The 71,221-nt window shown below is 49.2% G+C and overlaps 1 protein-coding gene across 1 annotated transcript; it reads right to left on the minus strand.

Annotated features, from left to right (window-relative positions):
* Positions 1-378: 378 nt before the first annotated feature.
* Positions 379-47,438, minus strand: PODXL (podocalyxin like). Its single transcript, XM_037388387.1, has 9 exons — positions 47,349-47,438; positions 17,426-18,301; positions 15,034-15,188; positions 13,802-13,867; positions 8,195-8,351; positions 7,256-7,317; positions 6,996-7,163; positions 5,257-5,313; positions 379-4,023 (listed from the first exon to the last, which is right to left on the minus strand). Exons 1-9 carry the CDS (start codon positions 47,383-47,385, stop codon positions 3,829-3,831), a joined length of 1,773 nt encoding a protein of 590 aa, XP_037244284.1. The 5' UTR covers positions 47,386-47,438; the 3' UTR covers positions 379-3,828.
* Between the last annotated feature and the right edge of the window lie 23,783 nt (positions 47,439-71,221).

Consider the following 71,221-nt stretch of genomic DNA (forward strand, 5'->3'; position numbering starts at 1 on the left):
CTCACTTTCCTCCATGAGTGTAAAGGTACCGGTAGTTCATGGTGCTTTGGCCGTGGTGGGGCTGCCCTCACCCACACCAGCTGAGCATCCCACCCCTCCGAAGCTTCCGTTTCTTTTTTAATTAAGAGATGTTTTCCACCACTATCGTACCTCTGCATGGGGAAAATACAAATGTTTCCATGGCTCTAAGGTCTGGATTGGTTTTGCTCCTGCTTGTCCAGTGTTTTCACATGTTCTTGCTAGCAGGACCATGCAGAGCCTGAGCTGGGTTTCCAAACAAGCTCGAACCATAGCCAGGTGTAACATCTACCTAAGGGACAGCTGTGGCTCTTGAGCTCGAGCTCTGCTGTGCCCACCCCTCTTCACTCAGGCAAGAAATTGGTCTTTTACATAAGAATGTTTATTGACAGAAATACATGATGCTTTCAAAATATATTTGTAGGAAAACGCAATAAACTCTACAATCCAGTTCCTCAGTAAATTCCAGTGTAAATCAGACTCCTGTCCCCGTAAGAGATGCTGCTATACAGTACGTAAGAGCTCTAGTATATGTGCAAGGTCCAATGAGTAGCCGCCTTGGGAAACGGGTTCTCCTGCAGTCCCTTACAGATTCTGTCTTCTGTATGTCTTCTGTAGGCAACAGTCACAGTATCAGTCTCATCGGTTGGGTCATGGCACTGTGAGCGGGAGACAAATTGTCCTAAAGTAGTTACGTGTTCCTTGTAAATCTGAAAGTAGAAAAGTCTCTTGCAAGGACATCTGAGCTGCTTATAAAACTCTCACCAAAAGGTAGGAGCAATAATCTCTTTGTACAACATGTTGGATGTTAAAGCTGTTTTGGGAGAGAGAAGAGGAGTGCGGGGAAGGGAGGGAGCAAATGCCTGGGTAGATTATTTTTTTTTAATTATTTTTGGTCTAACAGTTATGGCTGCAGTCTACAAAGGGAAGGATTAAGGCCAAAGATGCTCATCACTGCATTTCCTACCTGATATTTTTTTTTTACTTTTTCAAAAGAATATTCTCAACATAAAAAAACGTACTGTGTTTTTTTTTCCGTGGAAGTAGTTCTTTAAATAGGGGAAGGAAAATCTACTATAAAACATTAGTGGTTTAAAAATATGGTGTCTGGAAAAATAAATAAATGTACAATTCCTATTCAAATATAAATCACTATAAGCACTTGCTGAGCAGTTAATACCTTCTCTGGTCTCTGCTCGGGAAGATTTAAGGTTGCTTGATCTCAAGCTTTTGTAGGGTTCTCTTGGAAAGTCTTTGGACCTGATTCATTAAAGCACTTTGGCATCTCTTCGCTGGGAAGGATCTTTAGGCACATGCCAAAACCCGACTGCCTGGAGATGCTCTGCCAGGGGCACCCTTACGGCAATGCCAGCCCCCGCGGCCAAAGCCTCGCTGCTGCCCTGTGTTGTTGCTGCATTTATGTTCTGTGAAGGCCAGAAATGTGAGGTCACGGACCTGTTCATCTCTCAGGGCAACTGGGAAGCAAATGTGCTCGCGAAAGCAATTGCAAATGCCGGGACCAGTTATTAGAGCCTTGCTGCAACTTTAAAGAGCTGAACTTGATGCTGCTGGAGCAGGGACAAAGCTGTGGCGTGGGGTTATCGGGGCAGGAGGTGTTTTCCTGCTTCACATCGAATTATGATCCCCTACCAGACTGGCCTTTAGCTTTTACTTTTTAATTTTTTTTCCAGTTTTCCCCCCCTCCCCTCCAAAATTACTTCCCCATAGTGCAGAGCACAGGTAAGTGAAGTGCGCTGAATACATTGCTAATGAATAGCGGGAATATTTACATAGAAAAATACATAGGTTTAAACACTTCGAACTCTGCCCTTCGGTGCAGGAGAGAAGGGAGACGAGCCAGTCCCTTTCAGAAGACTTATCTTCTGCCAGCTTCTGGCTTGGGGTCGAGCAAACCACCCCAATCCCCTCCTTCATGAGCACTCTCGAGGACCAACTTGACCTGGGTTTCCCCCAGTTTTCCATTGCTCGGCTCTGCTTTTCTCCTCGTTCCGGGCAGCCATGGGAGCGGATCCCCGCTGTGTCGACTTGGTGGCAGCACTCAAGGGAGATCACCCCATTTGTGCGTGGGTGACTGCGTGGTTTACGGCAAGCAGGGGAGAGGAAGGGCCGTGCTCAGGCATCGCTCTTCATCTGAAGCTCCTCTGGCTCACAGAGGGCTTGGGACCGCCGCCACCCTGGTGTGCTGGGAGATGCACTCACCCAAGTGGCTGCCTGGTCCTCTCTTTCCCAGGGGCTGGAGGATGGAGCCCAGCGCGGACCACTGCCTCTGCCAGGGCTGAGCCGCTTCACCAAAGCCAGAGCAAAGGTGTGAAACCCTCCCCATTCTTCCACAGTTATTTGGGAGCTGTGGTGAGTGGAAAAACCAGAAATGGTCTCGGTCCAGCCACCTTCTGCTCCTGCGTGTATTTTCTTTTCCCCTCTAAACGCCTGCAGCAAAGGGAGAGCTGGGCAAGAGACCAAGGGCTGCAGGGCAAAGCTCATTCCCAGTGTCACTGCTCAGCCGGAAGTTTCTTTGCAGGTCTCTGTCATTTTACTGGCTTTTGAAGAAGAGTTTGAGAGTGTGGGCTGAGCTTATAAACCTCGTGGGGAGGAAACACCAAGGGCTGTACCGATGGAAAACCCTGAATACCACCAAGCTACCTGGCTCATGCTTCTGTTGCTTTTATTTCTTCTGCTGCTCGTGCAGCAAAACATGACCACAAAAATCACAAACCATCACGATGCATGTAACCCCCGGCCTTGGGGGAGGATGGATGTGGGTTGTGAGATGCTGCAGCATAATTACTGGAAGGCAATCAACACTTCTGTAGGGAAATGCAGCAGCAGAGCTGGTCTGTGCTGGGGCTGGGCTCCTGCACCATGAAACCCCCAACCTCTTGCCTGGGCTAGTGACCAGGTGTCACTCCTGGTCTCATTACACCCTTCCTGGGAGGGATGAACTCAAGGAATTACTCCTTTTCCTCTCTCTCCTCCTTGTATCAATACAAGAAGCTGCTGTGCCTCTCCTGGTCTCCAGCTGGGTGCAGGATGTGTCCCACAGCCCTTTGTGGCGCAGCTGGCCAGCACCGTGGGACTGAGCATCACTTGGCACTGCTGCGTCCCTCCCGTCTGGCTGGGCCTGGATGTGTGCGTTTGCCTATGGCACAACACGGGGCTCTCGTGTGTTTCAGCCGGCAGTTTATGGGGAGAGGATGGAAACTGGATTAAAAAAGAACAGGCTGTTCCAGCTTCTTCTGCGCGATACCTGGGTGTTGGGGAGGGCAGAGCGATGACTAAACAGCATGGGCCAGAGGATTTTTCTAGCTCTAATTGCCAGGTGCCGGTTTGCTGTGGAGAGATGTGCTCCCTCTCCCATCCTATTTACATTAATTTCTTTTTATTTTTTAGTTGCTTGGTAGCTGGAGGATGCGGTTGCCATGGTTGGATGCGGGATGGGAGGGGACATGCTCAGAGGAGACACCAGCAGTTCCTGAGGAGCAAAGCCACCCTGTTTTCCTGTGGCTGGTCAGGTCTGGTGTGGCAGGTCCTGCTAAGCACTGTGGGTGATGGAGGGTGCTTGTCTAGATGTGGCCACCATGGTGGCTTGTGTTGACCATGCACCCCAGAGCCATCTTCTCGTGTTCCTTCCTCTTCTGTCCTGCACCCCATGTGGTGACAGGAGGGGCAGTGATGGTTCATTAAGGGATCTTCTGGGTTTTTTTGAGAATTTTGCCTTGAGTTGTGTGCGTGTAGGGGTTGTGGGGTTTTTTTTTGGGGGGTGTTGGTCATTTTTTGCTTGAGTTCTGTATCCTATAAATGCGTGTCCTCCTCTTCCTCCAGGTCCTCCTTCATGAGGGTGTCAAGAGGAACGATCCAGCTGTCCCCTAGCTCACCATTGAGGTTCACCTTCTTCTCCTGCATCTCAGAGGAGGTCTCCATCACCTCCAGTGTGGGGTTATCGTGGTAGCCATTCTCCATAGTCTGCAGCTCCTCAGTCAGGCGCTGCTGCGAGGAAAGAAAACCCAGAAACCCTAGTGAAAAAGAGCTCGGCTATGCTGTGTGTGCCACCTCAGGGCTGTCACCTCCCAGCCAGCTGTTACCGCTGCCCCGTATAGATGTATGAAGACTTTACAGCCTATACAGAGACTTTCATAGCAAGGTTAAGGCTGCGGGCTGCAGTCAGTGCTGGTGCAGCGAGGGGATAGCATGGAGCTGGCAAGAGAGAGACTCTGCTCATGGTGGGAGGGAGGAAAGAACAGCCAGAGACCTGTGGAAAACCTCCAGGAGCAGCTGCCAGCTTCAGCCTGGCTGGGGCATAGTTCCCCCAGGACAAGGCTGAGCATGGCTGCCTCACCCCAACCCTGGATCCCAGCTCCTGCCCCCCTAACTCTGTTCCTCCCCTCCCCGTTCTGCCCCCCATCCCTTTTTAGCTGCTTTATTATTATTCTCCCCCTTGACCTGGGGGCAGCTCCCAGCTTGCAGGTATGGCCAGCCCATCTCCCCCTCCATAAGCATCATCCCTTCTCATTCTGGAGCTCTTGGTGGAAACTAGGCCGGGAAAGATGAATCAGGTGCTGTATCACCCTGCTCCTTTGGTACACTGTGCTCCAGGCTTCAACCCAGCCCTTCAGCCCCTGGCAGACCCCCAGCCCATCCTAGTTTTGCATTCACCACGGTGGTTCCTTCATCCCCATCCTGCCCTGGTGGGACGTGGGGGAAACTGCAGTCCTCGGTCAGCCCTTTTTGGGGGAGTGCAGGGCTCTCAGTAGGCACCCCCGTTAAAATCTGCCTGGATTTACAGCTCAGTCTATTGCAGTGCTCCTAATAAATGTCAGGAGACAGGCGTGGGAGGGAATCAACAGAGAAGGAAAGGGATGGAGAAGCAAAACCGCAGGGCTTGGCACTAGCAGGGGGGCTGCGAAGGTGCTGCTGGGGCTCCCCTAGGGGGGATGTGGGCAGGGATGGTGGGATGCTCATAAGCAGAGGAGGCACCTGGGCTCTTGCAGGAGGAGTTTTGCCCTGTGGGGTTGCTGGTACAACCCCAGAGGGATGGATGCTGCGCCAGCACTTTCTTCCTCCATGGCAAGGCACCCCCAGCCGTGCAGCAAGGGGAAGGGGTCTTTAAAGCTGGGCTTTAGTCCTGTTAAAAGCTACTGAGCCCTATCAAGCACTGGGGGTGAGAGCTGGGGGTGTTACGGATGCGGCACCCGCCCCTCCGATCCCTGTGTTGGAACTCACATTAAAGATCAGGGCCACATGTCCATCATCAAACCCGGGGACATCAGGGTGGATGTGCTGGTGGTTATTTCCAAGGTAAAACAACAGCAGGATTTAAAAGGAGGGGGGGTGGGGTGGGGAAGGGAGGGTTGGAGAAAAATAAAAAAACTTTCAAGTCATTTTTGGAAAAGCAGCAGGAGGAAAACAAAAGAAACCACACAAAAGCAAATCCAGAAAGGAGAAATGTGTTTGATTTTCTAAGAACTTATTGCAACTGCTTGGGAGATCTTTTCTGGTGTCCTGAGCAAGAGCCACACTGAGGAATGTGCATCCCTTGCTTTGGTGCTGCTGCCTTACCCAGTGGCTGGTGGGTCTGTACCTTCACAGCCTCCAGCCAGGGCTGGTACCTATTCCTCTGCACCACGTTACTTGAGGGACGTGTATTCCCATCCCTAAAACATACCCTGTTTTCTGAATAACATAGGAAGAGTGTTATGCAGCTCCCTGTCCCCGCTGGGATGCTCTTCACCCCAACCAGGGAGATTTTAGCTGAGGGATGGCCAGGCTGCAAAGCCCCATAACCTCCAAGGGGACCAGAGCGGAGGTCAAATATCTGTTGAGGTCTTGTATCCTCCTCCATTCCCTCCCGAAAAAAAACCAAGCCTTGCAAGACAAGTCTGATGCTGGCATTGGTTTGCTTTTCCCTGCTGCCTCCTGTGTTCATCTCCATTAGACTGCAAAATAAAGCAAAGGCTGCCTTATCCCTCGCCTTCATGCAGCTCGGAGCTTGGGACCCCCTGGAAGGATGGTTTGGGGGGAAAATAAGGGAAAATAACCTGAAGTAGGATGTAGGGGTTCGTGTCTCCATCAGGAGGGTGGTTTACCCTAATTGCATCATTTAGCCTCTTTTTTTTTTTTTTTTCCCTTTTTTTTTTTTCTGGGCCCGCCCCCCCCCCCCCCCCCCCGCCTTCTGTTGCTGTCTGTCTTCCAGAGCTAAATCCTCAGCAAGAGATGATGCAAAACTCGGGTGCACGGCAGAGCTCTCCCCACCAGTGCTGCAGGGTGTTGGAACAGCCAGACCTTGCAGGTGCATGCTATGCTAAAATCGCTCAGAATTGCTTCCGGAGATAAAAATACTAATTTTGTTCCATGTCTGGTCTTCCTTAAATCCTGCTGCTGCTCTGGAATTTGGCCCTGGCCCAGCTCTGCTAAAGCCTGAGCCGTGCAGCGTCGATGCCCTCCTGTGGCCGTCCTCCTGGCGCCCTCCAACCCTACCAGCTGCGAGCTCCCTGCAGCCCCTGGCACCCCGGGGAGGCTTCAGGGTGATGTTGCTTACCCAGCCCTGCTTGTCCCCTACTCAAAAAAGTATTTTGAAATTTATTTTTTTTGGGGGGGGGGGGGAATTTGGGGGTATAGGTGGGTTTGGAGGGGGCATTGGGTTGAGAAAGCCTTTTGTGTCAAAATTATGACCTGAAGATGCTGCTCGTTGACATTCCCACCACCACTACCACTAGCTTCTCATTTCCCTGGTTTTCATTCTGGCTCCCCCCTACCCCAGCACCCCCAAAGAGCAGCTCCTGCCCCTCCAGAGCATCCACAGCCCTTGAGCACCCCTCGAGCCACACGCAAGAGTGGTGCCTGCTGGGCAAACCAGGATGTCTCCACCAGCAGAGAGGGAAACACTGATGATCTTCATCTCCTGAAGATGTCTCTGGGACAAATGGTCTTGGGGTACCTGTCCCACCCCCCTCCCACCTTACCTGGTCCTTCTTTTGGGAGAAGCGCTGGTGGCAGCAGCCATAGATGGCTGCGATCAGCAGCAGGGAGCCGGCCAGGGTGACGATGGTGATGATTAGGGGCGTGCTGAACTCATCGTTGATTATCATCTCCCTCTCCATTTTGTCATAGGTGATGTTGGTGATGCCGAGCTGCCACAGAACAGACAGGTCAGGGGCCTCCTGTGCCACCCGCCGTGGGGGACATCTGTGGGAGAGCTGCACTGTGACCGGGGACTCCTTACCTCCTCTAGCTTGTCCTTCTTCTCCTTCAGCTCCTCGAGGACTTTTTCGGGCTCCAAAGGGACTGGGGGAAGAAAGAGGTTGCAATTAGCACAAGGCTGGGGGAGCAGGTTGTGCCACCATCTCCCCATCAGTGGGGTGACCCTCTTTCTGGAGGAGGTGGATGGAGATGTGCAGGCATGAAGCCAAGCCTTGCAGGTGCCTCTGCAGCCAGACAATGAGCCAGGACCTCTTTTCCTGGAAGGAGGACAGCCCCAGACACCCCAGTCCCCACTACCCCCAGTCCCAGGCTGTGCACACCCTGGTGAGGCTCTCCGCTTCAGTGGGCCTTTTACAAGTGAGACCAGCGAGGGGATGTAACCGGCTACTTGGGGCCATGCCAGTGTGGTGCAGGATTAGTCCCCAGGGCCCAGCTGCCCTGCCCATGATCCGGTGCTGGAGGCTGGACCCCCAACCCAGTCCCTGCCCTGATGATGACGAGGAGGATGGAGCTCAGTACTTCCTCCCCATCGTGCTCGGGCAGTGTGATGTCTCCATCCTCCCAGCACCCTGGTCCTAAAGCAATGTTTGGGCACCCCCAGGCTCAGCTGGATTTCCCCAAAGGGCTCCGATGTGGGCAAGGTACTCCTCTTTGTGGTCCCTTGGGGAAGGATTTGAACAGGGCACTGGATTTTAACCACTGGGGAGGAATTTTTCCTCCTGGACATCGGTCCCTGCCTTGACTCATCATAGATGGGAGGGGGCTCTGGTGCATTCATTGGGGAGCAAAGCTCATTTCTGGCCTCTTGCCTCTCTTGAGTCATTGAGATGGGGGAGCCCCTGGGCCAAGCTCTAGCAGACATGAAGGTTCTGCTAAGCCTCAGGCTGCATCCCTGTGCCCAGGTCCCCGCTGCCAGTCCCACCCTGTCCCACTCTGGGCAGGATGATGGGATCATACTCACGGTGCACGACCGCCTGCACAGCCCAGTGCTGGGAGTGGGGCTTATGGGAGGTCAGCATCACCGTGCACGTTTCCCTGCTGGCGTTGAACACGTGCTGGCCTGTCGAGCAGAAGCTCTCGAAGAAGGAGATGTTGATGCTGGCAGTCCTCCACTCCGCCTGCAGTGACAGCGAGGGCTCAGCACCGTCCCCCAACCTGGGCACAGCCGAGGAGCATCCCCCCCCATTGCAAGGGATGCTGTGGCCATCCCCATCCCTTTGCACCACCCGGCTGCCGCTGGCACTCCCAGAGAACAGGAAAAGTTTAAAAGTAGTTTCTTTATAAGAAGCTGAGCTCTTGGCTGCCATTCCCCACCGGGCCCTGCACCGGCCTTATCTGAGCGCCGCAGCTTTTGGCGTTACAGGAACAGCAGGTCCCTGAGGGAAGCAGGGCGGGGGGGCAGGGAGGTTGAGGGGCCCTGGCTGGAGCAGGACAGGGCTGTGCAGCCCCCCTGTGTCCCCACAGGCATCTGCAGCACACACACAGACACACACACACATAGACACACACACACCCCCACACCCACCCACCCACCCACCCGCACTCCTACCCTCTGTCCCCACCAACACAGGTCCCTTTCCTTCCTAGAGCTTCCCCACGGCTCTGTGGCTCTGCAGAGGCAAGAGAATCTTTTGCTTTTGGATAACCTGGAGCATCCCTGGAGAGGTTAGCCAGGATGGTGCCGGCAGGGTGGTAGAGCGCTGGATGGAGCTTACATCATCTCCAAGATGCTTCCCGAGGCTTTTCATCTGCTCAACGCTTCACTAAAGTAGAGATGATCACTGTGCACAGGTCCTATATGCAAAGGTGCTGCATATACAGCTCCTATGTGCACAGGTGGCGTGTGCACAAGCACTGCATGGACAAGTCCTTCGTGCACAGATGCTACATGTGTAAGGTCTTGCTTGCACAAGGTCCTATGTGCAGAAGTCCTCTGTGTGCACTGTAACGAGGCACCAGGCAGCACGTGCCCTGGCTGGGAAAGGCTCTACTGTCTGCTCCAACACCCCAAACCTTCCTCTCCTCCTCTCCTTCTGCAACACCATCTGCACTGGGTCCCGCTCGCACTGATGGCCGGCAGCATCCCACTTGCTCCACCGCAAGGACGGGAGCCACCCAGCTGAGGAAGGCACCTAATCTCACCCCATCTTATCTAAATATTTGGGAAGCAGCAGTGGAGACAGGATGCACTTGCCGGGGCGGAAGAGCGGTCCTGGGCAGAGTGCGAGGGTGAGCTCAGCATTGTGAGGCCCTGGCTGTCCCTGGGAACGGCCGCTGGCCCTTGCCTGTCCTTTCACTTTGCATGGGGAGAAACTTCCCCTCCCAGGCCCCTCTGCTGGGCCCGCACCATCCCGCTGCATCCCTGGGAAAAGAGCTCGATGGGAAACCTGCCCCCAGACCTCTGCCAGGGCAGCCCATGGGCAGCAAGGCAAGACCCTGGCAAGGCAGCATCCCCCAGAAAGCTCATCCCCAGCGGAACAGGGGGGAAGAGGACTACGGTTTGGTCAGGGCAGCGTTTTTATCATCTTTGGGTTGTGCTCCTATGCTTTTACATCTTGCAGTTCATCAGTCCCTGCCTGTGCAGCATTTTCTGCTCAGCAGAGGCATGAGAAGCCTCTCTGCTGCCTCCTTGCATCCTCCCTCCCCAGGTTTTGCAGCAGCTCAGCTCTGCCTTCCCCCAACCCTTAATAACACACCTCTCCTCCTACCACCCCGTGGCTGGGGGGAAACCATCTCATATCATTACACTCTTCATGCCAGTCCCTCTGCTGCCTTCTTTTCTACTGGTTTCAAGGGACTCTGCATCAGATTTTTAGGCTATGATTGAAGAAACCTAGAGGACTTAGGTAATGGTCTCACTGCATCACAGCACTCTCCAAACTAGCCGGCTGCAACAAGGTCCTTTACCATCACACACCAACATACTTTTCGTGCCAGTCCCTCTGCTGCCTTCTCCTAGTCTCTCCTTATCCAGGGCATGTGCTCGCTCTCTCTCTGCTTCTTCCTCCTCTCTTCCTTGACTGCTTTCTCTTCACTGGCTGCCCAACCACTTAACAGAACCAGCCACAGCTGCCCCCAACCCACAGCTGAATATTATCAATGCTAATTAACCCAGCTTAATTCCTCTACAATTCCCCCTTCTTTTTTTTTTTCTTAACATGTCATACCTTATGTTTTTAACAATCATTAAAACCTTTTTACAAATAAATTTTTCATACAGTCCTCTACAGTTCCTCTACAGGAAGGGAAATCAGAGGTGAGGCTAAAACCCAGCCTGAGCACCGAACCTCTTTGCTGCCAGATGGTGAGCAGTGCCTAAACCCCCTTTGGAGGCAGAACGGGGGGGATATGCCCCTCCCAGGGTTGGCGAGGGGCACACCACGGTCGGCTGCAGCCGGTGGGGATGCCCCGGCGGCGGTGCCCTGGCCCTGGCAGCGTTCTCCTCCCGCTGCCGCAGCCACTCGCATTCCTTGGCCGGAGTTGACAGGCGCTGCCGAGAGCTCAAATCCGGTTCCCACACTGGCAGGGACCTAAAACTAACATCCCTGAATGAGGTAACAGCACTTGAGTCAACAAACCACCCCCGCCAGCTGGATGGGGCATGGGGGACCACGGCCCTGCTCGGTGAGGGTGTCCCTCTGCCTGCTCCAGGGAGAGTCCTGCTGTCCCCAGACCAGTGGGTGTCACACAGCAAACTCCCTCGGGCACCTGGGCGCGGGTTTGGGTGGTACTGCTGTTGCTTTTGCATCCCCTGGCTGGAGCAAGCTCCGGTGCTCCCCAGCATCCTCCAACTTATCTCTCTGGGCACATCCATGGCCCAGCTGGGGACACGATGGAGGAGGAACACTGGGCCCCTAGGAGGTGGCCACAGGGTTGTGTGGCTCAAGCACACCTTGGGGGACATCAGTCACCTCTGACATTGTCACCTCTCACTTCACTGAAAGCATTTTGGGGTTGGGATGAGGAACAGAGCAGCCAGCCACCCATCTATCCCAAGGCTGGAGAACCCCAAGCAGCCAACGAAAACCCAACTGAAGATACACTTGCTAGCCAGACCTTGGGAAATGTCCACGATTCCTAGGTTCAGTCCCAACCATTTTTCTGAGGTCCCTGCAGCGCCAGCGATGCCCCACGGGCCCAGCTGTGCATGAGGTGTTGCCCTCTCTCCTGCCATGTGTAATCTGGACGTCCCACACCACCTGCATTACCCTCGATGCTTCCCTGGCTTCTCTCTGGAGCTGAGCTTTAGTACAATGCTGCCCCGACTCTAGCTCGTTCTTGTGGACCAGGATTGGAGCCGTTTCTGGAATGCTTCTCCTTATAGCGCACACTTTCCTGTTTTCCCACGGGTGGCGAAATGCAAAAGATTTTTTCACTTTGCTGTCAAGATTTGGCTAGAGACTTGTTTATGGGGCCTACAAAACAGGGAAACCAGATAATGCCATTTCTCTGTTATCTGCTTGGCTTGGGAGGCACAAAATTTGTTGCAATTTTCAGGAATACACTGGGTGGAAAGTTAATGGCAAGCAGGTGGGAGGTGTTTTGGCAGCTGAGGAGAGTGATGCTATGGGAGGATGCACCCTTGCAGTGTTTCTGCAGCTGTTTTGAGGCATAATTGGTATTTTGTACTAACAATGCTTCGGCTCGTTATTATGCCCAGAGGAATCCAAGGGAAACAGGGTGGCAGACTCGCTGGCTCGCCAGCTGCAGCGTGCCGTCGCCCAGCAGAGCGGGCAGAGAGGAGTGACGGATGATGCCAAGCTGCGATGTCTGCCCACCCCTCAGCCTCCCAGTGCATCACTGTGCACCGGCGCTTCCCAGCCTCACCATCCTCATTTACAAAAAGCTTCCTGGCTCAGCTCCAGCGAAGCCACAGGGAGGACAGAGGCTCTGTGCAGAGCATAACTGCACCCAGAAGGAGAGGGGAGGCATTAAACACCAGCACAATCATAAGTCACCCAGGTGCTTTAGGCTCTAAAATCAGATTTTGTCAATCTGATGAAATATTTTTAGATATTCAATATAAAATTTGATGAGAAGTTTTCCCAGCATGGGCATGGCTGCAGGTTCAGATGTTGCACAAAGCAGGGCAGGGGATGGTCTCAGGAGAGGCTGTCCTGCTGTGGTGTCTGGGCCACCATGGTAATAAGGTCCCTCCTTGGAGTCATCCCCAACATTAAGGGCAGCTCAGCTAAGAACATCATTTCTGCAGGTGTGTGGGCAAGGAGCATTTACACCGGGCAGCAGCCAGAGTAGGAAGGTGATGGTCATGAGATGGCAGCAGACAGGTGCTTCACTTCCTCCAGGTGGGTGCTACTGGGAGGTCCAAGCTCTCTCCAGGGCTGCCTGGCAGGGCCACCACCAAGCCACAGGGAATTTCAAGAGCTGCCATGGTCAGTAGGAACGACTGCGCTCATCTCACCATGTATCTCAAGGTGGTTTATGAACACAGTGTGGCTTCACTTTGCACCTCACCACCTTACAGTGAAGTCAAGTCAGTCCGTTTTACAAATGGGACAGCAGAGGTTCATGAACCTGAACAGCTATTTCTGATGCGGTGCAGCATGAGCTATAAGAAGGTTCCTGAAGTGCCAATTTGCCAATGCTTACGCTGCCTCAGCAGTGCTGAGATGTGCAGAGCATTCCAATGCCAAAACCCACCCCTGAGCCCTGCCCACAGCCCAGCTAGATACGGTCACTCTATCAAGATCTCAAGATCTCACCACCAGCCATGTGGTGGTGTCTCTTCCTCTTTGTCATAAACTTAAAAACTTCAGCCTATTTAAAAGTTATTGATGTATTGCAGCTTCTCTGTTACAGGATCATAGTTTCCACAAGAATCATTTTGAAGGTGGGTGTCCTTCAGAAGAGCCAGTAGACAGTACCCACCCCCCAGAAGAAGGGGTCTTGGTGTATAGCCTTGGGTTGGGCTTACCTTTTCCCAACCTTAGCACTATATTTTACTACTCCCTGGTCTTGCAGAGGGTCTGGAACAAACGAAATGGAGTTTTTTGCTCTCACTTTAGGGTTCTGTGAGAGCTGATATAGCATTGAGGAGCACAGTGAGTCCTAAACTCCAGGCTGCTGTGCTTCCCAGTTGCTCTGCAGTCGTATGCCACCCTCCCCCAGCTGTGAGGGTGCAAGATCTCACCAAGTACACAGCAACTGTGGAGGAATTCCACACTTTTTGCTTAGGTTTTGAGATGAACTTCTATCCCCTCTGCAAAGGCTAAAAGCTTTCCCGTTACCCTTTGCACTGGGAAAAGTTTCACGCTCTAACATTTCCCATTGCTCTTTTTCTGAGACCTAGGAGGACTCAGCTGGTCCTTCTACTTGAAGAAGAGTGCAGAGGCCTCTTCTCCTCCTGCTATATCCCCCACCGCGTTATACTGCTGAGTGTGGCTTTGCATTTACCACTGTACACCCCAAAAGTGGTTGCATCTTATTTTGATGAAATTGCTCTCATCCCTGTAGGCTCGCCTGCTGCGGGTACCGCGGGTTAAAGGCTGATCTCCGGCAGCAACACAGCTGCTGAGCCAACACGGAAGTCCAAAAGGGTGGTACTTACACAGGTTTTAGCTTCTCTCAGGTGGATGGTGGGCCAATTATTTTGCACCTGGTCCTTACAGATGACCTGGAAAGACAGAAGAAAAGGAACTCTCAAATCATTCACACTGGTTGGAAGGGCAGTTGGTCACCCATACAACAGACTGCCCCAAGCCAGGAGTCATCCCAACCAAAGCTCTGATCTATTTTAAGGAAACAAGACAGGCCTGGGAGCCCTTCACTCAACCCTTTATATGTGGAAAGGGTTTACAGAGATCAGCGACACGGCTGCCTGTGGAATGTTTGCTGATGTGCTTCCCAAACCAGGCTTAGGATTTGCAGTACAGGGTAAAGCAGGAATTGGCTCAGGCAGTAGGAAGATCCACGCCAGTGGGCCATGATGCAACCCTGCCCTACAAAAGATGAGCACCTAAAACCAGGATCTCTCTCCCTCCTTCCCAGCACTTTAGTTATCCTGGCTTGGTTTTGAGACCCTCCTACACTCCCAAACCATTTTCTGCTAATATCATCTGTGCACGGTTTACACTGAACTGTGGTCTTTGCCCTCTTGTCAACTCCAGGTCCACTCCAAGGCAGCTTCTGCTCTCTGTAATGCTTCCCTCCCTTCTCCCAAATTTCACTTCTTCCCTTTGGGCATCCAGACCTTCCCCTTCACCTCCATCCTCTGTGTCTCTTCATTGGAAAGCTACAGGAGAAAGGGGCTGGACTAGATGACCTTTAAAGGTCCCTTCTAACCCAAACCGTTCTATGATTCTATGGTCTAGAATTATTTTGCTGCCTTGTGTTCTCCTAAGGCAGATCTGACAAAAACATGCATAGCAAGAAGGGCTGCAGACTTTACACACACATGGGATGCCACCTAAATATTAATAGATGTAGAGGAATGAAGGCAGTGGGTTGATCAGCACTGATAACACGCAGCTGTGGCCTTGCCTCAGCGGGTTGATTGACATGCATGATGTGCAGCTGTAGCTCGTTCCTGCTAAGTGGTTAAATAGCCCTGAGGATTGTGGAGAGAGGGTTGGATGGAGGAGGAGCAGTGTGGTCTGACCTCTGGAGACAGGAGATACAGCACAGACAGTAGAATCTGACCAGTGGTACAGCCTTGTTGCAGCCTGCTGGTTTGTTTGTGCTGCTACAATTGGTGCCCCGTGTGAGGCTGACCGAGTTGGACTCCGACTACAGTAAATAGACACCTCTGTGAGGTGCCCACCTTCCTGCAGGTGTCGTTACCTCATTCTGGAAGGAGGTGTTAGGGTGCTGGTGGCCAGGACTGCTGCTCGTGGTCTGGTCCCCTGGGGCTGGGGCCGAGGGATGTGTGCTGGCCAGGCTCCGGTCAGTACTTGCAGGTTTGGTTGATGCAGATCCTGTGTCATGGCTTCTCTGGTCTGGGTCCCCAGTATACACCAAAAAACAAGCAGACAAACACTGATACAGTATTGAGGATACAGCTGACAGCCTTATTCATGAGCAGATGAAAAAAAGTTTTCAGCTCCAGCCCTTCCTTGAAACTGATGGTGTCAAAGCTTGGAGAGGCTTTGGGTTGGTTGGGTTGTTTTGGTTTTTTTTGCCTTTTTATATTATTTTTTTCTTTCTTTTAAATTAACTTTGATATGGAAAAAAAATATTACTGCAGATTTTACTTTCTGCTGCTGAAACCCATCAGACTGTTCTGGAGAGATGAACCCAGAGGCTGTGATGGCTGTGCGTTAGGTAGACGGGTAATCACTTAAAAAAGGAGTGTTCCTGGGTATAAATGGGATGGCCCTGATTTCACTTTATCTGGGGTGTCTTCCATGGACTTTTTTATGACAGAGCTAGACTATCTGGGGTGGCTATGCAGGATCTCTCAGTGAATGGTGGTCACTGCACAATCCTACTGACAGCTGCAGCTGCCTCTGTTAGGAGGGGAAGAAATGCCATAATCTCGGCTGACTGCATCTCCACCAGCTACGGAAGCAGTCCAGGGTGACATGCTTAGAAGTAGTGCCTGGTACTATTGCAGACAGCCTTGGGGGTGTCCTGCCTGCCTGCTACTCCAGAAGGGCACGTGCCCCAAGTCTACCAGCCCCATGCAGGTGCCTCAGATACCCGAGATCACCTCAGATGCCTTTGTTTACGGTCTGTAGCATCTTACGGTTTCTTGTGCAATGGCAGTAGTGCAAGGGGCACAGCAGCCTCCTGCCTCCCCAAGTCCTTTTGAAGAAATGGATTTCCATCCCTGGGTACCTAATTGATACTTAAATGGTGACAAAGAGAATTAAAATGCCAAATCCTGTTCACAGCCTGTTTGCTTTTGGGACTCCTGCCTCTTCCACAGAAAAGATGAGGGATATTTCTCTTCCAGACACATTCTGAAGGCTCCAGGAGAGAATTAATTTCAAAGCCATCTGTTTCTCTTGCATTTTCTCACCTATTTATTAAATGTAAAGTTTTTTTAGATTACTTCATGCTCAGCACTTGAGGTCAAATTTGAATTAACATAATTTCATATATCATCCTTCAGTGGAGAACAGTTCTGTAGAGCAGGAGGGAAAGAAACATCCTTCATGAAGATACCTATTTCACCACCTCATACCTGCTAACATGCTCAAAACATGGGTGAAGCCAGTACAGATGGTCTTGCATAAAGACCTTGGCCCATTTAGTGATGCTGACAGCTGGAAGGCTGAGGGAGGGTGGAGATGTTTTTTTGAGTGGCTTCTGTATTGCAGGTAACTGGAAATCAGGTCAAGAGCAACGTTCTCCAGAGGAAGATAATGAAGGGCTTCAATGTCATCACAGCTTTAGAGCCAGATGTGAGCTGAACCTACAATCCCACCCAAGTCTGGAAGGCTCCATGGAGCCCTCACAGTCCCACAGTGTGATTACCTCCCTGTCAACGCTAGCAGACAAAATGCCAGCAGGGATCCTAAACTGTACCTCACCAGGACACTTAGGAATTAACACAACTCTGTAAAACTCCAGAGGTCTAGAGAAAACATATTGATGGTGTTCAGCAAGACCCTAAACACCACATGGACACTCCTAGTGCTCTTAGACTGAAGTCAGCAGTCATCACCGCCCCCCCTCCAGCAATGATGAACAGCCTACCTAACTGCTTAGACTCTTTAGAGGTTTGTAGTCTCAGGGTTTAGCCACAAAATCTCCTTAGTCATCTAAAGCCTATTTTCTGTGCGTGCCCAGACAGACTTCACTAAGCTGTCAGCCATACGAGGGATCTTCTACAGTCAGCATTCGGGGTGCTGCCAGTCTGTGTCACCACCCTACAATGTCAGTCTCCACCTCCAAATTCATTGCTGCTGGCTCCTTTTTGTGGTCGCTGAAGATCGAGTCATTGCAGTCAGAGGTGCTTCAGGCACAGTTTGGTCCATCCAAATGCCAATGTCTACACTTTGCTGATTGATTCATGCCTTGAATGTCACTAACTGCATTGACTCAATCTCCATCGATGACAATAGAGACCTAAACGCTCAGTTGGCATGGAGACAACTGTGCTGGAAAGTCCTAAAATGAGACAAGGTGATGACACCCCGTAATGACAAGAGGTGTTTAGGGTAGCCAAAGGAAAAGACCAGAAAAGGGCCTCCCAGCATGAGAAATCAATGTTCTAGTGTTCTGGTACCTGCTCCAGGAGTTGGCGTGGTGGCTGCCTCTGAGGCATTCATGCTGCTAGGTGATAAGGACAGAGATGCTTTACTAGTGGTGGGGGACATGTATCCACTAAAATGGGTAGAAGTGTTGATGCTTCCAGGTCTGGTGGAAAAGGGCAGTCCCTGGGCTGGAGAACTGGAAGAAGAGTGAGGCTGCTTAGCGACAGTTGTAGAAGAGACACCATGGTCCTTGACCTCAGGGGAAAGGTTGCTCCCTGGGACTCTGGTGCTCGCAGTGGTGCTGGTCAACTGATCTGAAGGCTGTTTTCCCTGAGCTTCCACGCCAGGAGAGGATGCGACAGCAGTCCCTAAACCTCCTGAGGTGGCTGGAAGGCCGCTCATATGAGGGAGGATGGGACTTGCACTGGTGGTAGCTGCTGAGCTTCCCAAGCTGGCTGGAGGGGTAGCCTTCTGCTGGGCGGTGCTGGAGGATCCCTGAAGAACAGCAAGGGTGGTTGTTAAGGCTCCAGATCTGGCTGAAGAGCTGACCTGCTGAGATGGGTGGGATGACATCACATGGGTGGGTAGTGGGTTTCCCAGGTTGTTTGTGGTGGTGGTTCCTTGAACTGCGGCAGGTGATGTCGTAGGGGTGGATGGTTGGTGTCCCGGGTTGCTTGTAGGGGTGGCCCCTTGAACAGTGATGAGTGGTATCACAGAAGAAGTTGGTGGGTTTCCCGGCTTGCTTGCAGAGGTGGTCCCTTGAGCTGTGGCAGGTGACATCGTAGAGTGGGATGGTGAGTTTCCTGAATTGCTTGTAGGGGTGGTCCCTTGCGTCTTGCTGGTAGCTGTGATGATCTGCCCATGTTGTCCTGGGTTTGCAGATGTTGTAACATTCTCAGAGCTGACACCTAGCAAAAAATAAAAATGCCAAGATAAACTCTGAACTAAGGAAACCACCGTTGGTTTCCACCCAGAACAGGTATTTGTAGAGATAAATACTGACCAGAAACCATGAGTCATTTGCTCAGGGCTTGTCTCATACTCTCTAAACTCATACCCAATACCACATTCTGGTTTCACCGCATCCAGCAGAAAGCAGAGAAGTGGAGGAGGAGGAGGAGAAGGAGGAGGAAGCCTGAGCAACCTCCACAACAAACATAGTCATACTGGCAGGATTTCAAAGGGACTGGAGGGTGAGCAGAAGGGCAAGACTTGCTGGTTCCCAGAAGGCAGGTCTCCCTCAGATGGGAGGTGCACCAGCTCCCATGCAATTTGCTGCATATCATTCCCAAGATAAAGTAGATCCAGCCCTGGTGAGGGGGCAGTCAAGGGACGTGCCAAGTGCTGTTCGTCCAACCCCATTATGAGGGTCCCTCACAGCCCTGAAGTGGCAAGGAGCCTCAGATAAATAAGGTGACACTTCTGACCATTCTGAAAGTTATATTCTTTTTGCAGGTACAAGTTTTGCTCCTTTATTTGCTCAAGTTTCAACGTAGGGGTTTTTTTCCTTCTCAAACTCAGATCATTACTAGAAAAACATCAGAAAATAGGCCCTCTTGCTTAGTCAAACCATTGAGGGTGGTGAGACACTGGCGCAGGTTGCCCCGAGAAGCTGTGGGTGCCCCATCCCTCCAGTGCTCAAGGCCAGGCTGGACGGGACTGGGAGCAACCTGGTCTAGTGGAAGGTCTACTACTAGTGGAAGGTCAAAGAGAAGGAGTACAGCAGATGAGAGTAGAATAGAAAATAGATTAGAATATTTTTAGTTGGAAGGGACCTACGATGGTCATCTAGTGCGACTGCCTGAGCACTTCAGGGGAAATACAGAGCCAGCAGAGGAGATGTGCAGACCCCTTCCTGAAACATGGCTCCTACTCCTGTTTCCCCACCAGCAGCCATTTCTGAAAACACTGTTAAGATGTGAGTTTAACTGAAACGAGCAGCATGAGTTATTTTAAGAAACCCTGGACTTGTGAGAAAACTTCTCCACTACATCTGTAGGATAAGAGGATTCCTGGCGATGTCATATTTCCTAAAGACCAACCACTGTCTTCAGGAGAAGAGGTAAGGAAGCAAAACACAGGCACCAGGACAAAGCACATGAAACCCAGGTGCAAAAGATGGGAGGGAGTTTTCATCTAGCCACCTCCTTAGCTGTAGTATCTGAGGTTTGGATCCTCAGTGATGGTTGCACCAAGCTAGAGATCAGGCAGCCACAAAAATGGGTCTAGCCAATAAATAGGGCTATAAAAGTTTGACAGGGATTTTAACAAAAGAAGTAAAAAAAAGAACAACCAAAAAAACCCCAGTCCCCTAAAGGTAGAAACAATACAAAAAAGATGTAAATACAGAAAGGATCGGAAGGAAGGTGGAGGAAATCCCCCACTGCTCTTGCTTCCTCTTCATGACCCGGCCCCAGCCCGGAGGGGCAGGAAGCAAACAAGCACCAAAGGAGAGGTAGAAAAGACAATTCAATTCAACTCGATCCAAAAGAGAAAGGGGCAGGCCCATGCTTTGGCTCTGGGCCAGCCCCAGTGACCAGCCAGGACCTGCAAGCCAAGACACCGGCATCCCTGCCCCAGCACTTCCCCCTCCCACCCCAGGGAGCTGCAGATACATTTTTACCAAATTGCATTTTTAGCAAAAATTGGGTGAAAAAGCCCAAAGCAAGGGGTTGCTCTGCTGATGGAGAATGATGGAGAAATCTGGTGGGATCCTCCAGGCTTGCCCTGGCTGGGGTGGTAGCAGGTTCCAAGGCACACAGGGTGACACAGCCCAAAAAAAAAAACCAACAGCTGGGAGAAGAACCAAGACTCAGGTTGATGCCCACAAAGCTTACTAGCATTTTATCTCTCCACATCTCTGCATCCGTTCTTAGCACTCCCTTCCTGCTAAGGTCAAGAGATGTTAAAACATCAATTTTTATTCTTCCTCATTAAACCAGGACTGGCGATTTAAGTGGGCTCAAAGCAACTTGAGGAGCCAGCACAATCCTGCTTGGAAATGGTAAGCCACCATGCTGGGGGACAGATTGATGGATGGATGGATGGATGGATGGATGGATGGATGGATGGATTCAGTAGGTGCTGACCACGTGGGAAGGTGGGACACTAACCCCACTACTACATGGGCCTGGCTGAAGTCAGGCAATGCCAAGTGCCACAGAGGTAGAATTCACTCTCTTTTGGTAGGTAGTGACCTGCACCCCTTTGGCGAGTGGCAAGAGAGATGACATGAGCCAGAAAGCACTTCAACACACCCTTCCCTCCCTACAAGCCTGCATCTGCTGTATGAGGCTGGATGGGACTACTGAGAAGCCCTCAGCAAAAGGTCTCCTATTCCAACCTGATCTGAAGGTGATGTTCCTTTAATCACCTCCAACCAGCTCAGCCAGGCTGCTACAAAAATTTCCCTTTCCCCCTTTCTTATTCCACAGCTTGCTTGTCTCAAAGGAGAGTATCTTGTAGAATTATTGTTGCTGGGTGAAATGCAATGGCTGTGGTGAACAGCAGCCACGGAGGTGGCCACGGGAAGAGGAAACCCAGGCAGGCTGCAAACCTGACACTCTTCAAGACTGTGCAGCACCGCGGGCCGGACCCACAGCACAGCAGTGGAAAGCAGCTGTGGCTACAGCTGGGTGACAGCCTCCTTCCCCAAGGGATCAGCACCCCCATCCGTCCCCACACCTGTCCCACAGATTTTTGAGCACCCGCCTGTCAGCAAAATTTACTTTCTCCAGTTGCATTGAATTGAACTGTTTTCTCAGGACTGTTGCACCACGAGCCAGATGCTTCTGCAGTGGCGGGGCTGCACACCTTTCTGCAGTTTTATTGCTCTGGGATTAACATTAGTCGTTTGTGAGACTGTCTCCCTGCAGCATTGGGGAAAAAATGTATTTTATTTAGACAAGGGAAAAACAAATTGCATTTTTTTCAGTGTCTTGCAGCTTCACCACCCGCAGAAGACCTGGCTTATGCAAACTCACTGCTCACATTTACAGAAGCCTATCAAACACTTATTTCCAATGCACAAAGAAATGCAGGCCAAGCAGTGAGAGCACCGCAAGCCCAGGAGTTACTGTTTTCCTTCCACACGTGCTGTATCTCTCTCAAATGCCAGAGAACTATTTTTTTTTATCTCTTCCTCCCTAACTGGCCACCCGTGCCAAATCTCGGCAGCAGACCCAGGGGTAATAACTGGTAATGAGCCCCTGTTTGCCTGGGCTCGTAGCCAGTATTACCTGACAACTGTCCTCAACAGAAGAAATGAAAAGGATGTGGTTGAAGGAGGAGAAAACGCCTGTAACCACAGACTGGTGGTAATAACAGCCAGACAGGACAGGATTATGTTTGATGCCCCTTTAGCATGAAAATTACTCACAAAAGATACAGTACGTCCTTTTGCGGGAAACAAATGATCCTTTCACGCCATGAGCCCCAGAGATAAAAGGATTTAACGCATGCTATGAGAGAGAAAGAGGATGGAGGAGTGGTCCTCTAAGCTATCGTTCCCCATACCAGGAGATCCTTTCCAAAACAAAGTTCACTTGAATTTCAGCCAGAGTCCCTCACCCTGTTTTCTAGAAGGCAGAAAAAAATACCTGACCTTGACCATCCTGGCTGCATTTTGGCAGGGCACCACCACTTATCTGATTTCACATTTTGGCCCATCATCAATTCCTCATTTTAAGAAAAATAATACAGCAGCTAGTGGTGTATTTTGACAGCACTGGCTGCATGACTCTAATGCAGAGGGTCCACACCTCTCTTCCCACATGTATCACTCAGAAAAACCCAAACCCTTCCGTTTCTGTGCTGGGTGGGCGTAGAGCTGCAGGAGGAGAGTGCAAGCCCTCCCTGCACGCGTCCATGCACGCGGTGGCCAAACAGCCTGGAGGAAATGAGTCCACTGCAAACACATGATTTAATTTCCGGATATGTGTACCCCATGACCATGCCTGTGATACGATGTCTCTGTAATGGGGACAACCCCAGGAGGGAGAGAACTTTCCCTTATTGCTAGCTATCAATACAGGCGTGTTCAGCCCCCAGTGAGCAATATTTAGGAGGCTGGAAGTGCCACTGTTTGTCCCCGCTGCTGTGGGTGCTCCAGGACAGGGCTGGTCTGGGAGTGCTCTGGTCAGGAGCTTCTGGGACGTGAAAACTCACCCAAAATATCAAAGGAAAGGCGTGCTTCTTTGTGCCAGTGCAGCTTCTTGCAACATCAGTCAAGGGCCACAGTTTTCAGCTGCTTGCACTACCACTAACCATGTCATGAAGCAACGTTTGGGTTGTCACCTCGTTGCAGTAGGTGTGTGTTATTTTGCAGGCTGGGGAAGATGCTCAGGGGGAGCAGCTTGTTTGGAAAGGTCACAGCTTGGAGCACAAAAGCAGAAGCAAACCAGCACAAAATGCAAAGCGAAAGGATGTGTCACATCCCTCCTCCCATCAGCCCACCCAAAGCCACCATTTCTCCATGCAGCTCCTCTGATTAATTCCCTGCCCAACAGCTTCCCGCTTCCCATTTCAGTAACACCACCCCCTCCCCTTGCCCCCCATCCACCTTGTTGAAACAGCTCAGATATTGGCTGAAAATCTATTAATAGTGAGAAAAGGAAACCCAAAAGAATAACTTAGGAAATGGTGGGGGACACACCCCACGCCGGCGGGCTGAACCTAGCTCGGAGTCTTACGCCAGCCAGCTCCTGCTCCTCCCAAGGCGGGATGAGAAAGCCAAAGAGTCCGAGCAACCCAGGGAAGGGGAAGGGATGTGGGCCAGGCCTGAGGAAGTTCTTATTTTCCTCCCCTTTTTTGCAGCCTTTCCTGATTAAATAGGAGCAACAGGTTCAGTTTGTCAAAGGAAAGTGGGGGCTGAGGCTCCAGGGGTGACATTTGCTAGGGCAAAGCATGTGCCAAAGCAAGCGAGGAGGCTCCTGGTCTTTTCTACGCATTGCAAGAAGCTCCTGGGCAAAAGGAGGGTTTTATCCACCCGCTGCAATGCAGCTGTGTCTGAGGTGGAGTAGAGGTGGACTAGTCACTGCAGAGGACAGGAAATTTGTCACCTCCTTTCAAAACTGTGAGAGCGATCAGATTGGCAGGATATCACAGAACGGCGTTATTTATCCTGGAATTAAGCTGGGCTACCAGAGCAAATGGTCATCTCACAGGGTTTTGAAATTTTGCCTCTGTAGAGGCTCTCTTCCTTCCATCTGCTCAGGGAAAGATGGCCTCCAAACAGCACCATCCTCCCCAGCTACCTGCTGAGATCTCGGTGAGGGATGCGGTACCAGAATGCTGTTAGCATGCACGCCACCCTTTGCCCTTGCAAAGAGGTACTCTCCACTTCGGAAGATACGTTTCCAAACTGGCATCACCCAACCCCTTTGCTGCCAGTTTCACCATCAACATTATGAAATGGTTTCACCCAGCCACAGACCAACTTGGCTTCCCAGGTGAGAAGATGGGGAAAGGTTCAACAGCTGCTGCCAGAGCATTTTCAGACTCTAATACGTCAATCCAATTATCCAGTGCAGGGATGTCTAACTTCTCCAAAACACTGCCAGAATAAAAACTGCTGCAGAACAGTCTTGATAGAATTCCACTGCAAAATATTAAAGATGAGACCTAATGGCTGGATCTGCTTAGTGCTACAGTATCACTTGGGAAGGAAATGAGTATGTCTGGGCTCTGATTTAAACCCACCAGGCCGGTTTTTAGCAGGGACCCTCCTTTACCCGGCTGTGAAAAGGCTCTGTTGAAAAGATGCTTCAGATCAGTGCTGTTCAGATCTTGCATGCAAGTGATAGCAAAATCAAGGCAATAATAGTGATAAGCGTCATCTTTGCTGTCAGACGAAAGGAACCTGCAGCTGAATCAAGGCATCCTAGCCTGATAAGCAAGCATATACTCAATCAATACTGCACATATAATGCCTCTAAGTTGCTAAAAGTTATATGTCATGATGAGTGTGCATAAAAGTCACTTGGCGTTAACTTAGATACATTTACCGTTATAGCATGTTTGATGATTACTTATAATCAATGTTTTGCAGTGGAGGTGTGTCCTGAAGGTTGAATATATTCAATAGTACGTGTGTTTTTAGATAAAGAAATGTAACCTGTATAAATAGGTCTGAAAATGTTAAAAAGGCACACGATTTTGGTGGAACTACCCCCCCCCCCCGCCCCGTGCCTCCCAGTGCTGAATAAACATACCTACTTTACAATCTAATCATTGTAAAGTCTGTTTTCTGCATGTCACAGCCACAGCCTCTGTCCTGAAGGACTCACCCAATAAGACCTTACAGACTAGACATGGACGGGGCGGGGGGAGCAGAAAATGGATGTGCTTCAAGCCCTGAGGGGTTTTGCTGCATCTCCAGGTGGAGATGAGCAGCCAGGGCTCCCTCCTGCATGGCTGCACTGCTGGCCTGGAGCTACCCCTCAGCTGGAGATTTGCGGCATGTCCCCACAGCAACTTGGCGTCATCCTGAGGACTCTTATCAGTCTGCAGGATTTTGCAATCACTCACATCCCTACAGTATCCAAAAGCCGCTGTGTTTTAATTTAGATGTGGGAAAATTTTAAGCTGTCCCTATTTTACCCAGTGGAAGTAACCCTGAAGCTCAGAGAGCAGGGCTTGAACCAAACCTCATGCAAGCTTTGGCTGCTCCATCCCTCATGTTAGATCTGCCTCACTTTATTTTATTCACACGACAGCCTTTAAGCCTCCTTGGTTTCGACCAAGAAATCCATCTGTAGCCTGAGACGCCTTTCCTGCCAGGATTGCAACACATGTCCCCAAAATCCAGGTTCTGATGAACTAGCATTTTCTGATGAGAAACCTGCTTCATTAACAAATTCCCCATCAGCTCTTTCTGCAAGTATTTGAGCCAGCTCAGCTTGTCTGCTGTTTCATTTGGAAGTATGACAAATATTAAAAATAATCAACCCAAGGCACATCTCCCCATACACTCCTCTTCCCCTGCAGCCCTCACACGTCTCCTCCTCACTCCCTTGGTCCCTCTAAGTACCACATTTGGGGAGGCAGAAATGGATTCAATTGCTGTACTAATTAATGACCAGAGAGTGGATGTGAAGGATCATAAGTATCTCAGCACTCCGACTCCCACCTTCTCAAAAACATTGTCATTGAACTGTCTTCCATGCCATACTCGGACTGCTCCTGAATTTCTCCTCAAAGACTGGTTATTGCCAGAAAATTGCAATCGGGGTCATCTTTCACCTGAATGGACCCAACTGGTCCATCCCAGGCAGGGCTCCATCCCATGGCCAAGTCCAGCCAGAGGTGAGGGATGACAGTGGTGGGAGGCACTAGTCCAACCTCTCTTATGGATAAACATAGGACATTCTATTTAGGATTGTGTCTCCACAACTCTTCCCATGGAAAGTCTATAGATATCTAAGAAGTGAAGGGAAAGATGGAAAAAATAATCAAAAGGAGATGGGAAGACCAATGTGGAAAATGAAGGCTCTGAAATCCTCCACATGAGGTTGTCAAGGAGGCAAACGCACGCACACACAGGTGTGCACCCCCATCCATGCCACCCCCAGACCTTTTCCATCACTGAGCCTGGAAACATTCTTTCCCATTGGGGGCTGACAGGATTTGTAAGGGACTTGGCCCCAGCGCCGCACTGGCAAAATGAGCTGGGGGCCCTTGCAGCTGAAACAGAAACACCCCATCCTGCAGCAAATGGTAGCGGAGCTGCTGGAGTGGAAACATGGGGAGCATGAGCCAAAAAAGCCGCACATCCCAGTCCCAGCCCAACCCAGACCCTCCAAAGCAGAGAGCGCAGCCGTGCTCCTGCCCTTCTCCTGCCTCCTTCACATCATTAGCATGGAGTTATCCTGTGATGACCTTGTTGCTTTGAAGCAAGATTTGTGGCAGTACATCCTACTCCCATATCAAGCGAGCATCAATCACCCATCAGCTGAAGGACACGATGTCTGGTACATTCAGCACTGAGACCCCTCTATTTCTGCAAAAGTCACCCAGGGACTTTGGAAGAAACTCAAGGTTTCCACTGAGTAATGGGCCAGAAAAGTCACCCTGCAGCAAGGTAAAGCCCAGCCACCTTTGCCCCTCAACAGGGGGCAGAAAATCACAAGAATGCCATAAAACCACACAACTCTGTTATACACCAAATGTTTGGGTTTTTTCTTGTGTAACTTCCATGTTGTCAGTTTTTAAGATAATTTTTCAGGCTTCAGTCTGAAAACACGAGCGCTAAAAAAGCCTGGTTTTTGGTTTTGTTTTGTTTTAAAGTAAATAGATTAAAAGCCTACACTTGTCTGAATTTGGAGAGGAATCTCAGGTCCACAAGAAGGACCGAGAGACTAAGACCACCAGATTAGCAATGCCACCTTGACTCCATGAGGAGACTGCCCAGCCTCACCACTCTCTCCAGCAAGGGTTGAAGGCTGGCCCATGATTTGACTTCAGCAGTAAGAAGCTATGAAGCTGGTGGCAAGGTGGTGGGAAGGAGACCTTCAGAGAAGCCAACGCAGATAGCTGCTTGGCTAAAGCCATGCTCCTGAGGGCTCAACTATCACATCACAGAAGCCCCTCCTGGAGACCTGACCTCCCTTCTCCAGCCCTGCTGCAGAGCTGCTGCTTACCATGTCAGGATGTCCTCAGGGGGACAGATTTATTCATTAAGACAGAGTAGAAGTTTCTTCCCATGCCTTTCACCCCAGAAAGATGAATCATCCCTTGCTGGCTTTTCCTGGAGGACTACTCCACTCAACTTGAGGAGTGAGGACATAAGCCTGCAAGACAGGAACTGATTTTTATTCAGCCTGATGGCTTGTCTACACAGAGGGTACTCAGGAAAATTAATCTAAAATTAAAAGAAAGTATGATTCCAGAGTGGATTAGTCAAAGTGCACACAACCCACCAGGTGGCCACTCTTGTTTGGCTGTAAATCAGTTCTCATTTAATTTAGCCAAAATGAAGTAGGTTAAATCAAATTAAAGCCTCCTTAGTTCTGAAAGCTGACAAGGGGGGGCTGATGCAGTTTGAGAAAGTTAATTCAGGAGAAATTTGATGATGGTCCCCGCACAAACAAGCCCCCGAATGTTGCACTGGACATTGACACAGACCAAACAAAACACTGGGGATGGGGCACACGTGCCTCCCCAGCTAAGGTTGATCTTTCCCGATTCCTGGACATGGAAAGCTCTGACTGATGTCAGATTTGATGTCACATCATCAGCTTTTGCTATTTGCTCAGTTTTTGTCATGGAGAAAGGCAGGACAATAAGAAGACAGCGGACAGACTACACCACAGGACTGGGGAGTGGCTGCACGGTGCAGCAGGCAGTGGAGTCCATCCACTGTCTCCTAGGACAGGATAGGCAAGTGGGCAGAGAGGCAAGGTGGGCTTGCCTACCCACGTGGCATGGGGAGACTGAATTCATCGCCTTGCCCTCCTCTCCAGCTGGCTGGGTTCATATTTGGGTTCATACTGAGCAATGCAGGGAAGGAGTTGGCCCCGAGCTACTCATCCTGCCAGCTGAACCTCTGCCAGCTGGCCAGCACTGGGGAAGAGTTGTCACATCTAATGTCACTCAAGTTAGGCGCCGTGCATCGGCGATGTGTCTAGACTCTGTCCATGGGAGATGAGGGCCACAAGGCTCTCGCAAAGCAACAAACATGCAGATCTCCTGTGGGTAGGGGTTTTTTAGCCAAAAAGCCCCCCACTTTCCATAAGTATCACACTAACTCTTGCCATGAGGAAGAGGAGTGGAGGAAATACGTCCCTTCTTGCAGCGAGGGCTCTTCCTAAAGGGACAGAGTCAACTCCAAACCCAAACAGGGACTATTGGCTTCTCTGGGACCTCGCAGCCCAACAAAGCCAGACCACAGAGGGGCATTAAAGCTGGTAGTAGCAGCAGGGATCTAATGCCCAAACGTGTGCCATCAAAACAGGGGGGTGCCATCCTCAGCTGGAGGCCAGCACTTGCTGGAGGCTCAGCACAGAGGAGGTACAAGCTGCAGCTCTACAGGGCAGAAAACAAGAGGAGAGACTTCACAACTAAAGGAATAAGGAGACCTCAGCCTGGTCACAGGCAGCTCTGGTACAAGGGAAAAAAAAATGGGAGGCAGGTGACTGGAAGGTCAGTTTGTGCTGGCACACAGCACTGCTGTGGTGTTGCAAAGCGTTGTCCCCTGCTTCTTGCACCTCCCTTTCCTCCCTGCCTCCCCTGAAGATTTACAGCAGGAATTGCCCTCCTGACTGCTCCTGCCACCGAGGCATTCAGTGGGGAGGCTGCCAGCCCCCAAGGGCCATGCTTGGGGCAGGACTCAAAGGATGCTTGCCCACCCTGAGGGCAGAAAGGGCCAGCGGAAAAGTGATGGTGAGGAGGTGATAAGACCTGAAGCCTCACCCTCCTTTGTGCGCCCAGCACCTTTGATGAGTCAGGAGTCGGCCCAAATTTAAGCCCTTCAGCTAGTGACTTTATTTTCAACTTTTTCTGGGTTATGAGTCACGTTGCCTCCCCCAGCCCATCTCTGCATTGCCCACCATAGAGCCAGGATGGACCCAAAGACGATGAACTGAACACATCTTGGACTGGATGATCCTTATAGGTCCCTTCCAACTTGAGATATTCTATGACTAAGTGATCTTTGGTCCACCAAGACTCAAAGACACTGTAATATGAAGTGGCTTAAGACATAAGTGATGCCAAGTGACACAGGAGCCACTTCCAAGAGGCACTGGTGACCTCCTCAAGCATCCCAGCCTCTCTAAGTAAAATTTCGTGTGTTTCCTAGTTAAACACCCGCTCCCCAGTGCCATTTGCTTTGCTGCTCGCTAGGGCTATGCTGAGCACAGGTTCCTCTGCAGGCATGTCTGGGACACTTGCAAAACCTTCACCAACATAAAAGCTGCCACTGCATGCCCCTCACCCCATGTTTTTGCAGAAAAGCCAAGCGGGATGGCAGGATCCATCCCTCTGTCATGATCAGTCCCCCATGACCTTGGCTAGCCAGGGTTACTGAGCCAGCAGGCCAGAGATTTCCTGTGAATGCTGCGAGGAGGGTTCCACATTTCCGTGGGATCCTTTGTGTGTCAGTGCTATTTTGGGTCCCACCTTTTTTTCTTCAGCTCCACACCCACACCTCCCTCAGGGTGGGGTCTTCCCGGATAATTCGGAGCTCTATATATACACATGCATATACGTATGCACCTACATATATTTATATAGCTGTGCATGTGAGTTGAGCCTTTGGGCATTGAGTGGACACAGCGGACTTGGCAGGAGGCTCGGTGCTATTCTTTAGGTGGGGAGAGCCTAGGAAGGGAAGGACACAGCTAACCCTCCCTCCTATTCAAAACTATTTAAAGACTGTCTGGCACAGAGTTTCTTTCCCACCAAATGGCTCCAGTGACGATCTGGCTTTACAGGCTGTGTAATCTGATCAACTTCTATTGTCGGCAAATTCATAATTGCCTTATTATTTAACTCTCCTGAAACAGTCAGTTTTACAGAAGAAGAATATCAATTTCAGCTCGTTTTTAAAATTTATTTTGTTTTTCCAGAGCACTGGGACTCAGTTTCCATTTGAAGAACTTCTGTTCTTCAACAGCTCCTGCTCTTCCCCTCCTTAAAATAACACACATGATCACAGGAAATCACTGATGAAAGGCGCAGGCAATGAGAGATGACCTTTCCCAGTGCTGTCCTAATGCAGGATTCTCCAGCACAGCACATGTATTACCCAGTGGCCTCTTGCACGTAGCTGTGAGCAGCACAAGTAGAGAAGCCTTAACCATTTGTCCGCAGAGAAGAAGGATGCTTTTGTAAGCACTAGGCACCAGCTCACATCCTTACTCAGCCACAAACCTCGTCACATTTCTTAACCTCTCCCTGCCTCAGCTTCCCCCATGTCTACATGCAAGAGCAGATAGATTTCAGATAGAGGAGCTGGTCCAGCACCTTTCTAACTGGAGCCCTAGCCTTGGTTAAGTGCCAGACCAATACAAATAATTACTAATAGTAATCCCCATGGGAGTCTATTACATTATGGTTCAACTTCCTCCCAAACAATTGCTCCTCTTCCTTGCTTTGTATGCTCTTCAAAAGAAGCGGCTGCTGCACTTTAGGGCTGGGACACCAGGCGTGGTAAACACACACCCAGCGTTCCTGCTCAGCTGGGCCTGGGCAGCAAAGAGAAGATAAATCTGATTTGAGACAATCACATTGTGGGCAGGAAAGAAATTGAGGGTTTCATGGAAATGGCAACCTAGCAGCATTAAACCACCCACCTAGTGGATGAGGGAAAGGCTGGATGCGACCTTAGCGAAGCCTGTGAGACCGTTTCCCCCAGCGCTCTCCTGGAGAAGCCGGCTGCTCCTGGCGTGGACGTGCTGTTCCCCGGGTAAAAGCTGCTGGACGGCCGGGCCCAGCGCGTGGTGGGGACCGGAGTGACATCCCGCTGGCGGCCGGGCACAGGGGCCGTTCCCCAGGGACCAGGGCTGGGGCCAGCCCTGCCGGGTACCCGCACGGCGCTCGGGGCGAGGGGATGGAGCGCGCCCTCAGCCCGCCTGCGGGTGACACCCGGCCGGGGGGCGCCGATGTGCCGGGGGCAGGGGGCTCTGAGGGGGCTGGGCAGGCCGGGCCGAGGGGCCGAGGCCAAGTGTGTGAGGGGCAGCGGGGCTGGGGGCAGGGGGCTGGGAACTGCCCGGGGGAAAGGGCCGGGGGGGCTGGGCACAGCCGCTGGGCAGGAGCCCCCAGCGTGCCCAGGTGGCCAAGGGGGCCAGCAGCGCCCTGGCCGCTGTCAGAAGCGCTGTGGCCGGCAGGGCCGGGGCAGTGCCCGTCCCCCTGTGCTGGGCACCGGTGCGGCCGCCCCTCGGGGCCTGGGCTCAGGGTCGGGCCCCTCAGGGCAGGGGGGACGCAGAGGGGCTGGAGCGTGTCCAGAGCCGGGCAGGGGCTGGGGCAGGGGCTGGGGCAGGGGCTGGGGGGGGGCGGCGGGGGGAGCTGGGGGGGTCAGCCTGCAGAGGGGGGGCTCAGGGGCACCTGGTGGCTCCCTACAGCTGCCTGAGAGGAGGCTGCAGCAGGGGGGGTCGGTCTCTGCTCCCAGGGAACAAGTGACAGGGCGAGAGGAAACGGCCTCAGGTGGCGCCAGGGCAGGGTCAGATGGGCTGTGAGGGAAAATGTCTTCACGGAAAGGGTGGTCGAGCCTCGGAACAGGCTGCCCAGGGAGGCGGTGGAGTCACCATCCCTGGAGGTGTTTAAAAAATGCTTGCATGCAGTGTTTAGGGACATGGTTTAGTGATGGACTTGACAGTGCTGGGTTAACGGTTGGACTTGATGATCTCTAAGGTCTTTTCCAACCTAAGTGATTCTATGATTCTACAAAGAGTTTAACCTGAGAAGTCCCTTAGGGCACATTTATTCCTAGCTATAATATGATCTTACTCAGAATGGCAGTAAGAGCAAGAAATGCCGAGAGCAGAAGTGCCCACTGGTTTCAGGGCTCAAAACACCTTCATTCACAGAGCAGTGAAGGTCCCGACACTGCAGGAGCACTTGGTTGAGGGAAGCAGGGATTTGCTGTGGACACACAGCTTGCCAGTACTCGGACATTTCATACTTTCTGCCTATGCTGCGGGTACCCTGCCTGCACCACCCAAAAGGTGCATAAAGGGAAAGATGACCCATAAATGGGAAGAAAAATGCCCCTGGTCCACAGCCAGTCCTAGACTGAAGCTGGCCCATCCACTGGGTGTGTGGGCCAGGCAAATTGTCATTGAAGGGTATAGAGACACCCCAATGCCATAGGTTTAGGTACAATACCAAACTCCTATGTGAGCTGAGAGCCCAAAATATCAAGCGCCCAACAAAAGGTGGGATGGTAATGCAAAGAGGGCATCTCAAAGGGGTTTAAGCTGGGTCATGTTAGAGCAGAGTGGGCTTTGGGCGGGCTCTCATGAGGTCCTTGGGTTCTCATTCAGTTAGCTTGCTCTGAAACACATGGTGACACATCTCTGAGGAGGTTTTTCCATCACCAGGACCAGGAATTTAGGCCTACACAGCAAGGAGCAAGCTGGAGAAGGAAGAAGGGTCTTGCTTATTAGTCAACCAACTGCTGATGAAGAACAATGTGCATTTTGCTCACCCCTTCCAAGATGGAGCCTGCAACAGCTTTAATTAGTCAATTAAATGTGGCTTTGTCATAGGAGATGAGACACAACCGGGATCAGCCAGCTGGGTTCTTGGCTGCTGAATGACATTGTCTTTCCAGCCCAATGACCTCATTGTTATGACTCTATAGGGGAACAATGTTGTCCACCCAGCAGCCCAGCAAGGAGTGAGATTCCTGCATGGTTACAGCTGAGCAGAAGAGCATGGGAAGTTGTGGGATGTCACCGGGTTAGGGACGCAGCGCTTTGCACTCAGTGCAAGCAGGCTGCAGTAGGTTTTAATGGCATGGTTACGTGATGAGAAATTCCAGCAATAAAAGATGATGTATAATATAAATGTAGCACGCGACGGTGGTTATAACCAGCTCCCCAAAAACTCCCTGGACAAGTGGGTCCAAGTATTCAGTTTGAGCATGGAGACTCACTGGTTAAGGAGGAAAATCCTAAATGGTATCTAGTGGAAAGGAAAGCTTGCAGCACTTACACCTGGGGTGGGCGGGATGGAAATTTTTGAGCTCAGGGCTTCACTGACATCTCCCTGCAACCACAACCGTTCTCTCCAGAGCTGTGTCTGGCGGTTGTGCCGCAGGGCAGGCCATGGCAGGGCAAGGGAAGGGAGCAAAGGAAGCAGGAAGGAGCTGCATCCCCTCCCTGCTGTTAATCATCCTCCTCTTTCTCCTCAGAGAGGCCAGCAGGTCTGCAAAACCCACGTTGGGCGCCCACCTTGGAGAGGACCTAAGGAGGTGATCTGCAGCTCTGGGTGTAGGAGGGGGATGCAGAGCTGGGCTTCATGGTAATATCCAAATTACTCTGCTCTCGGGATGGTGGAGACCAGATCCTGCTTTTGGCTCAAAGTGAAACTCTGACACATCAGCTCGGATATTTCCTGTAGAAAATCGAGCTGGAGTGACGGTGGGGTTGGAGATGGGAGGAAAGGGCAGGGATGACAGGTCGGGTCCATGATGGGACCCACAGAAAGCCATCAGCAGAGCACTGGAGAGTGAGGGACAAGGCACCGAACTGGGATTCAGTGGGTGCTGCTGCTTGTAATCCTGGATCTGGGGAGATATGGGGGAGGGCAAGGGAGAGCAAATGCAGCCTCACATTGGGGATGTCCTACACTAATGAAGGCTGCAGCTATGTGAACAGTCTTGTCATGTTTACAAGTGATCACTGCCAAATCAAAGCATGGTTCTGCTGGAAAAACTACCTTATTTTATGAGATACAAGAAAATCAGCATACCTGATAATAGAAATGCAGAAGAGAGAGCTGAAAAACACCACCACACCACCACCCTGCCGACTTCAAATCCATGTTTGGAGAAGCACAGTCAGATGTGCAAAAAGACCCTCACGTTGCCCTGAGCTCCACCTCATCCTGACTTTTTTATCTGGGCAAAAAGGTCCTGAAATCCAGTCAGGGCAGCTCTCAGAAATCAAGCCCTGAGAGCCCACTGACCATGGAAGCAAGAAAGAGCTGAGACATCAAATGATGACTTTCAGCAATGCTTATTGATAATTCTTGGTAATTGATTGTTGTATTATTGCATTAAATAATTAATAACTAGCAAGCCTATCTACTCCAGACACTGCTCTCTGGTGCAAGCACGCTCCTGGCCTCTGCTAGCTGGCATTGCTCTGCTTGTCCATCACCAGTTCCTCCCAGCACTCAGACCTCTCTGTGTGGGCCACAGTGTCATGGATGAGAGGCTGAAACGCTCGAATGACACAAAACAACAGCACCAGACCCTTTGCCCAGCAAGCTTCTGCACAGCACAGTGGCCAAATAAATAGGACACGCACACTGTAAGCCAGGCACTGCATTTTGAGACTATGGATGCAGCAGATGGGCAAGTCCTGTGCTGCTGCAGGATTTGAAGCAGCTCTCTGAAATGGGAGCAGAACAGTGTTGGAGAAAAGTATGAAGTAAATCCCCATCTTGCAAACGGCCCAGATGCATGGAGGGCTGAACACACCTACGACAGAGGTGAGTGACAGCACCAGGACGTTCAGCACCACACTGCTGCACACACACCCCGAATCCCACCCCTGGGAAGCTGGCTCTAATCCTGATCCACTCAGATCCAAAAGCTGATATTTATTACTACGAAACAAATGCATTATTCCTAATTTATATTACCAAGGAGACAGCTACTCCCTTCCCCACTCTTGGTAGTTTCATCGCAACAGCCACGGATTGAACAGGCTGGGATAATTTACAACTCTTTGGGAATTCCTGTGAGGTCCAGGTGGCATCAAGTTGCTATAACAAGCTATTCCCTGTCTTTTGTGGGGAGAAATATGGGAAATGGGCCCACAGGCACCTCACACACGTCTCTCAGCAAAGGACTGTCTTGTTGCTTAAAACAGGAGCTGAGAGATCTGAGGATCTTTCTGTACCTCTACGAAATAAATTTCTGCAGCAGGAATACTTTTACCTACTTCAGAGATCGGCTGTAAGCATCTGCTCTTGTCAGATTTGGGCACAGGTGAAATATTAGTCCTTGCTCTTTTCTGCCCCTTGATGGGGCATGTGCCTCTGCTCAAACCAAGCCAAAATCCTTGCAGAAACAGCTTGTGGGCTGCACTTTTCCTACCCTTCCCTTCCCCAAGCCCCCTGCTGCGATAACCGTCAGCCTTCAGGATGGGAGTAAATCAATAAAGCACAATCCTAAAAGCACTCTCCAAAAACCAGCTTCAAAGCCAATTCACCTACAGAGGTTTCCTAGCACTGGTCCCACTCACCCACCAGCCCCCTTCTTCCAGCACCTTGGGGTACCAATTTTCCCGGCCAAGACAGAGATAAACCCCTGCCCCAGAAAGGCTTCTGAACTGGATTATAAGGAAACCCTCCCTAAAAGGCCAGCTGGGCTGTGTTCAGAGGCTCAGGGCAGCCCTTGGTGCCTGCTCCCAGGGAAAGCAGCTGTACATCCCTGCATTACTGCTGCTGACCCTCCACACCACCACCACCCCCCCCTGCCCGCCCCACCCCCCCCCCCCCCCCCCCCAGGCAAGCCCCTTCCTAATCAGATTGGAGTGGTCCTGCCAGACACGCAAAACACTCTCACGGAAGACAAAGCGTAGAGCTGCAACCCTCTTCAGCCAGCTCAAACACAAATACAGCCCCGAAATAGCCGGCATTCCTTTGGCATGGCTGTCCCCCAAGTATTTCTCATCAAACCCTCAAGGCACACACAGCTTCTTCTTTTGATGGTTTCCTGAAAGTTTTTTTTCAGGGGGCTTTTTGCAGTCTTTTATTGGGACTGTTCATGTGATTTTGCTGTGTGAGAGCATAGCTGAGATATGGAGAGTCCTATCAACCACCTTGCCAGAGCTTGGCTTTGGGTCTTTTCCAAAGTGCACCAGCTGTCCACCATTCCCCCAGACTTTCTCACCAGTAGCATCATGCTGGGGCTCTGTATCCATCCTGATGCCTGTCCAGTTGTTCATGCCATGTCCTGCAATGATGGGAGCTTCTGCACTGATCAGGGAGTGTGTGCAGAAGGTCCTGCTGGAGCAGGAGCTACTAGTGGGTCCAAGTCACTCTGCTTCCATCAGAGATGCTGATGAGATGCCATAATCTCCATTTCTAATGTGATCAGGGGAAGGAGAGCCCTGCTCCCTCAGGAGCTGGCTGTGCCACTGAAAACCCTTTAAAACTCCCCAAATTTTACCCTGCACGGCTGTCAGTTACCCACGGCCAGACTTCATAATAGGAGCAGAAAAAAAATGGACTTTTTTTTTTTTTTTTTTTAGGCAGAAAACCATCTATTTATCAACCCATCAGTTTGGATTTCTGCATTTCCCTGCCTAACTTTTTGTAAAGGGCATTCATAAAGGACCATACCAAGTACACACTGACCATAAGGTCCCTTCATTTCTCTTGCTGCCAACCCAACCTTACATGCCCACTTTCCACCACCACCCTCCCACCAGTCCTCCCTGCTTGTTGTGCTTTTTTGCTTGTTGTCCTTTACCAAAAGAACAGCTTTTTCTTCCCAGTTTGGCAGCCCTAAATCAACCCCCAGCAGCTGAAGCCATGATTTGGAGGAATATTGACAGTGGTGGGCGATAGGCTTTGTGCTTTGTTGTGCAGTCCACATAACATTAAATATTGTGGTTATAATGGCCATCCTTGCCCTCATTAGGAATTGCTTAACACCACCCCAACTGCTATCAACACATCCCTGGTTGGAAAACTCCACAGAAAATAGGATTTTGTGTAATATGGTAAATTATCGACCAGACTTGGAGAACCACTCACCGTGGCAGAGCTTCTCTGGAAGCCCATGGCCATCATGGGATATTGCTCCTCCCAACAGACTGAGAGGGACTTGGCCTAATGAAACGCAGACTGAGGTCTGCAGGGTCTGGTCCAGGGTCTGAATGATGTTAGTGCACCCTCCACCTTGAGCTGGGCCTAGTTGCAGAATATTGGACAATTTTTATCAGCCTTAACTGATGTCCCATAGCAGAAGCAGATGCGTCCACACCATGGACGTGCTACCCCAATAGCTGTAACAGCTAATGTGCAGAGCAGGATGGCAGCAGCAGCAATTGCAGTTGTCTTGGTGGCACTGATTGCTTTTGGTAGCTTGCTGCCTAATGAAGATGTCCTTTGAAAAGGGCAAGAATGCGTCAGTTGTCAACATTTTTCTTCCCCTTCTTCCCCCTCCCTGCCCAGGTGACTGTTGCGTTAAACAGCAATGTTTTATTCGTCAGGCTTGTTGGAGAAAATGCTCTCATGTTGGATCAGCAAGGAGATGCATCTAAAGAGCCTAGATGAGGGGATCTGGGCTTCAGCAGGCTTTGCAGAATTGTCTATTAATAGTGTTTCACTTTGGAAAGAAGATGGGAAATTGAGTTTATCACTCCCATCCTCCCTAGACTCCCATGACAGGCATGCAGTGTGGATGGATGGAGGTCCACCAGGATTTGCTAGGCTACGTTGCTCTCCTGGACACAAGGAGGATTGCTCCAAGCTGGCCTTGTCCTATTGGGAAGGGTGTGTACACTGCCATGGGCCACAACCCATCAAGGACAAATCTCATCCTAATTTGTGAAAGGCCACGACAAGGCACCAAAGAGAAGATTAAATACATTACAGCAGGACTAAACCCAACCAGGACACCCATGGCACTTGGGGAACTTGGATTTTCCAACACTAAATGGGACTGGATTTGAATGTGAGGCAAAACCTGAGCAACCAGTTAAAGCCTCATTAATTCTTGCTTTTCTTTCCTTTAATTGTTGTCTGCCCACACTATGGGCAGATACCCAGGGTATCCAGACACCAGGTGTGGGGTTCTTTTGCCTTCAGTTAGATGGTCAAAAGTTACACATGCAAACCTCGGCTAGCCATTTAAATTCCCTCTGCAGATCAAGGAGAGAGACATACAGCTGCTCCATCAACAGTTAATTCTAAGCTGCGAAAACAACTGGAAACTGGCAGCTGAAAAATAAAATTGCTTCCTCTCCCATTTTGAACACTAAAAGTGAGTTTTAAGAGAATGACTCCTGTTTATTCAAAACCCTCAAGGGACATGAAACGATTCATTTCAGTCACTAACTCCATCAAAGATTGACGCCTGAGATTTGCTCAATGAATTGCTTAGCATTAAACTCAAAAGTGTGTTAAAAAGTATATGCGCTAGGTATCGAGGCCCTTGGTTATTTGATGTATCTTAAAGGAATTTTAAATGCTCTTTTGCATCTGTCAGTTTAACAGAAATTTCCTCTACAAGTAAAGAGTGATTGCCACCAGTAAGTCCAAAATTAGTATTATTCATCATCACCTAAGAAGATTAAAAGAGGCATAAATTAGAGATCAAAATAGAGTAGTGGCAGGCTATGTAACTGCTTAAACAAATATGTTCATAGCATGTCCACCTGGTTAGAAAACACAGCTGAAAGGCAAGAGTGGGCTGGAAATCTCTCAGTTTTAAATTGAGCAACCGAGGAGAATCAGCTCTGCTTAAGGGATATAGCTATGAATTGTAAATGAAAAACATTAAAATCAAATCATTCAAATTAAGACTTTCCTCTTCTGTATTTTAAATCGTGATTAAAATTCATAATTTAAGCCACATCCATTTAAATCAAAGCACCCTGCCATAAAATGAGGTTTTGAACCCTTTGTGAGGCTTTAATGAGAAAAAATTATGTTCTCTTGTTGAATGCAGTTAATGGGGATTTATTGATAACATTCGTGGGGAGGAACTGTCTTCAAAACCTATGAAATTGCATAGGCTGGGAATCTTGAGGGCTGTTTTTAGCTGTCTGGGAAAATTTTAAGAAAACAAAATAACTTTCTATACTAGGGTGTTACAATAAGCTCAAACTTACTCTTCTGCAATATTGTACATGACTGTTCAGGACAGGAAAATTTATCACTTGTGCCAAAGAGGTCAGCATCTCTCATTGCTTTTTTGGCATGGGAATTACCCCGAGGCTTGGGTGAGCATGGAGGTGACGGTGGGCTGAGATTAACTCTTGCACGCTTGAAAAATGGGGTCAAGGGTGTGATTTTCACTTGCTGGCTTTGCAGCTGGTGTGATGTTGTGTCCCATTTTGCTGATATTTTGCCCCAGTTGTCTCTCAGCTGGATCTGGCTTTGCTGGGAGCCCCACAGCAATTGCTGGTTCATCCCATTTGTGGCACACGCACCGCTGCTGCCCAGTTTTTTGCTGCCATGTGTGATTCTGGTGTGCTTATGGCACTGCTTTGACTAGGTATAAACTCATGTGCCCTTTGAAAGAGGCAGTGGAGAGCAGAAACACTTCATAGCATTGTGTCAAACCGGATCAGGGGACTGATCCATCCGAAAACTAAACCAATATTAGAAGGAAAAAATAAAATAAAAAAGGAAAATAAACCAAGAGAGGGTCGTTTCATGCTTTTACTGCATGTTGGTGCTTTCTCCACTTCGCCAAGAGAAACCCATGGGAACAAATTTTTATTTATTTGTTATTTTTATTTGTTAAGGCTCTGAAAACAAATCGGGTCACCAGCAGCTAGAGAGTGGGAAGACAGCTGAAAAAAGTGCATGAATGAGAATTCTGGTTTTGGAGTTGTGCAATCAAAACCTCGTTTGAGGGTGTTCCTTACGAGCTGGCTTAGTACCTGGCAACAAACTTGCTTCCCTTTCCTGGGCTTTCAACATCACTTCTGTTGTTTAATAAATGAGAAATGTCCAACAAGGACAACTGTAATTGCTGATTTAATATGTATATAGATATAAGTGTGCATGTGTGTGTATATAATATATCTATACATGTGTCCAGGACCTTGGTTACTTGATGTTACTCCAGCATAACCACTGCTAACCGGATCTGTGCTGGGGAGCACAGTGCATTGCTTTAACTGCTCTGCTTTTTCTCATAGTTAAGGCATACAGTATCTTGATAAGCAGCATCTAGTAGTCAGCCTGAGAGCTATCCATTTTCCTCAGGCTGCAGCAGTATCATTTAAACTTTTCCATTTTTTTTTCCCCATTTGTGTACGTGGTGGAATGTCTTATCTTACCCTCCTGCCTTTAGACCCTGGGGAGGAGGAAAAAAAAGAAGTGGTCTTTGCTATTAGGTTTCAAAGAAGGAACTTCTCAAACACAGTTTCTCCAAACCCTTCTGCAGTCTTTTAAGTCCCCTTCGTCAAAGTGCGAAATCTGGCATTTTCTCTTTGCCTGTACCTAGCAGAAGCCACTTAGAATAAATGTCTGACAAGGTTGTCTCCTCATTGCTCTAAAATAGATTTACTGTATCTTTAAGTACTACAGCTTAATAACTCTAAGCCAATTTTTACCTTCTCCAGTTAAATTTACTAAAGTAAATAAAGGCTGAGATAGAAAATTTCAGCCTTTGTCATTAATAACTAAGGCCTTATTCTCCCACTGCAAAATGACCTTCCTCCTCCCTTTCACCGGTGTCATGAGCCATGTGGCATAAGACCAAAGCTCCCTGCACACAGAGCTTGTAAGACAGAGAAAAAGCTGCCGGATTAATCCAATTTTTATTAAGGATGCTAAGAATATGAGCCAGACCTCAAAGCAACATCTAAAATGGGACTAACTCAGAAATAAAAAAATCACCTTTTCTATTTCAGAGAAGGTCTTAACACAGATCCCATATGCCTATTTGTAAGGCATCCATCCTGCACCTGGCTTCAAACATAGACTTGGTTTTTAAACCCAAAGTCTGTGTTCTTCTTATCTGCCTTTCCATTTTGCAGCCTTTAGGGTGTACTCCTGACCCACCACCAAGAAGCTCTTCCAAACCCGGAAACCCACTTTTTTTTTTTACCCCGATGTTTTTAAGTAAATACAGATACTGTCATGCAACATAAGGGTTTCCATGGGCAGATCCTGTATATTTTTGGTGTAACACCATACCCTGTTGGGGAGCATGTATGGAGACAAGCATCTCTAGAGACCAAATTATTCCTAGACACAGCTGAATTGCCTTCAGAAGATGCCCATCTCCCTCGCTCCTCTAACAGCAGCTGGATTCAAGGATAACTCAGCATCAACCTTAAACACCTTGGTTAAGTATCTGAACCTACATGCATTACCTTGGGTCCTTCAGTGGGAGGAAGCAGCACCCTGCCCTCAACCGCAGAAGAGCTGGCAACACCAGGACTCTGAATTTTTCCCTTCCTCCACAAGGCAGCTCATCCCAGCTTGCCCAAACTGGGGCCCTTTCCCTTTCTGCTTCCCCCCAGCCCCAGCACTACGCGAAAATGTGGGACCCTGGACATGACACACAAGTTGAGCCAACCTGAAAGCCAAAATTCAACCTGGCATGTTGCCTTCCTGCAGCTGGTTTGTTGCACATGCACATCTAAAAGCAGGTACTTCACCAGTGCTGAACTCCTGTGGCCCAAAATAAAGGCTCATTCCCCTTCGCTATCCCTCCTGCTCTGTGCTGGGCATTGAGGCATTACACGGAGTTAATTTCAATAAGTTGTTTGCATTCTGACTCCTTGCAACACTTTGTCACCAAACTGTCACCAGTGTCTGCCGAACGCTCCTGGCCTGCGGCCAAGAAGCCGTGAGACGTACTTTATTTACGGGACAGAAAAGGTACCTGCAACATGCAGAGCAGCGTGCACTGCAAAGATACAAAGATTTGCAAAGCAGCCACATTTAGTGATGAGAAAAACTTCACTGAGAAGACCTGGGATCCAACAGGCAAATGATCAAGAGAGGATATTGGGGTTTGGAGCACTTCATCTCTTGAAAGCGAGAAGTGGGTTTTTTTTCTCTTTAGGGTTGATGGGACATCCTGGCATGTGCTGGTTCCCAATGGCTTTTGGCACTGAAGGCTGAATTCGAGACACACTGTGGCTCAGGTCAAGTGAATATGTGCATACAATCCCCAAGAAGGTCACCCTGGATAACCCACCGCAGAGCTTTGCACTCACAGAAGGCAGTAAAGTTACTATTGACATTTTCCAAGACTCCCCCAGGCACTCGCTATTTCTAGCACTATTTGCAATTCAAAGCCAGCAGCTAACTTGAACCAGGCTAAATCATCCTTGAAGGAACCTTTCCTTCTCCCTTGGCTGGGGAAGGAGGTGAGGACATTGATACCCATCACCTGGAACTTTAGCTAGAAGGAAAACACCACTGCATTAGCATGGCCCCAGGTGGTCACGATGGTCAAAGGGGTAGAAACAAGCAGTGCCAAGTCAGCAGCTCCTCCTGGATCACAGCACTGGGCCCAGCTCCAAATTTACTAGGTGTCACGATAAAAGCCCTCTAAATGCGGCTTGTGACTTCTCTCCTTGCGGCACCGTGAGATTGCTTCTGGCCAGGGAAAGCTGTTGTTGCATGGCAGCCCCCTGCCCACCAGGCCTTCATTGATGCTAGCTGTACTGCAGAAGCCCTGGAAACCCCAGCTGAGAGCAACTCCCCATCCCTAAACGCCAACTGCACGGTCTCTCCACCAAACAGCATGTAGTCTAAGCAGACACACGCAAAATAAGGAAACCGTGGCACAACCAGTCCTTTAACCAGCATTTAAGCTCTTCAGTTCGTAGCATATTGTGAATCATACACGATTTTTGTACAATACCAAGGAAGATCATCTTTCTCTGCCTCCCTTCTCAGGCAGGGCTGTTTAGCTCAAAAGTAACACTGTTTTGGATATAGGCTAGTCCAAATGCTGAGGCACCTCGGAACTGGAGCTGCGATGCAGGCAGAGCACATCCCTCCTGCCTCCACCCGGTTTTAAATGGATCTACATATTCCTCAAGGGCCTCCAAAGCAAAACCGCAAGGCTTCAGCCCAGCACTACAACAGACAAATACGCAATGACAGCCCTTAAAATCTGATGAAGCTCAGACGAACTGTCCCCCCGTCCCTCCCAAATAACAAAGAAGCAACAGGAGAAAGCACCTCACCCCGGGCTGTGGGACACCATCACACCAGGCAGTTCGGGGAAAAAGACACGGATTTTTTTTTTTTGTTAAGCCCCAATGGCGCACAGAAAGGATTTTGGAGGAGATGGGTGGTGCATCCCCAAACCCCACCATGCAGTAGGACCTGCAAGACCCCTATGCAGAATCAGACTCAAGTGTGGCTGTCTCACAAGCTGCAAGAGAAAGACTTGGTGGATTTGCTTGGCAATCCCAAGACCAAAGGCATTGCTCTCTGCAACATGGACTGTTCAGCGAGGCCCTGGGGGCTGCAATGAACTGAGCACAGGTAGTTGGAGAATAACAAATGCCAGATGACTGTGTGCATGGTTTAGAATTTAAAAAAAAAAAAAAAAAAAAAAAAAAAAAGCAAGGTTTGGTCAGGAGCTCTCTGTGAAGGAAAGGGCAGGCATTGCAAGAATTCAGAAACAACATCCTTAGGTGGAGTTTGGCCAGTTATGGAAGAAGCTGTGCACGTAAACAGACTTTTGACAAGGAAGTTGGCAGAAGCCCGTGAAAACGTTTCAGAGGGTTTGCAAGATTTCACATGCCTGCACACAGGGAATGGACCAAACCGGGCCACCCGGATTCCTGCAGAGTTGAAACCCTCTTGTGATGTTCGGCTCTCAGCAGAGCCGAGGTTGGCTGTCTGTCACGCACGCTGTCAGGCTGGGAGCAAGGCTGCAGGTGAGGCCGATACTCAGGCTCACAGCCTGCACGTTTCTGCCGATGTGTTGCTCTGCAGCTGGGGGGGCAGGAATTTCTGCACACCCACAGGTGGGTTGTTTGCTATGTGCTTGGTCCCGCTACTGCTTGGATCACCTTGACATGTAGCTACTGCAGGCACCTGGGCTTAGGGCTTGAGCCCCTGTAGCACAGAGCAGCTCAGCTGGATGTTATGGCAGGATCTCACCTCCCCAGAGCATCACCCTGTAAGGATGAAGCCCCACTCACCCCATCCTCCCTGGCCCCACAGGGCACTGAGAGGCTCTGGGTGCCGTAGTGGGTCCTTGGGGACAAGGCAAAGTGGCCACCCAGTCCGGCATCATGGAGAAGGGGACAAAATTCAGGGCAGGTGTGAGCAGGTGGGATGGATGTGGTCCTACACCTAAACCCCTCTCTGCTCTTGTATATTGATTTAACACCCAGAATAACACGGGGGTATCACACAGCCTGAGGGAACCTCCCTGGCTATAATTAACCTCCACCAGTCCCCATAGCCTGAGCCCCGAAACACCCCAGAGCTCGTGTCAGCAAGCTTAGGAATTTTAGAGGGTGCAGATGGGGCCAGAAAATGTATGATTTATAAGGCAAACAATAACTAAAGTGCAACCCCAGTCTCCTTGCAAATGCTGAGAGCAGATATTTCCAGCCAGTCTCCCATCACCGCCAACATAAATGATCACCAGCCTCATCGTCATAAGCCTTTAAAGCAACTCTCTGGAATTAAATCAGCGTATTGCATGGTTCCAGCTCCTTTCATCCAAGGATCTTCAAGTGCTTTACAAACAATTCTTTAATTAAGCCTCCTAAACAGACCCCGGGGTATCATTACTGTATTTGCTTTGCCACCGGGGAATCAAAGGCATTGCACTGCTAAAACGTCAGGCAAAAAGGTTGCAAAAAATCTTATCGAAGTTCCTCTAATAGCAAAGATACAAGACGACATGCTCCGCTTTGATGTTGGTTTTAAAACTCTCTAGTATACAATTTTTTTCTCCTCCTGTAGACATGGCCCCCCATCACCTGCTCCTGCCTATGTCAAAGTTAGTATTCAATGGGCAAAATGGATTTTAAAAAAAGCACATCTTTGACAGCCTGTCTTGGACAAACACGACCTCTCAGTACCAGGGAGCCAGCATGGCTTTAGGAATTAAAAAGGGTGTTTTGGCAACAAGGATTTAAAACCCATCAATCTGTGTTTTGCTTTGGGCTGGGCAAAGGGTTGATCTCTGATAAAACCCCTTCCTGCCTTTTTTGCCCCCAGGACAGGTTTGAGCTGTGGCTCTTCTTAATCCTCTGAGAATAAAAAAAGTATCGGTTTTCTCTTCCTGATGCAATTTTGCTATCATACCCCCCGTGGGACTGAAGATATAATATGGGGAAAGGATAAATAAAATGTCCTGTGAACACACTGTAGTGGGTAACGCTGAGCCCCTCACAGGCTGGTTGAATTTGAAGATATTTGCCCGACGTCATGTTCGCTGCATCTCTTGTACACACTGGCTGTGCCTTGTCTGAGGCTGATTTTATTCTGATTTACAGCAGGGAAACAAGGGGGAATTGCTGCAGAATCAGAGTGTTGGAACGATATAAACCTGGAAGCCAGTATTTCTAGTGAAATAGCCATATCCGAAATAGTTTCTTTTAAAAACTTCAGCAACGTTGGGCTGATTCTGCTCTGCCCCATGCACAATGTTGTCACCTTCTTCCTTGTGACACCCAAAAACATGCTCCAAAATCCCAACTCCCTGCTCACCCACCCATTTCACATTCAATTTAATGAGAGCAAATGATGTGGGCTCCATTCCAATTACCATTTTCTAAGACACCAAAAATCTTACAGTTTCACCCACAAACCCACCTTCTTCCCATTTGGGGCTGGGGTGGGGTAGGTGAATTTTAGGTTTTGAGTAACTCAAGACGATTGCAGCAGATACCAGCCTTCGAGTTAAGCACTGCTGGACTCCAAGACCAAACACCCAGCAAAGAGGGATGCCTATTTTGACCCCTGAGGAAGAAAATCCTGGTGCCAATACCCAGGGAGCAACATAAAAGCACCTCTAAGGAGCTTATTTTAAAAAACTTAAGAGCGGCAACGAATGGTAGAAAACAGCATTTTGGAGGATTTAATCAAATAATTTCCGAGAAAAATGTAATAGGATCACTTAAGAGTGCTTTAGAAACAGGTGCCCCACCAACCTCCTGCTAAATCCTGTTTTGTACCAACCCCAGCATATTTATCACTGCTTTGAAAAACACAACAAAACCCTCTGAGAAGGCAAAGTCAGCTCAACTCAGCTAAATTCTGGCCAGCACAAGAAAAATTGCATTAACAGCTCCTACTTTATGCCAATATTAATGAGGCTGAGGCTCCTTGAGTTTTAACAGGAAATCTCTTTTAAAGCCCATGTTGGCATCGGGGAGAGCTGCGGGCTTCACACCTGCTCACCCACCAAGCTCCAGTGCCGTGAGTTCTGAGAGGAGCAGGAAAAATACCAGGCAGGCGGAGATTCCAGCCAGACCACAGGGAATTCACCCCATAGTTAAATCTCCAGGGCCCTGCCTCCACTTGTGCTTTTACCTCCAGCGCGTCCCCCAGCTTTTGTTACCTTGAATAAAAGCACATTCAGCTCAGCACAGGCTCTGCTGGGAGACGTGACCCAGAGCAAGATTCCACCTTCCGCTATTTCATTTTATTTCACTTTATTTGGGTTTATTTTATTTCCACCCTCCTTCATCCTCCCCAAATACAGGAGAGAAATAAGCTGCTCCTCCCTACCTTTTTTCACTTTTGAAATAATCAGTGCATTTCCTTTCCTCGAGACTTTTTGGTGTGGTTTATGGCCATCTCTCCAATAAAACACCCCCCAAAGAAGGAGACCCCCAGCTGCATCATCCCCAGCCGTGCCCGCAGCCCTCAGCCCCAGCACAACTGCAGGACCTAAGATGCTGTTCCCACTCCCCAACCTCCCAGGCATGACACATCCCGGACGGGGCCATGGCTGCCCCACCGTGAAGGGTCCCCTGAACTTTATCCTTTTTCCAACTCCACCGTCAACTTCCATCAGGGAATTGCTGCCTTCCCCACCCCCCCCCACCCCCACCCCCTTTCCCATGCCACCTCCACAACCAGGGCTGGAGGCTCACGTTGAGGACACGCAGCAGCAGCTGGACCATCGCAAGAGCGGCTCTGCCAAACCCGCCTGAAGGTCCCCCCCGTGCTTGATGGGACCCCAAAAAGGGGTGTGAGGCTCAGTGCTTTGCTCACGGGCCTCCCAGGAGCCCGAAGCCCTGGCCGGGGGCTCTGTGGAGCCGGGTGCGGGAGCGCAGCGGCGGCTGGCTCCGCTCATACCGTTGCATAAAGGCACAAGCGCTGCGGCTCCGGCGCCCCGAGCCGCGCTGCCCGCGGACGGTTCGATGTGCTCGGTTCAACCCCAGCGTTAACAAGCCCGGGCTGGGAACGCGGGGGGCACCCGCCACTCCCCGGGTTATCTTCTGCCTTTCTGCCCAATTCGGTCCAAACTAGCAAAGGGAAAACTGGGAGCGGGGCGGGGGGAGGTGAAAAGCCGAGGGATGCTTAAGGGGGAAAACAAGGCAGGATCGGGGAAAAAGCTGGGGGAAGGGGGGGGGGGGGGGGGGCGGCACTTACCGAGCAGCAGCAGCGGCAGCAGCAGCGGTGCCCGCATGGTGCCTCGGCGCGGCCGTCCCCGCCGCGGCTCCCGGCGCTCTCCCCGGCGGGGCGGGCGGCCGCTGCCCTCCCCCGGCCCCGGCGCCGGCCCCGGCCCCCCTCCCGCCGCCGGGGGAGGCGCACGGCGGCCCCGGCCCGCCCCGCCCCCGGCTGGCAGCGGGCAGACCCGCGGGGGGGGGGGGCACCTGCGGGGGGGGCGTTTTCAGTTGCGGGGGGGGGGGGCGGGATTTGGGGGTTTCAATGGGTTTTGGGGAGATTTAGGGGTTCTCAGTTGGGGGGAGGGATTTGGGGGTTTCAATGGGTTCTGGGGAGATTTGGGGGTTCTCAGTTGGGGGGAGGGATTTGGGGGTTTCAATGGGGTGGGGGGATCTGGTGTTCTCGATTGGTGGGGGTTTGGGGGTTTCATGGGCTGGGGAGGGATTTGGGGTTCTCGATTGGGGAGGATTTGAGGGTTTCAATGGGTGGGGGGCATTTGGGGTTCTCAATTGGGGGGATTTGGGGGTTTCAATGGGTGGGGGGCATTTGGGGTTCTCAGTTGGGAGGATTTGGGGGTTTCAATTGGGGGAGATTTTGGGGGTTTCAATGGGTGGGGGGCATTTGGGGTTCTCAGTTGGGGGATTTGGGGGTTTCAGTGGGCAGGGGGATTTGGGCTTCTCAGTTGTGGGGAAGGATTTGGGGGTTTCAATGGGGTGGGGGGATCTGGGGTTCTCGATTGGGGGCTTGGGAGTTTCAGTGGGCTGGGGGGAATTTGGGGTTCTTGATTGTCAGGCGGGATTTGGGGGTTTCAGTGGGCTGGGGGGATTTGGGGTTCTCAACTGTATGGGAGGATTTGGGGGTTTCAATGGGTTTTGGGGAGATTTGGGGTTCTCAGCTGAGGGGGGAGGGTTGGGATTTTCGCAGGGTTTGGGGGGGATTTAGGGTTCTCAACTGCATGGGGGGATTTGGGGTTTTTCACCCAGTTTGGGCATCTGGGGGGCATCTGGGGGGCTTTGGGTTCTCAGCTGCGGGGGGGGGGGGGTTGGGGGTTTCAATGCATTGGCGGAGATTTGGGATTCTCAACTGTGTGTGTAGATTTGGGTGTTTCAGTGAGTTGGGGGGCATCTGGGGTTCCTAGCTGTGTGTGTGGATTTGGGGGTTTTCACTGGATTTAGGGAGTGGGGGCATTTGGGGTTCTCAGATGTATGGGGAGATTCGGGGTTTCCACAGGGTTTGGGGGGGATTTGAGGTTCTCAACTTGGGGGGGGAAGATTTGAAGTTTTCACAGGGTTTGGGGGGGGGGGATTTGGGACTTTCATCAGGCTGGGAACTTGAGGGAGGGGTTGGGGCTCCTGCCTGGATGGGTGGAATCTGAGGTCTTTATCAGGGTGGGGAGGGATGGGGGGGTGGGGGGGTGTTTGGCATTCCTACCTACCTGGGGGGATTTGGGGGTTTCGTTGAAATTGGGATGTCAAGGAGGATTTGGGGTTTTTGTTGGGGTGGGGATTTGGGGTTCTCACCTGCATGGGGGGATTTGGGGTTTTCATCAGGATGGGCGCTTGGGCGGGATGTGGGGCTTTTGTTGGGATGGGGATTTGAGGGGCGGTCTGGGACTTCCACCTGCACAGAGGAATTCTCATTGGAATGGGGGGAGTGGGAATGATTTGGGGTTCCCCCCAGCACGGGGAGTATTTGGGGGTTTCATTGGAGTTGGGGGTGGATTTTGAGTTTTCATTGCGATGAAGGCTTGGAGGTGGTTGCTGTTCCCACCTGCATGTGGGGGAACTTGGGGTGTTTATCAGGGCAGCTGCTTGGCAGGGGGGAGGGGAGAGTGCTGGGGTGTTTATAAGGGTGGGGCCTTTGGAGTCTTCATCTGGATGGGGATTTCTAGGTTGATTTTGGATTCCCACCCACATGAGTAAGGATTTGGGATTTTTCACCTGGATGGGGACTTGGGGATCACTTTGGGATTCCCACCTGCGTGGGGGAAATGTGGAATATTTATCAGGGTGGGCATTTGGGTGTGGATTTGGGATTTTCATCTGGACTGGAGGTTGGGATTCAATTCTGGATTCCCATCTGTCTGGCGTTTATTTGGGGATTTTCATCTACATAGGGTTTGATTTGGGATTCTCACCATGGCTGGGAGTTGATTTCAGGTTCTTATCTTGTGTGTGTGTGTGTGTGTGTGTGTGTATTAATTTCGGATTTCTCTCTGCAGGTACACCCCCTTCACTGTTTATGCTCTGATGATACAAAATTCCCCTGATCCCTCCTCTTCCCCCCGCTGGTGACATGGGATGTCCCTGGAGCTGGAGCTGGTGCAGACCCAGGGGATGCAGCGTGCGAGGGCTTGCTGGGGGGGCATTGCCCTGGTGGGCAGCAGCACCCCACCACTGCGGCAGCTACAGGCTCTCCCAGATCTGGGCACGGCGCTCGCATCCAAGCTCTGGTCCCACACGTTACCCCAGCACCTCCTCGGAAACTAAGCTGCACTTTATCTAAATAAATTAATATACATTTGCATCAGATGCTTTCTAAGGAAGGTTTGCACTAGTCTGAGAATGGCTCAAAGGAAGCAGCATGCCCCAAAGGACAAAATTATTATCAAATCTTTTCATTTTTTGTGGCGGGAGGGAAGGGCGCTGAAAGTTTTTTGTCTCATGTTGAGGCAAAGAGCGTTCACTGCAGCTAGGAGGAGACTAAAAATAAGCCTCGAGCTTTGTGCTGAATCCTCCTCCTTGCACTGGCAGATCCAGCTAAACCATGAACCTCCCAGCTTGGACACAGAGGTGGTAAAAATAACTTTCACTCCAAAAATGACTTTTCAACTATGGTTTTCTTGATGCCTTCAACTAAAGGTGGACTTTCTTCTTGTTGTGAGATCACCTTGAGAAGACTTGAGGAGAGGTTTGGGTTAGCTCACTCAGCTCTCCCTACCTGCTTTGCATTTTGTCCCCAGAAAAATCGTCTTGTCCTGATTTTAGCTTCTGGGTCAGTGCAGTGAGACTCCCTGTGTCCCTCAGCCCAGCCTCACCTCCTTGTGCTACGACTCCGTGTTACACAATCCCTAAAAGCCATGAAACTCAAGTTGCAATAAATGAATGAATGTCTTGATGCGCATTATTAATCTTGCCAGTATCAGAGGCAGTTCCTTCTCTCCCTGCAGAATATTTTTCATAACAGATCGCATTTCCCCCCTCCACACACACGCACTCCCGATCAGCATATTTCGGTGTTAACTGCCAAGTCAAGACAGCCTAGGGAAAAACCTGAGCTGCATCAGTATAGCAGTGGCCCTGGGATGGAGACGAGGGAAGTGATGCTGAGCTCCTCAAGCTGTTTACTGCACCACTGCAAAAATATCCTGTGGCACATTGCTCTGAGGTAACAGTGCCTGGGAGACTGGGGGTCCCCCAAGATGTGTTGGGTCTCCACGTTGGGTGAGGGCTGTGGCAAGAACAGATGAGGGTAGAGTTCCCTAAAATAGACCTAAGGAAAACAGAATGGCCTGAAATCCACTTAAAAATCAGGCTGGCTACAACAGCCGTTAGTTTTACGCTGCGATGATTATATTGAGAGGAAGAAGGAGGAGAAATTCATCTGGCTGGTCTCATCAGCAGATCTGGGCTGTGATGGTCCTTCAGCTCTGTGCAGGGAGGAGGGAACCTCACCCCCCGAGTATTTGATGCCTAAGTCTTTTTAGATTGCTGATGTGGGCTGTAGGTTTTCTCTTTAAATTATCAGAACAGGCACCCTGCCATGTATGCAGGGAGTTTTGTCAGTTCTCAGCGTGCTTGTTGGACCTCCTTTTACCTTAAGAGACAAGGAGGAGAGCGCAGCCGCCACAGGAAAGGGTAGACGCTGTGCGGAAACCTTCCTTTGAGGGTTTTGTGGTTATTGTCGGATACTCAGGTTATGAAGGCTTTGCCATCTGTGCTGGGTATTGCTTCTCACTCCACGGGGCTATCTCCAGAGGGTCTGCAGCCTCCTTTCTGACCACTCCCCACTGCGTGGTCATGCAGCTCCTTCCATGCTGCAAGCCTTGGCTGCTGGCAATTGCCATGGTGGCTAAAGTAACTTCACAGTTTACGCTTCTTAGGAAAACCAATTCATCCAGAAACATGGTGCTAAACCTCCTTTTCCAAGGGGTTAGAAGAAAGGACTTGCATTATTTCTGCTGCTTTGCAGGGTACAGGTACCTCTCCCCTTGTGTCGGCTCAGAATCTGCCTCTTGTCTCTGTTGCAAAGGTGATAATTACTAAGAGGGTGTCAAATCAAGACTATGAATCATGAGCAGCTGAAGGAAAGAAGAAAGGGACCTTTAGCATGACTGCTTCAAAAGCAGAGGGCTGTTAAAGCATATCCATCTCTGATGCCTAACCATCAGCTGGGGGAAAAGGTCAGAAAAAGCCCTAACTTGGAAAACCAGGAGCTTGTAGGGCTGTCAAAAAGGCATTGGCATTTCATAGAAAGAGGTAAGCAGTCTTTCACACCCAAAGACATGCCTCATTGCTAACCAGGGGCTTTATCACGAGTGTCCCAGCTCTGGAGGTTTTCCTAAATACCAGGATCATGGGGTCAGGAAATTATGTAAAGGCTTTTGCTTTCGAGTCCAAACATGACAAGACATGCCTTAGAGGTGCAAAGAAACCCTTTAGAGAATGGTCTGCACATCTTCTGAGAAAGAGGAACAAAAAGATAAGGATTTACACTAATAATAATAATAATGATAATTTATTAATAATAAAATGTTAAATAATATAAATGCTGCTGCTGCTGCTGCTGCTGCTGCTGCTGCTGCTGCTGCTTATTATTATTATTATTATTATTTAGAAAACCATGGGCTTACGTCAGGTGCCTTTTTGAATCTTGATATTGATGTGATAATACACAGAGACAGATTCACATATACCTGGTTCCATGTGTCCCAGCTAAATTTTTACCTAAGATCGTGAAAGAGCAGGACAGGGAGCCGGTGATTTTAAGGTATGTAAGTCAGCTGGCATTAAACTGTCTCAGGAGGAGGACTTCACATGACACAAGATTTATTTGTTGGGGAAATCCTAAGATGCTTCCATCGTTCCCCAAAGGCTACAGAACCACCATTTCTCCTGCAATTTGAAAGTGAACTGGACAAAGGAGAAGAAAGCATAAAGTAGGAGACGGTCTTGTGCCTCAGAGCACTGGGATAAATCCCCAAAGAAATCTTTTTCTTCTCTGTACCATGTAATTCCTTCTCAGCCATGTTTAGATTCATCATAACATTTCACTGACATCTCCAGGCATCCTTGTAATGTTTACCTCTTTTCAGAGAAGATGACCGAGGAAAGCCTATGCAGCATGAAAATCCTCAGGCTGAGATCCACCTTAGGATCATTTAACTTGCCAGTAATCCGATTTTATTGAATGTCATCACCTATCTTCCTTGTGCGACAGGGCACAAAGTAGTAATGTTTGGAATTCAAATTTGGAGTTGAGATAGGAAAACGAACAGCAGTGCACGGGGCTGATACCTCTGGCGTGAGTAACTGTGAACAGCAGCGCGTGGGCCCCTGGAGTGAAGTTCACCAGCAGCTATTTCAGGAAGGAAAGCAAAAAAAAAAACCCCAAACTATCCTCCCTTCAGCAGGAGACAAAAATACCTATGGTCTGATGTCTGCCTGACAGGTAGCCTTAAGGGAATGGGACCATTGATAGAGTGAAGCTAGATCTGAAGTGGGGAAAAGGCTGTTCATGAGAAAAAAATGGAAAAAGTTTGTGGTATGCACAGGATAGGGAACAGAGGCAATTTCTTTGTATTTCAGAAGATGGGGAATCAGAAGCGTCGTGTGGGGATCGGTTCCTTAGCCCAGACCTGACCCAGCAGGAGGAATCAAGATGCACCTTGCCTTGGGAGCAGGAATTGTCTCGAGAAAGATTTTCATGAGCCTCATTCAAGCAGTTGCCTTTCTTCTGTACTCTGCAGGCAGCACGGCAGCCCTGGTTAGACTATTGATGGGATGGCTTTGGGATGGATTAGACTTATGTGCCTGGAGGCATCTCAGGTACTGGAGATGCCTTCATGGCTAGTGGAGATATTTTCATGGCAAGAAGCATGTACCCAGAGAGATGCGGAGCTGCAGCATAGGGTATTAATGGCTGTGGTATGGCAGGTGCATTGGGAAGGGCAACATGGAGAGGCAAAACTCTCCCCATTGGGGCCAAGGAACATTCATAGATATATCTGGAATTTTCATGTTGCATCTGCCTTGCATTGTGCTTCATACAGAGCTCACCAAATGGTTGGTATTAAAGGGGAAGCAGGAGGGATGCAGGAAAGAAAAACAAACAGCCCTTTAGGAGGGGCGGGCAAGCAGCTAGACACATTTTCCTCTGCTAGAAATAGGCACTGGTGGAAAACTGTCGCTCTGCATGTTTTCAGCCAAATAGAATAGACTAGACTTTCAGTTAAAAGGGACCTACAGTGATCATCCGGCCCAAGTGCCTGACCACTTCAGGGCTGGCCAAAGGTTAAAGCATGTTGTTAAGGGCATTGCCCAAATGCCTCTTAAACACAGGCTTGGGGCATCGTCACCTCTCTAGGAAGCCCGTTCCAGTGTTTGACCACCCTCTCCATAAATAAATACTTCCTCATGTCCAGTCTAAACCACCCCTGGCACAGCTTTGCACCATTCACAGGTGTCCTATCGCTGCACACCAGGGAGAAGAGCTCAGCACCTCTCCCTCCACTTCCCCTCCTTGGGAAGCTGTAGACAGAAATATAGACATCTCTTTTTTCAAGCCCAGAATTAGTGGAGAATTGCACCACTCCTGCCCCAAAGTCCCTTCTGTTCATCCTCCCCACAGACTCCTGCAGAGGTCTGAGGGCTGGAACGGACCAGTAGGAGACCTCTAAACCAGCTTTGGGGTGGATTGCCCTCTTTGCTGGACAATGCATTATTTTGCTGGACAATGGAGCATTATTTCCTTCTTGATGGAGCAAGTGAACTTGGGGTCCTGGATTCAATAAGAATTTCCCAAGGTGATCCTTTAGGCTTTGATGATGGGTGCAGTATGTCCCTCCAACCCAAATATCTTCTGTGCCTCCCACGTGAGTGCGCACTGCTCTGCAAACACCAACTCCACATCTCTTCCCATAGGCTTTGCCACTTTCTCTTCCCTCTTTGACAAGGATTTGCCACGAAACAGCCTGGGAGTTACCAGGGCAACCTGCAAAGGTCCGGCAGCCCGGATCATTGTTCAGGGCTGCAGCCGCCCCGAGGAATTCACTATTTGTTTTAGAGATAAAAGCTGCAACTTCCACACATTCTTCTTCAATTTCACCCTCCATTAACTGCATTGCCCTGTCATAACAAAGCTCATTGAATTATTAGAGATGATGCAAACTGTTTGAAACCTGGACTGGGGAAAGGGACGGGGGAGAGTTTGCTGTGCGTGATTTTGCTTTCTGCCCCGCCCCCCCCCCAAGCATCCATTGGTAGCACGGTGGATTTGGGATGTGGTTAGGTTTTGTGGGGGTGCATGGGGGACAGTGAGGGCTGTGAGCTGGGAGTCACGATGGGAGGGTTGAGGGTTGGGTTGAGTCATGTAGTGCTGGGCAAGTCCTGGCTGCTTGTCTCTCTGGTCCTGTCCTGGACTGCAAGCATTTTGGTTTCTGTCCTTCTGCTTTCCCTTGTGCTCTTTTAGATATGGTGGAAAAATGAAAGGTAAAGAGGAAGTCAAATGGAAACCTCATGTCCCAGAATAGTGATTGACCCCTCCACCTCCTTCAGTACCATCAAAAAACTCACACTTTCTCCCCTGTTCCAATGTTGACTATGGGGGTTGATGGTCCCAGCTCATATTGTGAACAGTGCCCCTTATGTCTGGTGCAAACTGGGGATTGCTGGGATATGAATGACCATGGTTGTTTTCCTTCCTTCCCCAAAACTCCTCTCTGGGATGTCAGCATGGCAGAGCTGGTGCAAGTCCTGTGTCACCCCAGCATGTCCGATCCTTATGCTGACATTTGCTTGCAGTAGACTAAGGGAAGAAATATGCCTTTTGTGAGGGGAATCCACTTCTTCAGCAGGAACCCAAGCTAGGCCAGGTGAATTGCTTATTGCAGCCAGATGAGGTGAAATCCGCTTCGAAGTCTTAGTTCTAATACTGATGCGGGTTTAGTTTTTAACATGTACTTTTCCTTTTCCAGTGCCTCAGTTTCCCAATGCAAGCTATAAACTGCATCCTGCATCTCAACAAGATTAATAAGTCAGTAGTGGACTGGGTCTATGAGAGGGTCTGAGATCTATAGAAAGAACATTCTGTAAATAAAATAAATGTTATTATTTCCAAGAACTAAAGCTTTTTACAGATTAACTCATTTGCTCTTCTTCTTGCTTAACAGTGAGTTTTTCTAAAAATATTTTATATGGAGCTCTCCTGTATTTAAAGACAAGACTAGAAACAAACTGAAAGCTATTTGAAACACTGCCTCCCTTTTATTTCCCTACTCTCATGTTTTAGTGAAGATTAATTTAAGGGACCTTCATCCAGTTAGTGGAAATGCATCACTTTCATTAGCAGTAATGGGAATTATAGGAGGACACTGGTTGCACAAAGAACCCCCTCAAATCCCTGCAGCCTAAGAAAGGTGAGTACAAATCACAGCATGTTTCAGTTTTATTTGGCATGGTTAATGGACAACAAAACTAAACTGCATCTGTAAGACGTGCTGGCTCAGTCCTTGGCATGGATCTTAACGGTAGCCGATGACTCCTGACCAGGATAGTGTCTTTCTGAGGCAGGAGAAAAAATTAAGTCTGTCTTAGATGAATGCAGCATCACTGAAAGATTGATAAGGATGGAAATGCAACTCCTGTATTTCCCTGCTGGACAAGTGCAGAGGAGACAGGAGAATTACTACTTGTATCACAACATATGGCCAAAGTACTTAACTTTACACTAGGAGAGAATGAAGCTCTCTAGTTGCAAAGCAATCCACCACAATAGATAGCCAGAGGTTTACTGAATTTAGCTTGCTTATGAGAACAGAGAAAATAGGGACTGATTGTACCTTGATACTGGTGTAGCCAGGGGTCCTTCTGCTGAAACCAGACCCTGTGTGACATGTAAAGTCCTTCAAAGACTCCTTGCACCAAGACACCCCATGTATCATCTTCTTCTGGAAGAAACTGCTTCAGGTGCACTGCCTTCCAGACATGTGACACTGCTGAACATCCAGGTACCCAGCACCGCTGGCAAGGGCTGCCAAGCTGGCTTAGGAGAGGAAGACTAACATGGTTAATGGTGCTTTTTTTGCCTGTTGTCCTTCCCTTCACTCCTCCATTGTAATGCAACCCAGCCTAACTCTGTACCTCCCTGTGTCCCTGTCACTTTGCTAGTGACAAATACGGGCAGAGAGGAACTACAGGCAGCACAGCCTCACTCCCCTAGCCTCACCTCTGGGGCTGCTCTGCACAGAGCAAAGCAGCTACGTACCTTGCCAAGAGCATTTGCAAGAAGGTGTGTGGTAGGGAAAAGGGAAAACAAGGTGAGGATAACAGGGAAAATCTCAATCCAGCCAGTCCCTTACCATTCCTGTGGGTCTGTACAGGTGCCCACATCAGCAATACCCCCAGCATGACAATTTTGCATGGTGTTTGCAAAACAGAAGATATCTCAGAGCCTTCCAAGCAGCTGCGAAAGAAAAGAACTTGAGGATATGAGACCCTGTCATCATCTGTCCTCTGCACAACTGGGTTGTGTTGGGCTTAACTTTCTCTCTGGTACTCAGGTCTAGGACAGGTTAGGAAGGAGTTACCCAGATCACCCCCAACGTAGAGTCATTGTTGATTCAGATTAAGCCACTTCCAAATCCACTGCCCTGACGCTGGGAAATTGTTGCCAGGAGACCTTGTGCAAACACTTCAACCACCTGAGACCAAGCCAGCCTGGAGGGAGTCTGCCTACAGCCTCGTACCAGTAAAAAGAAGTTCTTCTTTTAGCCTGGGACATTAGCAATGAAAGGGGACTTATCAGAGCTAAGGAGTATTACTGTTCATTCTTGTGTTTTGGATTAATCTATAAGCAAGCTCGAATGGATTCAAAACTGTCTTTTGCTGGATGCTGTGTGAACAAGCATTGGAAAGCATCCCTGTCCCAGCACAGGATAAAGCCATGTCCTCTTGGCTGGGTTAAGGATGCTAATTAGGTACCTGGGGGGCTGGTATTTTGTGATCATTCCCAGGCACTGCAAAGGATAATTAGCAGCATTCACAACCGTTCACCTTAGTATTTTACGTCAGACACAACCCTCCTTTTTATAGCAGGTACTTCAGCTCTCTGCTACTTGCAGGAGGAGGGATTCAGCTTGCAGATGTAGGCTGCAGTGTCAAGGGAGTTGCTTTGTCCTAAAAATGTCAGTTTTGCCTCTGAGGTGGAGAAGTCTGAAAGAGGGAGCTCTGCAAGTGCACCCCTACACTTGCACCCGCCACGTGGATGCACCCATTTACCCCCTGCTCTGCAGTGTGATGGACTGCAGCTGTACTAAGGTAATAAAGGGAGGAGAGTTAAAAGCCAAGGTGGAGAGAAAAAGAAGAAAATTAACAAATAAGGCAATAAATGTCCAGTAATCTGTAGCATGTGGCCTGGCCTCCTCTCTCTGGGAGCTCTTGCAGCAGAGTCCTTGCAGTTACATGAGGATTACAATATAGATTTAGCAACCTGAAAGGGTGCACACAGCACACCTAACAACCCCCCCTTTGCCTTTTGTTGAAATGCAACGACTTCTGGGGCACAAGGGTGGATGATTCAAGTCACCAGTTTTTTGGACATTTGTTCACAGTGGCAGATGTCTCCCAATAGCCGCAGGAGGCATGTGTCCTTTTGGAGCAGTAGCTGGAAGCCATGGGGGTTTCTCTGGGTCATCTCAAATGGACACTGTTTATTGAGGGGACCAAAGAGACATCCTATGCTCCTGGAGGTGAAAGATAAGGCTGCCTTGTTGGCGTTTCTGCATTTGAGAAGTGCATTTATACAAAGAAACCTGCAAAACGATGCATGCACGCAGAAAGGCAGGAGATCTGAAGACACTGCAGAGAGACACAGAGGGTTTTGCAGGATTCAGCTGTATGCCAAGTGGGAGGTAGGGCACAGTAAAGCAAAGCTGTTCTTCCTGACTCAGTTAAAATAACAGTTAACCAAGGAGGCATTTGAATCTCTCCTTCCAGAGAAGGGAATAAACATCACAAAAAAGCATTGCTGGTTAGAAAGTTGAATGTCAGAAGAACGCTCCAGCTGAAGTCTATGTTTCGTGCTGCTGAGATTAACAATAAAAGGAAATTCCTGGAAGAACAGGGGACTGGGCTGGACCTACTCCAGTGTGCTCACTAGCTCTGTAATGAACGTGGTGGGAAAGCCCTGGTTGTGGGGAGAGGTTTGCTGAAATTTCTGGGACCAAAGGAAGTTGTCATTATGGCACTATATCCTGTATGTGAGCAAGCTACTGTCCACTTAAAAGAACATCTGCAAAAGGTGCAAAAGGACACGCAAGACTTTGGCCTCTCTTTAGCTGGTGGAGTGTGATTCATTCCCCTGCTAACAAATGACAAATCCACCCAAAGAAAACCTGCAATTCCTTCCCAACAGGCATGCAAACAACCAGCTCTAACCCCGCCACCAGCAGTGACCATGCCAGAGAGATCCCATGGCTCTGGTGTTTGATCAGGCTTATGGGTTTGGCAAATCAGGCAGCAGGGGAGAAAGAGGGGATGCTCTCTATGCTTTGGCTGATTGACATACTCCATGATCTGAACTAGGTCCTAAACTTGCCAAGAGCAGGGTGGAGCTCGATCTATACTGCAGTTTCTTGGTCTCAGTCAAAGGGAAGGCTTAATCTTGGTCAACACTCAACTAGTAAGTGCTGTGTGTCCCACTGTAATGTTCCTATAGGCCTTAGCTCACCAGCAGCTGGCCATTTTCAAGTGGATTTCCATTCAGGGTCTCTCCAGTCAGCAAATGGAGAGGATTCCCTGTATACGACTCACATCACCAGTCTTAGAAGTCTACATCCCCTGGGCAGGATGAACAGAGAGAAGTTGACATGGATGTTTACTTCTTTTTCTGTGGTTGATGTTAGATGAGGCATAGTTATCCTCTCATGCCCCAGAAGGTATGACATACTAATTTCTTCAGTATTTAGAAATATTTGGGATCCTAAGCCAACAAAGAAAATGTAATGCTGCTCTATTTTTACATTTCTAAGCCCTGGACAATAGACTCAAGCATTGAGATGACCAATGAATCGCTTTGGTGAAGTCAGGGTTGTCCATCCATGAGTAGTGGCCGTGCTGATGATATCGAAGCTCTGGAGCACCCGTTAGGAAGGGTGGAGGAGCAGGATGGGTTCACAAGGGTGAAAAGGATGCTGCAGCACTGGGAAAGGTCAGGTATTGAAGCAAGAACTTCCAGCCCTTTTGGCTCAAAGATCTTGAGAAAAAGATTGATTTCTATCTAGACTCTAGGAACCCCTTTAGTTATTGTATAAAGTTTCATATGGATCAGTGCAAACTGCCTGTTTTATAATGGGAAAAAAACTTTCTGAAACCAGGAATGTGAAAACAACTGCTGTCCCATCAGAATCTTCCCTGGAGGAAAAGCCTCAGTCTCTTCAAGGCAGCTGAACTCACAGGGTAGATGACAAATCTAGGTGTTGACTCTTAATGTTTCTTTCCAAGATGCTGCATTAAAGAAGAGGTTGATGCTGTAACATTACAGTTCCTAGTTTGAATCACAAAAAAAACCCCCATTTTCTCTGAAAATTCTGCTTGTCTTCCTCAAACTCTGCTTTCTTTGTCTTTCTAATGTGTCTGTAAGTGATGGCATTGCAGGACAGCATTTAGGCCTGTGAAGTGCCCAGCCTTCACACAGTCCTAGAAGACAATCATGGAAAACAGGCTAGGAAATGTTATTGACCATTTTGTACAGATGGCAAAACAAAATATGGGAGACCTGAACTTACCCTTAAACTTGGGTGAGTGAGTTCCCACCTTAGTTGTCTTTTTTGAGTGCTTAACCTCAGATGAGCGAGAACCGGAGAACCACACCGCAGTGATGACTAGCCTGGACTGGGGCTCTCTCTTTACGTGTTTTGATGTGTCACCACTGAGTCAGAATTACCTGCTTCCCTGGCTTCTACAGCACCTGGCAGGGTAGGACTCACAATTCCTCATTAAACAGCACAGAGAATAATCACAGGAAATAATAAGAAGGGAAATGGAAGCCTGAAATCTCCTCTGCTGTATTAGCCACAGAGTTTTTCCTCTCTGATGAGCTCTGATTTTGATACAGGACATTCATTTGTCGATCAGTGAGAGAGATTCTCTGTGCATCTCACTACGCAGTGCCTGTGCATCTTCTGAGCATGATCAACAGGGGGGCCAGCTGGCCCTTGCAAACCAGTCAAAAGCAGAAAGAGCAGGGAAGAAGAGGTACGGGAGGTGGTGAGGAGATGCGTATTTCCTTGAGGTCACTTTTGGCAGAAGACAGAAGCACAAGACAGCATACATTCAGGGATAAATGAAATTCTTCCTGCCTTGGTTCCTTGGCTGTTGTCGTCTCTTATTTACTAGCCCAAAGCTGAGCTACTGGCACGGCACATATTCCACCCCGCCTAGCCGTGTTTAAGAGCAGCTCTCGCTATATTTAGTATTCACTATCTCCCATTGTGTTCCTGCAAACACGGGTCCTGCCGCATGCTCCATGGGCGTGCTGAGGTGGGGTTGGCGATTTCAGATGGATGTTACCTATTTTTAGCTCTCAGATGGCATGTAGATGTGTCAGCTCTTCGTAATTCTTTCCAGGTGACAGATCTGGACACAGTTTATATCTCTCCATGATGCAAAATCCCACACATTTTTCCCTCCTGGTGCCAGGTGGATGGAGAAGGGGAGAAGGACTGGGACCTGTGTCCTTCAGGTAGGCGCAATGGGATAAGGCGAGATGACTCCCCTAAGGACAGTCAGTCCAGGCAGACCTCAGGGGACTATCTCAGTGCTTGGATCTTACGCTGTTAGGCACATCCATTTCTCATGGGATTATGTGGATTACAGGAAGGTGTCTTGTGGGAATGCTCCCTCAACGCCACCAGAAAGATGGAGGATGAACATCAAGAGTGAGACCACCCTGCCACTATGGACTTTCTGGCCTCTTTTGCTGGCCTCTGCCAAAAATATGGATGAGATAACACATGGTCAGATCTAATGTGGTTGGACTGATCCAGTTCCTGGGAAGACTATGCTATCATTGTTATTCACAAGCTGTAGTAGATTAATTAAATGTACAAAGCCGGGCAACAAAGAGCAGGAATGCATGGCTGATTTTCCAAGTAGTGACATGATGCTGGTAGGCCCAACCTCTTCTGGTCTTGTTCTGCTCAGTCTTTTCAGGGGTGATCTGGCAAAGGGGGGTCAACAATGAAACCAGTAGAGATTTATGCAACTGAAAGCTCAGCATGAAAAATTTCAGAAGGATTTTCTAGTCCGCAGAAAGTGAGCAGGAAAAGGGACAGTCCATGCTTGATGTTGAAAAGTGTAAAAGACTACACACGGAAAAAAAAGCAGCTTAACCATACATGGGCCCCAAATTAACCATTCCCAGGGCAATTTGTGACCCTGGGAAGAGCTGAGTGAAATGTCATCACTGTGCTCAGCCAGAGTCAAAAAGGTCAGATAGAAATTTAGAGCTTTTAAGAAAAGAATAATAATAAAAAAACCCAAACCAGCCATGGCATTGAGTAAATCCCTGGGGCACTGGCTTCTTGCACGGTGTATACAATGCCGATCCCCCCACCTCGACAGGATACAATGGGAGTGGAAAAGGTAAAAGCACCAGGAACAATTCTAGGCCCTGAACAACTTCTGTGTAAGCACTACCTAGGGAATAGACTGGGGCTGCATTGTCTGCAGAAGAGAAAGCCCAGCAGGAGAACAGCCCCTGGGTCACGGCATCCGGAGTGATACGGGCGAGTGGGAGGAGGCAGGAGCATTCGCTCCTTCCCGTAACTCCGGCAGCTGGGCGGCATCCCTCGGCTGAACAAAAGCCGGGCAGAGCTCAGGCAAAAGCTGGGCAGAGCCCAGGTGTGGCTCAGCCTCAGGATGCTGCAGAGACTAGAAGCATGAATAAAGCTGAAAAAGCATTAGAAAAAATTGTGGAGGACAGATCTATCAGTGTTTGATGAACATGATGCTCTGGATACACATCCTTATGCTTGAGGTCCTGGGGGGGTCACTTACTGCTGCAGTTCTCACACTCCTCCTTAGGAATACTCCTCCGTGCCCACTCTCCCTCTTTATCCACCTCTCGTTATTCTGGGGATGTGGTGGTGGCTTAGACCAGGCTTTGCTCCGACCCACAGAGTTTGCTGTTATGCCCTGAGGACTGTGACTAGCTGGGATCTGACAGTGGAAGGAGGCAGTGTAGCATCATGTCAGAAGGGGAGTCAGGGGAGTCCCATCGAAGGGCAGCTATAAAGCAAAACCAGACAAAGAGCTGAAGGGATTGAACCCCCAGGGATGTACGGAGAAGATCTGAAGAGGGCTTTCCCGTGGGCGTCAAAGGGAGTCAGTGTTATTAAGGGAGATGGCAGGGAGACCTCAGAGTTTCCTTGAGAGCTGTGTCTCCCTCAATATGCCACCAAATTTGTAGGTTTTTTTTCTTGGAAGCCGACTAGGGAAGGGGATAAAAAGGCTCTCAGTTCTGTGAGCGCAATCCCTTCTCTGCTGGAGGGGGCAAGAGGCTTAATGCAGCTCTGCATCCCTCCCTTTCAGTCCAGACCCCAGACACAAAGGCAGAAAAATGCCAGGAATTTCCCAGTGCCCTCCCCAAACCAGAATCTCACTTTCCCCCCTCCACCCCTTCGCCACCTCCTCCGGCTGGGAAGGAGGAATACTAATAAGAAAAGAGGGATCTTTAATAGGCCCCTTGCCCAGTCACTTTGAGATCAAATGCTGGAAGGGTTGGACGTGACCAACCATAAGGAATGAGGCTTCTGCAAGTCCTCACATTTCTTCGTTTTGCTGCTTTGTTTTGTTTTCCCTTCCTCAATTTCTTCCCCCTTGCTACTCAGCGCTGGAAAAATTTGTCTTGGCCCCTCGCTTCTGTTTCTTTCCCTTGGAGTCAGGCTGCAAGTCTAATCGCTGCTGAGTGATTAGCATGTGAAGGGAGAGGGGAAAACAAAATCTTTATTGGTGGCTTGTGGAGCAGGAGCAGCTGTCTGGATAGATGCTGGCTGCTGTGTTATCCTCCCCACCATCACTGATCTCTTTCATTGTGAATGTCTTCCTGTAAGAACAGGCAATACACCACGGACAGTCAGAAAATGGGGTGGGGATGAAAGTCAGAGCAGGTGGACTGTTTTTAATGGGGGGTGGGGGTGGGAAAGATACGATTTCTTTTCGGCATTGAACTTGGAGAGTGTGAAGGGGGGTGGGGGGGTGGGGTGGGGGGAGACAGGGACTTCTGCGCTGTGCCGAGGGGACAACAGCAGGAATGAAAGGATAATTTGTAGTGCCGACCTCAATAGGAGCGGGAGGCACAACACAGAGCCCTTTGATGAAAGGAGGCTGGGGATGGAGGAGGTGGCTTGAGCTGGAGGCTGGGAGGGGAGAAAAGGCACACGCCACCTGTGGTGGGGACAGTGGGGTGGGGGACCATGCTTTGCAAGCCATCACTATCCCCTGCGAGATAAAACTTGGCCAGTGGAAGATGAAGGCCTGGCAGGTAGACGGCATCTTTTTTGCTCGTGCTTTCCAAGTCCCTCTGCGAGGGACAGCATCTACAGAGCCTGGTGTGATGAGTGGCATGAGGAGTCTGCAGGCAGCCTGGTGCTAGGGACCAGCTCCTGCTGCAGCAATTACAGTTTGAGGCTGGACAGTGGCTCCAAAGGGACGTGCTACCGGAATGGAAAACTCTATCTATTTGTTATTTGTTATGGGGCTGTGATGGGAACGCCAGTGCCTCTGGGGCGGGTATTCCCTGCAAGCAGCAGAGCTGGCTGTGCACAGCCTCTCCTCCCCTTGCTCCAGGTGTTTCCTTTTCTGAGCTTGATAATGAAATCTGTGAGCCTAAGCCAGTTTATATTTAGTTTCCATCGTTGCTGGCAGGGGTCTGCTGATGCCTAACAAACAGCAGCAAAACACCACTGGTGGGTGCCCAGACCCTAAGGTTTGGGAGCTGCCTGCGTGGTGGGACGGGGTACGAGGGATGGGATCAGCATATAGCTTGTCATGCCATTAGCCACTGCTTTAGACTAGCCCCCCACAAAGCTATGAGATCCAGACCAGTTTTGTTTTGGGAACCGTCTCTGGCTATGCAAACTAATCCCATATAATGTCTGGTATTCCTGACCTGTCTCTGCTCCCTTTGTGAAGAAGCTCAGCCTGCGCAGGTAAACCTCCATCCTCCATGCAACTTGTTCCTCAGGCTGGTCTTTATTTTGGACTACTGCCCATGCCACCCACCGTAGGTGGGATTCAGCTGCCTAATCATAGATTTATTGGGTCATCTGAGTTGTCTCTGTAGGGTATCTGATACACTGGTGAGCTATATACATCTCACATATCCCTGAGCATCTCAGCTGGTACTAGAGTTCAGCTGAGCTGAGCCCTAAGTCTCTGTTGACTGTCATGGGAGCTTAGATGCCCAGCTCACTAGGATACACCCAAATGCAGGTGTCTTAATTTTGATGTGAAAGCTGGGATTGTCTTTCCTAGACAGAGGTGTCCAATGCTGGGAGATCTACCTTATGTTGTGTAAGACCTACAGCCTACATGTGGCTCACCGGTATGACATAGGACTTAGAGAAGAGCCATGCCTTTTGGATAAGCAGTGGAAGACAGGCTGTAATATCCAAAGAGACACTAAGTACTTGCTTTCTGGGGCCTGAATATTCTCCAGAAAGTCTACTCAAAGACACAATTCTGCTATTTCTGGCTACTTTCCAGAAGATGATACTGCTGCTGTGCTACTGAACCTACCATGTGTTTACCCAGTTGTTTTTGGTGAGGTCAGAAGATACCCTCTTGCATCATGCAGTATCCTCTATACCTCCTTCTGAAGTGACACTTATGTTTTGGGTTGCTGATGGCTTTGTTTCTGGGTGGAACCCTCTGCACATCCTCAGAGGTGATGTTGGAAGAGGCTGATGTGCATCTTCTAGATTCTGGTTGGTATCATAGGGTCCTTCTTACCAGAGTCACTTCTTCCTGAAAATTTTGGGGCATGTCCCCCCAGCCTGTACGCAAACCCTCTGTCACATCCTTCCCCAACCAAGGACAATGTTTTTTGGTTATAACTCCATTTAAGTGGGAATCATTTAGGATGATGGAAATGCAAAGCTCTAGACAACGGTGCCTGTGGGTGCTATCATTTCAAGTGGTATAAAACTGATGAAAAGGAAGCAGGAAACCTAGGTACTGGAAGGAAGGGTCAGAAATGGGAAGAGGGGAGAGAAAAAAGGGAATAAATTGCGTGGACATTCTAGAGGTGTTGAGCAGGTAATGGGACAGTGTGAGGTGATTTTCACAGTGAAAGTGAGGACTGGAGCAAGTATGTCAGGCTGGAAGGACTCCGATTCAGGAATGAGTAATTGATGGTCCAGAGGGATCTTGAACATCTCCAGAGTGTCCTTGAGGTTCTGGCACCCCCTGCTCCTGAAAGCTCATAACTCCTTTGGTTTATCATCCGCACACTCCTGATCCGCACTATTCTCTGGCTGTGCCCTGCCTCTTCCTGCAGATTGCTCTGTTCTCTGCCCACTTGAACTCATCCATGCTGTGCGTCTGACTTTGTCCATGCTCCTGATGCTGCAAGGCAGTGCAGAGCCCCAGTGTGCCTGTGGATGGAGGCAGCCAGCAGCCAGCTGCTCTCGTGCTTTATGCAGAGCTGCTTGCCTCTCACTCTCCCCTCAGCTGTTGCTGCAGCATCGTTTTGTCATGGCTGGATGAGCACTGGGACAGGGAGGGAAGCAGGCAATGAGCAGAGGGGAGGAAAGGGAAGAAGGACAAATGTCAATTTATTGGGGCTATGCCCTGAGCCAATTGCGGAAATATATTGGAGAAACATTTCTGTTCTGACCACACCACTGAAAAATCTTGAGTGATCTGTGAAAAGTTTTGACCAGGCTTTTTCTTTTTCTGTGGAGGTTAGTAAAGTTGAAGACCACTGAATTTGGGGGAGAATATGCGGCAAAAAGTGTTTTCCCCTACATCACTGGGCAACATGAGCCTGCATTGAGCACCATCTGAAGCCCATCAGATCTCACAAACCTCCCAACCCTTGCCTGCTCCACAGAAAAGTTTGAGCAGCTGAATCACCATCACTTGTAAAACAGAAATTAACCCATCTACTGTTTTGCCAAGATTTAGGCCCAACTAGACTGAATGGTCTTTGGAAAACTGTTTCTAGCGCATGTTTTGATTCCGGCCACAGGAAGCACTTGATCTACCAGCATCCTGTAGGATATCTTGAGCTCACCAGCCAGGCAGGACAGAGAGGAAACCTCTGACAACTAGATCCTTGCATCTGCTCTTAAATCATCTGCTTGCGGCTGCGTAACTGACTGTCATTTAGGGCTCTTTCTATAGGCTTAAATTAGAAACATCATTGAAATTAATGGACATCAGGCAAAGAACTCTTGATATTTCCAGAGTATCTGTGGTGCTGAAAGTCATCTTGAGTGACAGAGATAAATTACTGCAAATAAGGTTATTTTTCAAATCCTTCTGCTGGAGGTAAGCTAATGCCTTACAGTTACAGTGGCTTCTGCCATAGTGGATCCTAAAACAAGAGTCTGTTGGGTCAGGAAGTTTGATACTGCTGATTAGGTCAGAATGGCAATGTACTTTAAAACTCATTCAGCATGTGTTGATGCCTGTGTGCCTCTATTTATTCACAGAAAGGCAATTCCAATCATGGGAACCAAAATGCTATGTATTGTCACATGTATCTATGTACCTATGCACTTGCACCAGACACTTATTTGAAGTGTATTTTAAAGGTCATGTTCCTCCATCTGATGACACCATGTGGCTTTCACGACCAAACAAAGCATCTGCAGGATCAAATTTTGAATACTGAGCTGTCTGCAAGCCAAACTACTACCCTGAAAATTTAAAACCCAACAAAACTCATCCAACAGCACTAAGGGATTATAAACCAAAGAGTCTGGGTAGCAGATTCCCTGGCCCTCCTCAGGAAGAACTGCCCAGTTAAAAGTTGAGGTTGCAGTAGTTGCACAATGGGATGCTGAAATCATCTGATCCACTGGAGACATCTTACAGAGGGTCCATCCTCCAAAGCTCTTGCTGTGTATGTGATAATCCAGTGACAAAATATTACAGCTGGCACCTTACTGCACCTGAAATGGTGAGTATGTTCATGCATAATTCCAGTAAAGCATTGGAACTGCAATATTTTATTTTATAACATGTTCCAACACGTCAATTGTCATGAGTTCTCAGGGCCTTTGATTTTTTTCTTCATCCATAGATAACAGCTCCTATGTTACAATCTGTATTGTGGCCTGAAAGAACAGTGAAGTGCATTGTTTGTCCTCAAAGGCAGAGCTTTCTGTGGGTTTGAGACCATCAGTCAATACCAGTTGAGACATATTTTTGGCAAGAACAGTGACATTTGAAGGAACATCCTTCTTGATGATTTCTATAGATAATTTCCATTTAAAATAAACTTTTGTTTAGTCAGTTTTTTCATTATATGCTCACATGTTCTTGAGAGTTGAAGAAGATAATTAAATGCATTGTTAAATGAAACCTTTGTTTTAGTGGATACAAGCTACTTGAAAGAAGTTTCCAACTAAAAGATAGTCACTAGAGTATTCTTACTGGATAATTTGAAAAGATGCCCTTCCTAGTATAACAGTATGTGAAAATAAAAGGAACACGTTGATCACTGAGACCGGGGCTACACTTGCACAAATTTTTATAGAAGAAATCTAAGAAAATCTGCTTCATGAGGAGGAAATAATTTATACCCACTTATACAACCCCAGAGGCAAGGACACAAAACCAGAATGAACTTTACATGGCCAATACGGCTAAAAAGTGGGCTCAGAAGAGGAGTTTTGGGGCAGGCTGATGAAATAATAGTCACAGCAGCAGGGAAAATAAAGCCAAATGAGTTCAGAGTTCAGAGGAATCAAGGCATAACATTTTCCACACAGATATAATACCCCCGTGATTCAACACTCTGTACAAATAGTTGAGGAAAACATCCAAAAGGAGGCACAAAGAGCTCTTCACGCTGCCGGAGAGCTGAGGTCTTTCTGCATGGGCTCCCTCTTCTCATGTTGGTCACACAACCAAGGAGGTCCACAGGAAGGTAATGGGTGGAGAGAGGCCACCATGCTTCTCTGGGAAGGGTTGTGTAAACTTCTGGGTGAGCATCATATAAATGGCATTGGAGTTAAAAGTAGCATGGTCAGGCTGTGCCCAAGACATGGGTGTGTATCTCACCACACTAATGGTGAAAGTGGGAGGTCTTGCAAGTGACAGCTGTGGTTTGACATGGAGCTGAGCAGCTGGATAAGCTGGGTTCCCATCCTGTTGTGGGATCTGGGAGAAGCACATGCCCACCCTGGCCTTCTCTTGTCTGTAAATTTGGAACAGTGATGTTTAGTCTTATGGTGACTAGAACGCTACCCAGTTTGCTGACCCAGAGTTGGAGAAGCACAGCAGAACTGTCACCTGTGGTTGTTACCTGTCCTCATTCATCAGGTGACTGGAAAGGCTTTTGTGGAAGCAGCCTGGGAAATGGGACATGACTCCATGTCTCTCAAACTGCCCTTTTAAGAGTTGTGGGATCTTACAGACCTGTTGGATGGAGAGGTTCTGGGTAAGGGGACAAAGCCTAGGTAGTGAGAAGAGCAAAGCATTAAGCAAGGGAGTGGACGTTGTGCAGCAAACTCACCAGACTAAGTGTACCCTCTCCTGCCTCTTCCCACAGGGATGGAGCAGCAACATCCCCATACCAGGTGCAGCAAGACCTTCTGTGGCTCCACACCGAAGGGCCTCTCCAGGAGTGGAAGAAACGGAGGATCTGAGGGCAAAACCTCCAGTCTGGCTAGAGGATCTGCTGTGCTGCCCTGGCCCGAGGGAGCTAGCTTTGTGCCAGTGCCTGCAGGAAGCTAAGAGGGTGTGATCCAGCACTGCATTGCTCTGCCAAGCATTGTCGCCAAGTACAGCAGTGACCTGCCTGTTTGCTGGAACAGGCTGTGAACCACCAGATGGGGAAAGCAGAACCCAGGGGCCTTGGTATTTCTTTGTGACTAGTCGTAAAGCACATCCCACCTTTTTATCTCTTTGCTAAAGCATAGGACGGGTTGGGTCTACACTGCGTGCAAGCTGGATGCTAAAAGTGACCAGCAGTTGGGTTCAGAGAAAGAATCAGCACTTTGTTTGCATAAAGGTAAAGCAAATAGTCACTGATGTTATGTTCCTTCCAGGCAAATAGCACACTGCCTCCACGTCTCTCATCCAGAGCCCTGCATCAACCTAGATGGGGAGTAAAAGAGATAACAGACACCATCTTTTCTCTTACAGTTGCCCATATGTTCTCCAGCAGTGCTGCAGACTCAGTTTTTCCTCCACAAGGGATGCATATTTAAAAATAGTTCTAAGTATGTATTCAGACTATTCTGTTTTCAAAAGACACTGAGGAAGCCTTGCCAGTGACTTATTGTGGCCATTCAAGGGTTGGGGACCATGGACTGGTGGCACCAGCATGACATTCCTGCTCTCCAAACAGACTTGCAATGTAAAATTTGAGCACAGATCTGTGAGTTTGAACCCAGAGCTAAGGCTTACTTGCTTAAAAGCATGTGTGGAGGTAACCAGGCCAGACAGAAACTCCTTTTGGTGCACCTGGTTTTCTTCCTGAGGCATTACCTGAAAATCACTTCATCTTTGCGGCTGGATCTGGCTGAGCTGGGACCTGAGAACTGGCCTAAGGTCCTTCTTGGAGTACAGAGCAGATATGGCCAACAGCTCTTAAGCACTTGCACAATTTTCAGTGCATCTCAAGTATGTGAAGGGAGTCAGTCTATGAGATTTGCTGGTTAGAAATAAAGTAACTAAGTAGAGTCAAATGGGAAATAAATTAGAAAGAAAGCAAGATATCTATTGCTTGGGAGTTCACTCAGTCTTTTGAGATGGGTCAAAGGCTCATCTTAATTTTCAAGGTCCTTCCCTGGAAGATGTTGGAGGTACCCTATACACAGGTGTGTCCACAGAGGGTCACCCACAGCAGACTGTTGATGCAGGGAAATGATGTCTCCCATTTTCATAGATATTTGCCGAAATTAAAATGTAAATGATGTCCACAAGAACAGAGAAACAGTGTCCAGTGGTTATCGGCTGGTAGCCTGCACTGAATGGTAGAAAACCATAGTGTCAAAACAGGTGGTGTATCTTCCCCTGGGCTCAGAAGCTATACTCAGAAAACACAGACAGACAAAATCAAAATACTGTCATTGGTTGAACAAATTTTTCTTTTTTCCTTCACAGAAATAGAAAAACAAGCAAAAAACATTTTCAAGGTTGTTTTTTTTATCAGGTTGAGTCATCACTTTGATTTTTTTCTTAAAATTAAACACTCCATATTAGAATCAGGTGCCTTTTTTGCTTATCCCTGCAAACTCTTAAGAAAGGTCAACTTAAATCCTAGCCAGATTGGTAATTTAACACTTCACGTGTTCAGTTTGGAAAATAATAAAAAAACCTGCATGTTTTTAAACATCTCAAACATTTTTATTTATTTATAACTTCTTTTTTTCTGTTTGAGAGTATTTCTCAGAGCAGTTC

The sequence above is a fragment of the Falco rusticolus genome, chromosome 5, assembly GCF_015220075.1.
Source record: "Falco rusticolus isolate bFalRus1 chromosome 5, bFalRus1.pri, whole genome shotgun sequence".
In the NCBI taxonomy this organism is placed as follows: Eukaryota; Metazoa; Chordata; class Aves; order Falconiformes; family Falconidae; genus Falco; species Falco rusticolus.

What these genes read in the sequence shown, in the direction of transcription:
- PODXL (XM_037388387.1), bottom strand. Translation starts at nt 47,385, where the DNA reads ATGCGGGCACCGCTGCTGCTGCCGCTGCTGCTGCTCG. An exon ending in GCTGCCGCTGCTGCTGCTCG is followed by an intron (nt 18,302 to 47,348) that starts GTAAGTGCCGCC and finishes ATTTTTTGCTAG; the next exon opens with GTGTCAGCTCTGAGAATGTT. An exon ending in AGAAGGACAAGCTAGAGGAG is followed by an intron (nt 7,164 to 7,255) that starts GTAAGGAGTCCC and finishes GTTCTGTGGCAG; the next exon opens with CTCGGCATCACCAACATCAC.